General features: G+C 26.5%; 1 protein-coding gene across 1 annotated transcript; it reads right to left on the bottom strand.

Moving 5' to 3' along the window:
• Nucleotides 1–38,517: 38,517 nt before the first annotated feature.
• LOC129615061 (protein decapentaplegic) lies at nt 38,518–44,370 on the bottom strand. The gene is made up of 3 exons (XM_055530115.1): nt 44,138–44,370; nt 41,651–42,676; nt 38,518–40,631 (listed from the first exon to the last, which is right to left on the bottom strand). The coding sequence occupies exons 2-3, from the start codon at nt 42,660–42,662 to the stop codon at nt 39,715–39,717; spliced, it is 1,929 nt and encodes a 642-aa protein (XP_055386090.1). The 5' UTR covers nt 42,663–42,676; nt 44,138–44,370; the 3' UTR covers nt 38,518–39,714.
• Nucleotides 44,371–72,089: the final 27,719 nt, after the last annotated feature.

Raw genomic sequence — 72,089 nt, 5'->3', positions numbered from 1 at the left:
ATTAGTTCTCCCGCCGATCTTTTACGTGTCCAGTTACGGATGTTTCTCAACCATGATAGCTGTTACCTACCTTCGCCTCTTCTTCCTTCGAGTGGATCTTATTTTGGCGATCTGTTAGAAAGAATAAATTCGATTTTCTGAAAGATCTTGACAATTCCTTCACTTTCTTATGAAGATTGAAGTCATCACGTTGATGTTGAAGACGTTTCAATGCATTACATTGTTCGTTCGTCCAGTTTTCCTTTGCTCTTCTACATTGCGATCTGATTTCCTTATTTAGTCGGTTTTGTTCCAATCGGTTTCCATTCCGAAACTCCCTTCTTTTTTCTATCAGACAGGATTTCTGGTGTTATCAATTTTTGCTTGGGAGATAGTTTCTTCTTCCCAAGTACATTAAGTGAAATTTCATTTAAAATCGTTTTTGTACTACGCCAAATTTCATCGCATCTGTTATCAAAGAAATTAATGGATTCTATTTTTGAAACGAATTTGATAGTATGGATATTATTTTTGGTAAAAGTCTGTGAGGTAATAAAGCAGTAAAAAAAAGGAAAAGGGTATATGTTGCAGTGTAGCAATTACCCTACAGCATTTTTAAAATTATTCATTAGTAGGGGTATCAGAGTTGACACGGTATCACAACTTCGTACTTCCATTTATATTTGGCAAAATTGATATTTTTTTTTTATTCCTGTTTTGCTTCTGAGAAGAGCATACGGTTGGTGCACGATATTGTAGATAATCATGAACACCAGTTTCTTACGTCATTGAGTATTACTAGGTGACGAGTCTGTCGCAGTTTTTTTATATTGAATATTTAAGGTTATTGATATTTACTTTTTTATTTTTCTGGTATTTTTAATATTGGATATTATTGAAATGTGGCAATTAGTTAATATGTATAGTATCATGTAATTTGTATAAAGCTATATAATATTGAATATAATTTTTATAGTAACCTGACTGGGCTTTGAATCTGAGACCCTTCTGTTAAAAGACCAGTGCAATAACCACTGCACCATTGGCCAGGTCAAATTGATATTAGTATGATATATTTAGAAGAAATATAGAGCTAACATTTTTTTCGTAATTTTAATGATAAAATAACTATTTAGAAGTAAACAAAATTATATTGGTACTGCCACCGCATTGTAAGATACAAAGTATTGAAAGCTCTTTTAAACTTTATTATATTGTTAAATAAAAACAAAGTGTTTTCTTAAATGTCGAGATTTAAATTTAGCTTTTGGGCTTGATGTTTCTAGTTTTTATAATATTCCCACCCTTCTTAAAATTTCCAGCCAACTATTGGTTCTCTATGCCGAAATTTAACTTAACAAGTCAAAAAATTAACTTTATGTCAATTTAACTTACACTGGCAATTCTCACCGCCAAAATTTAACACAATGGATTCAGATTTTTTTTAATGAAATACGATTTGCTCTATGTTTTCTTCTCTCTGCTTTATTCTTCTCTGCTTTTTGAAAACGAATTTTGTTCAATTCGGAAAGCTTGACTTTGTAAAATGGTTTTAAGATACAATTTTAATATTACATTCTAGTTCAAGATTTTTTTTCGTCGTCATAAAGTTAAACATCTAGTGATAATAAGAAATATTAATTTCTAGTTTTTAAAATCTAAAGCTAAACTCCTATTTTAAAAGGTTTATAATAAAGAAAAAATTTAATATTAAACAGTTGGAAGAAAAGTTGTTTCAAGTTTCCGATATTATATAATAGCATCCACCTACAATTTGTAAGATAATTATTTTTACAGGACAAAGAGTCATTATGAAGAGAATAAGAAAGTTTTGTATTGGTCCTCGAGCAATAAACGTTATATTTGAAACATAATGTATATACATATGTGTACACATTATACATTTATGCATATAAATATATAATTTAGTAATATTAATATATTTCCAATTTATTAATTATTATATTAATTATTAAACGAATTTTTAGATGCTAAAAAACTGCTTTCAGACACCAAAATAGGTCGCTTTAAACTGGAAAAAAGGTCCTTAAAAAACGTTCTAACAAACTTCAAAAATTATACCAATAAAAGTCAAAGTGTCATTTTTATTTCAATAAATTTATAAAACTGAACATAAAACAACAAAATTTAACTTGATCGTGCTGAAAAAAAATAAATAAATTAACTGAAGATACAATATAACAAAATTTAACACAAAAATTACAAACAAAACCTAAAATTCAGACTTCTAAAAACCCAAAAGCATCACGAATCAAAAATATCAATTAAAATTAAAAAAATTGTGCAACCAAAATAAAGCTTCAGTTTTCATTGATTCAGTTTGTTAAATATGAATTTAAATTTTGTGCAATTATTTAGAATTGCAGTTTATAATGAAATAACTACGCATTCAACAGCATCTTCAATAATTTCTATCTGAGCATGAAGGGATAACCTAAAAGTTTCCAAGCGAGTGATTGAAACTGAGAAAACTGAAATTTGCCCTTAGAAAAACAAAATCATTTTTCAATTGATTTTTAAAATCTAAATTTGAAAACATGTTTTTTGCTGTTGCAACGACAGCAGAATCTTCTTCTGATAAGTGGCGTATTATAATAGGTTGAGGTGGAAGTGGTAAATTGGGTTCAGTTTCTTTCAGAATTTGTACTCTTGCTGATGCCTTTGAAAAAATTCTTTTAAACAATACAATAACACGATTAATGTCTGGATCGAGGCTGTTAATTTGTTAGCTACTCTATGTAGTCCATGGGGTAAGCACGGTATATGTAACTTTTTTGAGTAAAATACGTTGATGATGGCACCTGCTTTTACAATATATTGCAGAATATTCGATACAGAAAGCAAAATTAAATCGCGATTAAATTTGTTCTGCCGTCATTCTGGTAGGCATTTATTTCTTACAGGAACTGTGACATTCAGTGAAATAAAAAAAAAATCAAAGAGAAATTAAAGAATTGGACATTATTTTGGCTTAAATTTGAATTGTATTTAGCAAAGTAGCTGGAAAATGCTAAAATAGGTCAAAAAAGGCAAAAAATATTAAAAACGGTTAAAAAAAGGTGTTAAACTTCGAAAAAGGTTAAAAAAGGTTTTTTCAAATCGGTGCCAAATAGAATTAAATTTTATGAAACGTATTTGTACATTGGTAAATATGTCCTAATAAGCACTTAAAATCGGTAAAAACCTAAAAATCCGTTCCTTAATTATTATAATTATATTATATGAATTAATATATATTATATTATTAATTATGGTATATCAAGTTCAAAATTGCACCGTACTTTTAAAAATGATATGGGTTTGACGCAGAAAGTTATGTAAAATATTAAAAGAGTTTATTTTACAAATAATTATCAACAAACAGGAAAACAAATCAACATTTTAATATTTTCATAATTAATTTCATATGTTGACTTAATTTGACGTATCATTTTACTTGATGTGTGATACAAAAGGCCAGTGACGAGATCTCAAAATGGAGTAGAAAGTGGGATATAAAACTTAACGAGGTGAAATCAGTACACGTGAATTTCACTAAGAAGAAAATTGACAATTCATTTTCGGTTCGGATAAAAGGCGTCTTAATTCCGTCCGCAAACACGGCGAAGTATTTGGGAATGACGTTGGACGCAAAGCTGTGACGGAAGGAGCACATAAAGAAAAAGAGATCTCAATTCGAGGAGGAATACAGAAAGTTTGAATGGCTTTTGGGAAGGCGTTCTAAGTTGACAATATACAACAAAGTTTTGATATATAATCAAATATTTAAGCCTGTCTGGGCTTACGGTATTCAGTTATGAGGCTGCGCTGCGCAGACTCATATCCAATCTATACAAAGATTTCAAAATAGAATATTACGGGACATTGTAAACGCCCCTTGGTATATCCGTAATGCCGATATACACAGGGATCTCACGATCCTAAGTGTCACAGACGAAATTAAAAAGCAAGCAGCCAATCATAAAATCCAATCATGTCAATATCGAGGCGGCTCGATTGGTTGACAATCAAAACTTTGTTAGGAGACTTAAACGTACGAGAACTCTTGAGTTAATTTAACGTTTTTTATCTGGAACAATGAGTACTTAGGATTAAAGTTCCACACTACTACTTTTCGTCTGGCAGTGTCTTTCGAGATTTTTAACCCTTCCTCTCGGTAAAAAAAAAAATTTACTTGTATCTATATCAATAAATTCCAAGTACTGTACTTAAAATAAATTTTGAATTAATAATTTGTAAAAGAGATTTAATATAAGTGTTCTTAATGAATTAAATACCACACTTCGTTATTTCACTTTGAAATAATGAAATGGAATTTCTTTATTTCAAAGTTAACTATTAGATTTATTGTGCTGTTAAATTCTAAAATGTACTTAATTCGAATGGTTTTCTCGTGTATGACAGATTCCAGATTGTCTAAAAAATGTTTTGTCTTTTTTAATTTTTTTTGAAAAATAAACATATAGTATGTACCTACGTAATTTAATTTCATCTTATATCATTAATAATTGAAGAAAAAGAAAACACTAATGACTATAAGTAAACAGTTTTGTACATTCATTTGACTTTATTCTTTCTGTTATTAGTTTTTGCAGTTTCAATTTGAATTTTAAAAATACTTTTAAATACTTGAAAGTTAAGATGAAAAAAATTAAAAAAAAAAATTATAAAAACATGAGCAGAAATCAACAAAGTTGTAAATTTTTCTTTGTTTTCTTATTAACTATGTTTTTAGTTTTTATGTACATAAGAAAAACGTTGTCTACTTATATACCTCCATATAGAACTAAGATTTTACTTGAATTTAAATTATATTTCTATACATATATTATACACATAATAAAATATAAAAAACGTTGTGTACATATGTACTTATGTGATATGTTTATATAAATTGTAATGTCTCATTAGTATAGTTGCCAAACCACAGAACTCTATTGTGAAGAAAATTTAATGCCGATAGTTGTATACATTTTTTACACTAATACGTAATTCTGTAAGTAATTGTGCGATCATATGTCGAATTAAAATAGAATTGGCCATATGTCAGCCTGTTTATGCACTTCTACATATTAATTTTTATTATACGTTTTTGGTCATATTTAAGTTCGGGGTGTTAAAACAACCCTGTTTTGAGTTCTGGTTATTACCGAAACTAAATGGCGAACTGTTCAGGAAATTCGGATTGCACAAAGCGAACTTACATTTAACTTAAGTTAACAAACATCCATTTCTAGGTATGTTAACTAAAAGCTTGCTAGCTTTCTTAAAATTGAAAGGCAGTGTTCAAAATGCATTTCCATAATCTTCTGTAGCACTTTCAGTAAACTTAGCAAGTTAAAAAGCAAAAACTTCTGCAGCAAATTAAAAAAGGAAGGAAGAGAAATATACAGAGTAATCAGAACATACGAAACAATATTGTATATGCTATTGGTTAGAGAATCAAAAATAGGTAAAACTTTTGTTCTGCAGTGGTGTTAATGGTCTCCAAGATACACGGAGACATTTTAACGTCTTTAACTAAGTTTTTAACCACACACATGACATAAGCAACACACAAAATGTATAAGCAAAATTACTAAAATTTGATAAGAACTGATGTTTTATATTGATTATGTAATTTATTTAAAATTTGAATTTTGAAAAAAATAAAGTTGGGCCAAATCAATGGTTTGTAATATAGAACTTTTCCCTTTAACAAGTGAAAATAATGCTTTTAAAAATAATCTATACACCCACTACACTAGTAATATTTTATTTCAAGAATTGCATGCATTTGGAATGAACTATTTATGCAGTTTTTTAACTAAAGCAAAAATAAATTTGAAGAGGGTTTGACATAATGCTCGATTTTAAGGGTTAATTGCATGAATTAAGAAAAACTATTATATTTTGTAATGTCATGTTAGCTTCCTGCGTTTACAGAAATTTAAAAAGGCTCATGGTTTCGGAAATATAAAGAGAAAAAATTTCTTCTAACGAAATTAACTATTTATTAGTGTCCAAAATCTGTTAAAATTTCACACTTTCACAAACTAGTGTCTAGAAAAAACTTTTGGAAAGGTGCTAAAAATATCTCTATACTAATCATACAATTTTTCCAAAAACCAATAAAAAAGTGCAAGTAAGAAAGTGGTTTGTTTCGTATACTTTTGTAAGTTAAAAAAGTGTGACCTTAATATAATAAAATTGGATCAAACTAATAGTTTTTAAAATAGTATTTTCTTTAAAAAAGTGAAAAACTTTAAATCTCAAATAAATAAAACGCGCACACATCTAACAGTTTGTAATTTTTATTTAACGCATTCGATTTGAATTCACGCAATAGTTTGTTCGCTTAAATGTGCGCGCAAAGACTTTGCAATCAAGCACCAATTGCAGAACTACAGCTTGCTTGTCTGCTTGAGCGCTTATAAACAACCTACTATATTATTAAAACGATTTTCATATAAAAAAATATTGCATATATTTAGGATTAGAGAAAAAAAACTTTTTTTTAAAGAGGCGTTAGGATCGTTCCCGATTTAAGGCATAATTGCGTGAGTTAAGAAAAATAATTATATTTGTTGATTACATGTCATTTGCGTTACCTTTCTTATTTATGGAGAAATCTTGAAGTTTCCAAAATAAAAGGTTCTAAAAATTCAAATATTATTAATTTGAGAGGGGGTGGATTTGAAAATAAATTTTCTTCAAAAAAAATAAATTATTTATTAATATCTTAAATTTGCTAAAATTTCAGACTTATACAAAGTATTGTCTAGAAAAAAAACAATATCAAGAATTAAAAAAAAAATAGGTTTCACATAACGGTTAATTTTAGTAGCAAAAAAATAGGTTTCAGATAACGGTTACTTTTTTGTGTTAACGAATTTTGAAAAATGCTTATGATTCTTTTAAGTTAAAGAGTCAAATAATAGTATTTTAAGATCTTTTTGGCTATAACATTTGTAAAGGAAATAGGTAAACATTTTCTTCTACGGAAATAAGTGTTTAGTAAAGATTTGTGTGTGGGCGGAGTAAAATTAATAAGCACTTTTTACAACTTTTTCTTGGAATAGTGCTTAAAAATAAAGTTGGGTCAAACCAATGGTTTGTATTGTAGCACTTTTCCCTTCAACAAGTGAAAATTCGGCTTTTAAATACAGTCTATGTATACCTACCTCACTATCAAAATTATTTTCATTCATATACAAAACTACTTCTAGGATTGCATATATTTAGGATGACGCATATATGCAGTTTTTGAAATAAAGCAAAAATTAATATAAAAAGGGGTTAACATAATGCTCGATTTTAAGGGTTAATTGTGTGAGTTAAGAAAATAATTATATTTTTTAATTTCATGGAATTTACTGTTAGCTTTCTGCGTTTATAAAAATTTGAAAAAGCTTGCGGTGTCGGAAATATAAGGTGTCAAAAATTCAAATTTCACGAATTTCAAGAGGCGATAACTTGAGAGGGGGTGGAGATGGAAAAAAATTTTCTTCTAATGAAATGAACTATTAGTTATTGTCTAAAAGTCCTTAAAATTTCAAAGTTCTACAGTATGGGGTCTAAAAGAAAAACGAGATCAAAAATTTGGAAAAAAAGGACTTTAGATAACGTTAAATTTGAACGGCCATTTTGTTTTTCTAAAGTTTAACTATAGTATACCGCACTAGGGGAAGCCAGCCACTGCCTTTCTGCGTTTGAAATATTTCAAAAATGCTTATGGTTTCATTGCAACAAATATTTAAAAAAGGCCATTTTTAGGCCATTTTGCGGGGGTATAACTTCTAGAGGGGGGCAGATAGGTAAAAATTTTGTTCTACGGAAATAAGTTTCTAGTGAAGATCTATGTATGTATGAAATTTCAGCTTTCTATCTTCAAGGGTGTAGAAGTTTTGTAAACAAAAAAAGTGTCCACGGACGGACGGACGGACGGATGGACAGAGTGAAACTAATAAGCACTTTTTTCAAAAATTTTTTTGGAAAAGTGCTAAAAAGGAAAATATTCATGGTGCATTGCACTCAATAAATTTTTTTTTTTATTTTTAAAATAAATGTAATGCAAATAAGTATAAGTGATTTTCAGATTAAGGTATAAGATTCGTTTTGTAAACGTGCATAATCATTGTTGTGTTGAAGAATATAGCGAATATAATAAAAATTCAAAAATTTCGTTTCATAAATATGTTTTCTGAAAATACTGCTAGGTTTTTTTAAAGGCTTCTTAATTTATAAGTTACTTTATTTCATCTTTTTCATAATAATTCATTTAATTTTCAGCATATCTTTCATGTTTATGAATGTAAATAAATAATGTAATTAAAATTAAATATTTTAAGTTTTATAATTTTTCTTAATTTCCCATAAATTTATTTTTTCCCCATTTTAATATTATTCAGAGATGGAAATACGAAAAACAACATTTTTACTGGTTGAAGATACTTTGTGACGCACTTTATTTTAGCTTCACTTTTTTTCTATGAAAACATATAAGACTAGCTACACATATCAATTGCACATCCATATACTATAGAGATGTCTATGGGTTTGTTGTTTGTTTGCCTGTCAGTTTGTTTCCTCTCTGTCATTTCTCAACTCATTTCTCAAGTTCAGATTTCCAAAAAAAGTTAACTTTGAGTTCAACTTTTGAAATACGTTAGGTCTCGGGAACGAGATCTTTACCACGGGCCGATTTTAAATATTTTATCACTTTTAAAAAAATATTCAATAAATCATCTTTAAATTTTGTATATAAGCTTCGTATGACAGTATGAGAAACCATCTAACTTTACAGGATAATCAAGTGTTAGCAAATGAACTTTTACTATATATAAAAGGCCTATTTTACTGTAATTTTCTTTTTTGTTAACATAAAAAGAAATAACCAACCTATTTCTATTAAATTTAATATTTGAATTTCGGACATAAAAAAAGGAACTTGCAAATTTTATCAAGGCTCGGAAACAGAGCTTTCACTAAGGACCGATTTTACGATTCCTATATCTCAGGAATTCATTGAAGGCATTTCTAGAAGTTTAATACTTGAGTTGTGGTTGTTAACGCAATTGGTTGGGAAACCTTTTGAATTTCAAAATTGGACCACTTAAGGTGAACATCTATTAAGAGCCAATCTTATATATTTTTAGATACATTAAATGCAGACTACTTTCTATTTTCCACAGAATTTGAACAAAATATTTTATTTATCTTATATGTAATACTTTAGAAATGCTGTCGGTTACATGCTGATCGCATTTTAAAATTCGCGTATCTCGAAAACCGTTGATATTTGGCATCCAGTGTAGAATAAAAATTTTATCCATTGTGGATCTTCTACAGTCAATGGTATATAATATTATTATAGCCTATCTGAATCACCTTGTATTTTAAAATCAGAAAAAGTTAAACTTTTTAACATCTACCAAAGAAGTCGCTACACTAACTCGAGACCCCCGTTCCATGACTAAATATATGTACAATCTTTTATGTAGGTATATGCGAAATAAACTTTTTATGCTGTTATTATTGTTTTTGTTTTTGGTGTTGTGTGGTGAAAAGTTTTGCTTGAATGTTTTCATTTTTTTTTTCAATTCTTTTATTTTTAAATTTTATGCTGTTCACTTTTGAAAAAGTTCGAGAAACAAAAAAACTAAAAGTATGAGAACGAAAAAATCTAAACTTAAACAGATAGACAAACGGACGCCAGACACGATTTTTATGTTAATTTTTTTTTAAATTCAAGGTATTTTTAGCGCAAATAAAACAACTTATTTCAACTTTTTCCTTTTTTTTACTTTTCATGATTTTGTATTTTATTCGTTTTTATTTTTGTTTTTCTCCGTACAAAAAAAAATCATATTTTACGTATTATGTGACTTTTAATGCTCTATGTGTGCAAGTATTTTAGTTACATCTAGGTTTATGTAATATACACATTCATTCCATTTTTGAAACTATAAAACTTATGATGATAGAATAGGACAGAAACAGAAGGATAATGCAAAAATAGTGAACTGCAAACTGCAGTATTAATTAAAAAGCGTGATCATAGTCCTAGAGTTAATAGCTTATACGAGGTATTTTTATGTTTTATTATTCTTTTTTACTAAGTTCGGCTTAAAGATAAAAAGAACTGAAAGCAAAAAAGCAAAAAATTTTTTTTTCAATTTGATTTTTCCGTTTTTCTTAAACGGGTTAATTTTTAAAAATTTGTTAAAAAAATTATTTCGAACTTAATTTGAAATAGATGACCAATTGCGAGTAACTGCAACGCAAGACTGGTATCCTACGTATATGCCGTTTTACAAAATTTGTGGCAAATTACATTAACTTATGTAATAATCTAAGGACCTATGTATTGGATCTATTATATTTCTTCATAATTCTAATAGAGTGCAATATGCACGAGATTTTGTAACGATTTTTCTTCCTTATTTTCCTAAACGTAATGGCTCTCGGTGACTTTGCTTGGTTTGAAATCTTTGAAATGAATTATACTGTTTCTTATGGAAGTAGACTAAATGAACAAAGTTCACGAAGCTTTTAAAGCAAACAAATTCGCGAAACGCCAATTTTTGTTTCAATACTTTTGTATTATTAGATAGTAAAAGTGACAGAAAAACATAGAAAAAATAAATTAAATGAATTTTTTTTAAGAAATTTTTGAGACAAAAGGAATTATGAAAGGAGAATATTTTGAGACAAAAACTTAGTGATACTCGTACATGTTAAAACGCTCAAGTAAAGTTCTCATTGAGCATGGTTACTTTGCTTTACCTACTTTGCTTCTAAAAGCATTCAAAACGAGGTTGTCATTGTAATGCAAAAAAAAATATTTCGAAAAAAAAATTGACTGTGATACATTTCTTTCTTTTTTTAAAGAAGCTAATTTTTGAATTCGAACTTTATAAAAAAAAATAAAATATTCAAACTTGAGAAAGAATTTAGTTAAACTAATTTATAATTGATTTATTTCGTACTTTCAAGGTGCAAACGCATTTAACTACAGAAAATTTTCAATAACGATTTCTGAAAAGAAAAAACTCTAGTTTAAGTTATAACTTGTTTTGATTATAATTCATAAGCAACGGATTTGTTTTAATCTTCGGCATGTTATATGTAGTAGTTATTGCAGGGTCCCGTCCCAACGTATATTCGATTTGCGTTCCAAAATTGTGAATAAAAATACTCAATATGCCTTTATATTTTTGTCTGCGTCTTTCAAATTCAATATTCAACTTTGTTAATTCTTTTTCACAATGCATAAATTAATTTGGGTTTGAAAGCGAATCACTTACTCTTAATACAAACTAATCAACAGTCTAATTTGTTAGTGAACAGTCAATTAATAGTACGTTAATCACAAGAAGTTGATGCGAACTTTGCTTTTAAGTGGTTGATTATAGGAATCTTTTTTGAAGTTATGTATGGCTATTGTAAATATTCATTCATCATCAATAATTCAATTCATTCAATTATTGTGTGTATATAATGTAGTTTTCACTATTTTTATGGTAAATATCACTATTACTTGCTGATCCGCTTCCAACATGATAATTTTAATGTTACGTTAATATGCTATCTCGGTAAAAAGTGCTCTAAATTAATTTTAAATTTATAAATACATATATAATTGACGCTATTATTGAAATTTAAAAATTAAGCAATTCATAAATTGTCTCGACTATACATAAGTGCAATATTTTAGTGTAATAAATATAAGACTTAACTACCAACTAAATAACATTTTTACAACAACAACACATGAAAAAATTCTAATATCTTACAAATTTTGATGATTTCAATAACCTAAATAAATTATATATACAAATCAGTCATATTTTTAAGTAAGATATACTATTAGCAAGACATTATAATATGGCAGATTCTGTAGGAGTATATTGAGCAATAAGTATTCTAGATTTACGAGCAGCCAAGTACTTCGAATCCTCAAACAACAAGTATTCCACATCACAAAAAATGACATATATCTGACCAATGGTGCAGTTATTATTACACAGTTTCTTTAACTGAACTGTCTCTTGTTTAAAGCCTAGTCCGATCATTATAAAAATTATATTCCAGCTTTTATATTAAAGCTTTTATACACATCACAAAAAAATAAAAAATTAATGTTAACTAATTGCAATGTTTCAATAAATTCAATATTAAATACTAGCAAAAGAAATGACTAAATATCAATAACCCTAAATATTTAATATAAAGAAAAGACTATGGTAGACACGTCACCTAACTAGTAAACTCAATGACGTAAGAAACTGGTTCATGGTTATCTACAATATCATGCACCAGCCCTATGCTCCCCCCACGAGCGAAGTAGGACAAAAAACACATTTCTTATCTGAGAAAATATCGTCTGCAAGTAACAAGCAGACAAATTGTATTTCGTTGAACAAATTATTAAGATTTGTGCTTGAGAATGTTCTTTTAAAATAGGTGGCTTTCCGTATACGCTAAGTTTCTTATAAGTTTTTGCAAAATTTATAACCCGTCACGGATAACAATCAAACAAATGACTAACATAATATGCAATTACTCAAAAACTTGTTCGTACACCTATGAATTTTACAAATACCTAGTAAAAAATAACTGTAAACAGGAAAAAAAGTTACAATTACAATTTTTTTTAATTCTCTATATTATTATCTAACTAGTAAGACAATTTTATTTATTTATATTAAACATAACTTTTTTAATTGTATATTAAAACAAGTCGACTTTGAGATGCCAAAAAATTGTCCGTACATAAAATATAAATTTGAATTTAAGAAGGGAAGTACCCTTTTGAATGGATTTGTGAAATTATTTTATTTTTTAACAGAGAGCAAAGAGTGTTTGTAAGTAACTTCGAAGAAATCAGATGTCAACAGCTGGACATTTACTTCGATCCAAATTTAAATTTTTGAGTATATAAAGAAATAATCAAGCAATTTTCTTTAATTCAGCTAATGAACTTATAAATAAATTTCAAAATTTATTGGAAATATCAGGGCTCGAAAACCGAACTTTGACTAGGGGTCGACCTTAATTTTTTATCATAAGGAGCCGCTTGACGGAATCTCTTGAAATTTAATATTTGCTACAAGAACTTAAAGACGAGCTTTTCAGGGAATTCTGATGGCACAAACGCAACCTACTAATAGCCTAAACTTAATTTTTATTAGTATATTAACATTTTAGGTAATACACTTTGCGGTCGGTTATGCGCTGACCACGCCAGATTTTTATTTTAATATTCTTTTTGTTAATTTCTCTTTAGTTTCACTTAATTTCTAAATTTTATTCAAAATTTTGCATTACAGTAGTATCTATTCATGTATAGGTAAAAATTAATGCAAAAGCTAAAACATACAAACATTAAATACATACTCGTATGTACGCGTTTACATAAAAATGTAAACATATGCTGTTCGTTCAATTATTTCAATAATGAACGATAAAAAAGACATAAAAATTAATGATTTTTGATAAATATTAGTGCAAATGCACGCATTGTTCAATAACACTAATGGACATAAATTTAAATTTCATATCTTGTTGACATTATTGTTTTTAATTATTTTAAAGAAAAAGTCAAAAAAAAAAGAAAAAAGAATAAAATTTAAAGAAACACATTAAAATACATATAGAAGGAATTCCATTTGTGATATGATTTTAAACGAAAAGTATGTGAAGTGTTGAAACAAAAAAATTTATTTAGTTTTGAATTGCGATTTTAAAAAAAATACTCTCAAGCTTTTTAAGAATAACTTAAGATTCATCGATTTTGAAAAGTCTGTAACACTGCTGCATTTTGCAATTTACATATATAAAAGTAGGTTATTCTCATACCTGTAGGCAATCTACTACTAATATTTACGAAATTGGCAACAGTATAAAAACGTAAATAGCATTTGCGGTCTTATACAAAAAGGCTCTTAAGAGACAATAATTAAAATATAATTTCGTTCCAACATAAAAATAAAAACAGTTGCAAAAAGTTCCAGCAGGAAATGCAACCTTGGGTAATGCAATATTTTGATTTTAATATATAGTCAAGGTAAAATTAAATAATTCAAAATATTTTTGTAAGAATAACAATTGTTGAGACTCGATTCTTTCAATCCACCAATTCGAGAAGGAGAATATTTTGCGGAAAAACTCGTACTAAAAGATTTTAAAGCGCCAAAACATTTGTAAGCATTTTGCTGGTATTTAACTATAAAAATAGAATAGAACAAGTAAAAACGTTTTAGTCGGTATAAACCGATTGAATTATACCCTGCACCTTTCGTTATTGTGTAGCAATTACTCGAACCTCTGAAACCATTCTATAGAAACTTCACGAACATGTCTGACCTATAATTGGACATCCGACTGCCAAGTTTCATGAATCTGACTTTATTATTTTTCCAAATATTAAGAATAAGATTTTAGACTTGTATGGGATCTACTTGAACCTGTTAAGCAATTCCACCAAAACTTCAGAAATATATGTGACCTATAACTCGACATACAACTGACAAGTTTCATGAATCTGACTTTATTATATTTCCAAATATTTAAAATTAGCTTTTGGAGTTGTATGGTAAGTACCTGAACCTGCCAAGCAATTCCACCAAAACTTCACAAATATATCTGATCTATAATCGGACACACAACTGCCAAGTTTCATGAATCTGACTTTATTATTTTTCCAAATATTTAAAATAAGCTTTTAAACTTGTATAGAAGCTACTCGAACCTGTCGAGCAATTCCACCAAAATTTCAGAAATATATTTGAGCCATAATTGGACAGATGACTGCCAAGTTTCATGAATCTGACTTTATTATTTTTCCAAATATTTAAGATTAGCTTCTGGAGTTGTATGGCAGGTACCCGAACCTGTCAAGCGATTCCTCTAAAACTTCAGAAATATATTTGACCTATAATTGGACACATGACTGCCAAGTTTCATGAATCTGACTTTATTATTTTGCCGAATATAAAAAATTTACTGTTGGAGTTGTATGGCAGCCACCCGAACCGGTGCAGCTATCCCATTATAATTTTTAGAGCATGTTTAGAATATAATTGGACACATGTATACAAAATTTTATATTTATAGCTTTATTAGTTTTTGAAATATTTAAAATAAACTCTTGGAGTTGTATGGCAGCTACCCGAACCCGTTGTCCGAATTAGTCCAATAACAATAGGGCTCGTCCTTGGCACAAAAGAAAAAACTTGTGAAAGTTTGGTGTCGATTGCATTATTCGTTTTTGAGTTATTGTGCGAACGGACGGACGGACGGACGGACGGACGGACGGACGGACGGACAGACGGACATGTCTAAATCGACGCAGAATTTTACGCTGAGCAAGAATATATATATATGTCCATACCGCAGATGACTCCTTCAAGTAGTTACAAACTCCATACCAAAGTTAATATACCCTTCACGAAGTGCAGGGTATAAAAAGATGTTTAATTTCTTTTTGATTTTGCTGTGACGCTTTTCTCATATTTGAGAAACTTTTGTTCAATATACATATATACCCATAACGCTTTATTTATTTTAGTATGTTAGTACCTGCCAAAAAATGCCAACCTATATTAAACGAAGATATTACGATTGCAAAATGAAACTTAGTTTTAATTTTTTTTACTTAAAAACTTAAATTAAATGTGAACTTCGATTTGAAATGTGAACTTTAATTTACACAAATAACTTCTAAGTATTTTATACTTTAATCATAAAAAAATTCTTTCATTTTTTCGACTTAACATGTAAATACATGTAGGCAATTTTTTTTAAATAGGTTCTAGCTATGCAAAAAATATTCAATTAACTTACGCATTGTAAACTAAAGGAAAAATTATTCAAGATATAAATGTAATTTTGGGTTTACGAAACCTCTGCTTTGCTCTGCTGCCATAAATCTATTAATGCAGATATTTGTAATTTTCACAGAAGAGCTCATGTAGGATAGTCCAACTAACCCCGTATCACGCGGGATAGTCATGGGCTTAGTGGGAATGAACTACTTTTTTTCACTGACCGATTATAAAATCGCGTTCAATCGTTCATTTCGTTCACTTCCCTTCTATATATATACGAGTAATTGCATGTTTTTGGTTATAATTATATTGCTATTCGTATTTATGGAAAATTTTAAAAGAAAAATTGGGTTTGTAAATTAGTAATAAGTTTTGAACCACAAAATGTTTTTACTAATATAAACTATTATATTAATAATAAATTTAAATAATATAAAAATAAAAGTGTAAAACGTAAAGTAAAATTTAAACTTAAAACTTAAACTTTAAACTTAAAACTTAACTTTAAACATAAACTTACTTAAAAAACTGTTATAAGAAATTTCTTAAACCATTTGAGTTTAAATTTATTATTCTTCACAAGAAATTTATAGAATAAAAATATTTGTAATTATTTTTAATGAAAGAAACTGAAATCCTATCCTAATTTTTTTAAACTTTTGTTTAATTTACTTTAATATTTTATTTTAATCCGAAATGCGTTAGAATGTTAACTTATAATAATTAATTTTTTTTTAGTTTTCTGTTATTTAAAATACATACATAGGTAAAGAAGCGATCATAATTATTACCCTTTTTTAAATATTTTATGCTTAAATATAAGACATATGGTAGTCCAGTTAAATGCTAAAATTTGTATTGTGTAATATTAATACAGAAAGAAATAAGGAAAAATATAAAATGTACATCAATTACCAATCAGCCCGAGCACCTCAAAAATCAGTTCAAATTCCTAACGCTTACATTCGCTGAGTTAGTAGCGTGCCGAGGTAAGAACCAAGGAATCTCTGCCGGGTGTTCGCCAGCGCATGATCGTTTCTAGGGCGGTCCATTTTCCTTGCATGTTCGCGAAGCAGACAATAGCCCGTCAAAACCCCTCTCCAGAATACAGATTTATGTACTAATAAAATATTTAGTGAATGTTGTTTGTATGAAATGTATGAAATATGCGTTTTTGAAACAACTTTTGTACTTACTGGCAAAACTAGATAGAGGAAAATGTTATATAGGTTAACTTGTCGACCTCATTGTGGCACAATGAAGTAAGCAAAAAAGAAAAAAATAGCAATACAAATTTTCGAGAAATTTCGAGAAACTTAAATACTGACTTCGGCGAGCTTTATCTTGAAAACTGTGGCTCAGATCAAATTGATTGTAAGACTAAAACTAAAGAGCAATAAATCACTTGTAAAGCAAGCTACCGATAATTATAATCATTTCTTTATATGCAGGAAAACTCCGGTACCTGTTTTCTCAACACGCTGTAGCTCGAACACAAGTATATCAAAGAATCATCCCTGAAATTATTTCGCCATCTCATGCGAAAGAACCTATATAATAAAATAACTCATTTTCTAATCAATTAGAATATAATATAAACCATTTCGAAATGCGACTGTTGTAATTCAGTGCATTGATTAATTATGCAAATAGTTGCCCTAATAAACTAACTTTTTTTACATTCTATGTATTCTGCTGCATTTAAGCTCATGAATAATAGAAAAATTTAGCTCTTCGGTTATCTAAATTTTTGGATTATCAGTACATATTTTATTATACAAAGTAAAATTTCAAAGTATATTCCAAAATAACATGTGATTAAAACATGCATATACTTTTTATTTGTGTATTAATAAAAGAAACCAAATCCAGGCATTCATTAATTGCTTTTTTTTAGTTGTAAACTCACTTGAATTTTGATTTTTTTCATATTTTTTTGTGATGCCAAGAGGAATTTTTTTGAAAATCTTTGCTTTAAACTGGTAACAAATGAAAATTGTTAAAATTCCACGGCATGAACAAAAAACAAAAAGAATTTTGTGTTTTTGTTTGTCGAAGACGACTTTCTTTTTCGCGAACTCACAAAAATATACATTTTAAATAAAGAAATGAAAAAAAGAAAAAACACCAGAAGGAATAAAAAGGATATAATCCAAAAAAAAAATTTAAAATTGAAAACAAAAAAAGCTGAGCGATTAACATTTTAAAATGTTTTGTGTCCAATTTATTTTATTTAGTATTGAGTTAAATTTTATTTCTTTTGTATATTTAGGGTTGAAAATTTTTATTGAAACAAAAGACCTACCATGATGTTCGAACAAAATAACATGAAAGACAATTTTTTCTTTAGTTTTGGATTTGTTTTTTTTTAGCTCTAATAAACAAAATCAACAAAAGTTTTATGCTCATGATTTAAAATTCAAAGAATAAAATAAGCAGAATAAAATAGGAAAAAAAATCAAAACCAATTTTTACAAGTTTTTAAATTTTTTTCATTTCTTGCTCATTTAATTTTTCTTTAAGTTTTCTTTAGTTTTTGGAAAAGAATTCCCATCACCAGTTAAGTAACCTGAGGGCATCGTGAGATTGTGCGCAAAAACTTTTTACCGACTTATTCTTATTATCATTATAATTTTAGTTTTTTCCACAGTGCATGTGTGGGATATAGTGATTCCACATTTTGTGTAGTGCTATTTATATTCTGTTTTATTTTTATTATTTTAACCATTATCCTTTTGTTTTACATAATATTTATCTAAATTTATTCTTACAGTTTAAGTATATTTTATACTTGCGCGATCTTTATGTCTTACTAAATTCTGCTTACCAGTAGGTCTTTTATTGTTTTCAATAGAATGAAATTACAATTAAAATAAGTAAAATAAGAACGAAAAGTTCAAAAGCAAATTTATTCATTTCGGTTCAATAAAAGTGTTACAGAAACAATGAAGGTAATTTGTGCCGTAAATCTGATTTTTTTTTTCTTATTTTTGATATTTAAATAATCTTACTCTATACTTTCATATTCATACATAACATAATAAATTTAGACACATATATATATTCATTACTTATTAAAGTGATTATATTTTAATAATACTATCCTTTAATAAATATTATTTTACATATTGTCGAAAAATTTTTAAGTTGCAAATTGTTAAGTCTGCAACAGAATCCGCATAAAAATGTCATTCTATCAAACTTACTATTATAAGAATATATGATATTGTGAAGATGTTGTTGCAACAGTTTCATACATATGTCCAGATAAAATGTAAAAACTGCAATTGTACTTTAAAATCTTAATGTTGGAAATTTAAAAAACGACTATTATATTATTTTCTTATGACTGTCAATGTGCACTTTAAGGATGGATATTAGAGAACAAATAAACCAGACAGTTAAAATATTTCCTATTATCATATTGTTTTATTACAATTTCCATAATGACAATAGTTTTGAAGAAATAAATACTCGAAATCGACCAAAATGAAGAACTGATTTTACCAAAAGAAAGGGGTGATTTCGCAAAAAGGAAAAGAGATATCAATTAATTTAAGAAAATTAAGTTTAACATATTATAATATTTTATTAGATAAATATTTTTCTAGACAATAGTAAACCAAATTATATAAACACCTCTTAAAATTAATACAAATGATGAAATGATTGATGAAATAAATCTTTACTTTGGCAAAATTTTTTTCAAAATTTTTAAAATCATTTTTGGTTTTTTGAAACGCAAGTTTAAAAAGTTGAAATTTTGGAATCTTGCTGTAGACAAGAATAAACAACTTGTTTTGAACTGACAACCAATTATAAGTTACAATATTTGACAAATCGGAAAACTTAGAATCGATATTTAATCTACAAAACCATTAATTTTTGCTAAATTTCAAAAAGTGCAAGTGGCTGCTATCTCTAGATATGAGTCATGTACTAATGAGTCTTGTAGCTTGAATGATTCCCATAAAAATTGAAACAAGGATCAAATTTCTTCCTTCATGACCAAGATCCTATAAAAGCAAATCAGCTAAAACAACTGCATGAAAAATTTGAAACAATGTTGTTTTTCTGTTAGCGATATTTCTTCTACGAAAAGCAAAAATCATTAATTTATAAATTAATTAAACATCTGTAAGATTTTTTTTAATCAGTGATCAACTTTTATGTTCTTACACATTTATAAAGCAAGGAATACTTTGTAAGTATACAATACTTTCTACATACATACATATATAAAGTATTGCTTACTATTCATGAATGAATATAACATCAAATTTTAAAACTACTCTAATTGTGCATGATTCACCTCTTGTTTTCTTTCAATGCACATTTTCCTTATCAAAATGTTAATTGTTGTCAACTCTATAAAAGAACGAGAAAAAAATAGAGTTGACCTTGTCAACTCTGTGATACCCGTACGAATTTGTTATCCTATGTGCGAATAACTAATGTGCCATAACTAACTATGGGGCAGACTATGACTTTAAGTTGCCGTATTACCATATTAATTTATGCAAAATTTCAGTACTATGTGTTATTCAAAATACTGGTTGTGCCAAACTACTATTGATGTTGTATGGCAGCTACCAGAAAGAGCCAAGAAATTTTAGCGAATTTTATCAAGCACATCGGCCCTACTAATATACTCACTTGTGTGAAATCTCAATATCACAGCTTTTATAGTTTCTGAGATATAGTCAAATAACTTTTGAAGTTGTATGGCAGGTACCAGAAGGAGCCAAGTAATTTCAACGACTTTTATGAGACACATTGGCCCTACTAATATATTCGTTTGTGTGAAATTTCAATACCATAGCTTTAATAGTTTCTGCAATATAGTCAAATAACTTTTGAAGTTGTATGGCAGGTACCAGAAGAAGCCAAGTAATTTCAACGACTTTTATGGGGCATAATGGCCCTACTAATATATTCGTTCGTGTGAAATTTCAATACCATAGCTTTTATAGTTTCTGAGATATAGCCAAATAAATTTTGAAGTTGTATATCAGCTACCCGAACCGGTACTCCGATCATGTCCAATTTAAATAGGGTTCTGGCACTTACTACAATAAATCATTTGTGAAAATTTGGTGAACATAGCTCAATTAGTTTTTGAGTTATCGTTGGGACGGACGGACGGACGGACGGACAGACAAAGCTAAATCAACTCAGAATTTGACGCTGATCAAAAACATACACTTGAGTCTATATCTAACACCGTTATTTCTTAGCGTTACAAACGGTAAGGCAAATTTAGTATACCCTTCGAACATACGTTCGTACGGGTATAATTAAATAAAATTGGGTCAAACCAATGGTTTGTTATGTAGCACTTTTCTCTTCAACAAATGAAAATATTACTTTTAAAAAGAATCTACGTATACCCATTATACATATTATTAAAATTACTGTCATTCATTTACGAAACTGTTTCAAGAATTGCATACATTTAGGATAAATAATTTGTGCAGTTATTGAAATATATCAAAAAATAATTTAAAGAGGCGTTAATTGTTATAAAGCGCGAAAAATTCAAATTTGACAAATTTCGAGAGGCGATAATTTGAGAGGGGGTGGAGATAGAGAAAAATTTTCTTCTAACGAAATGAACTATTTATTAATGTTTAAAGGCTATTAAAATTTCAGACTTTTACAGCCTGCGGTATAGAAGACAAACGAGATAAAAAATTTTGCGAAAATGGATTTCAGATAACGGTACATTTTGACGGCGATTTTGTTTTTTTTTAAAGTTCAAAACGGTACATTTTGACGGCGATTTTGTTTTTTTTTAAAGTTCAAGTATGGTACATCGCGGTAGAAGAAACAAGCCACTGTTTTGCTATGTTTGAATATGAAAATTTGAAAAGTGCTTATGGCGTCATTGCAATAAATAGTTAAAAAATGGCATTTTTAGGGTTTTCGGGGGGTATAACTTTTAGAGGGGGAGATAGGTAAAAATTTTATTCTACAGAAATAACTTTCTAGTAAAGATCTATGTACATATAAAATTTCAGCTTTCAACATTCAAAGGTGGGGAAATTTTGTAAACATACCCACGGATGGACAGACGCATAAAGTGAAACTAATAAGCACCTTTTTTTTGGAAAAATGCCAAATTTTTTGGAAAAGTACTCAAAATTATAAATTCATAAAAGAAAACTTCGATGTCTAAAAACATAACAACAAAAATTAAAAAACACAAAAGAGAATAAATGGAAAAGAAACACAATAATACGATCAAGCATTCTATGAAATAAATTCTTTTTTTTACCATATACTCATGGTATGGAACCTTATTTTATATGCTGACATAAGCGCCACTCATAAATGACGGCTTGGTATTTTTTTATTTTAGTGAAATTTGTAAAAAGGAAGAGCGCAACAATAATGTTGTTTTCGACATTTTGCTGTTTCATTGCTAATGAAAATGAATTATTCTATCTGTCCTTTAGATAAGTTCAAGTGATATCCTTAATATCCTTTTTTTGCATTTTTTGAATTTTGGTAAATTTAATGTTTCTGAATAGCATTAAATTTGAAAAGAATTAAAAAAAAAAATATTAACTTAATTCCTTGGGTGACCTTTTGTTTCTCTTTCCTTAGCAAAAAACTGAAAAAAAGTAAAATATTTTTAAACAAATTTTTACCGCTGCTGTTGTATGTCATGACACAAATTTTTTTTTGTTTTGTTTAATAACACTATTTAGCTCACCTAAAATTAAATTCTTCAGGTATATAAAAGTAAAATATGCATTAGGGCCAAAAAAAAAATCAAAATAAAAAAACCAAGAATGAATTTTTATTTTGGAAATAATTTTTATTACTTGTTTAATAGGTATAAGTAACAGTCAACAACTGAAGTCTAGACAAATTTTCTTTCAAATCATCAGAAGTTCAACCACTCAGATAAAATTTATTTAACGTTCTGAACATTTTGCGATTGCAATACTCGCCTGATTGTCATTAAAGAGAAAATTTAAATAAAAAAAAAAACAAATTTACTTGTTCCAGATTGATGCATTTTCGAGTCATTGGAAGATGGACTGATGTAGCTTAAAGGAACTCAAAATTCGAATTCGATGAACAATAATGAGTTCGACAACAATTCGATGAATAATAATATAGCAATACCTCAGATGTCTCTTTCTTAGGGTTACAAACGGAGTGGTAAATGAGCTAAAAACATGCGTGTTGCCTGATGAGAACATTTTTATGTATTAACAACATGGTGCACAAGTGCCTTGTCATATGATCGATTAGGCGCCTTTCTTTTCAATTTTGCAACGATTTTTTAAAAATAATAGTAAAAATTTAATAAAAACTTGTTCCCTTTTGTCTATTAACGTTTCGGATTCTGGCCATAACATATTTTTTTAATGAAGTTGTTTAAGTTTCTTCGTTTTTTTTTTGTTTTAATAATTTTTCCTTACATTTAATTTTTATATCATGTTTACCAAGCTTAGATCAATTTTTAAACATCAAGGGTACATCATTTTTACTAATATTTATTCGATCGTTTGTGTTTTTCTTTATATTATACTTTCTCATTCTTTCTGGTATTGTTTTGATATTAAATGCTCTACAGCGGCGATTTTTGTCAAGATTCCAGAATGATGATTATACGTGTATAATTATATGTTTGGACCTGCTGTAGGAATGTTATTTTATTATGTTGAAATTGTTGTCCCCTTAATATTTTTTCATTCATTTACGGTTGTATCAATTTATTTTTTTTACTATCAACATATCTTATAGAGCTAATTATCTGACCTGTCAGATTTACCTTTACCGGTGGAATTTTTAAGGATAAGAAAAGAAAACTTATTATTTTTTATTGTTAAGTTCTTCAGGAACAAAACAAATAAAACGGAAAAAAACGTAAATGAAAGGAGATAACTATAAAAACTAACAAAATATTTTGTGTAATAAATAAATTAATGGCACTCCAGAAAAATTTTAATTTTGCTTTGTCTTAAAAAAAATTCAAATTATTCGCTTTTGGTTGATTTGAAAAAAGCAAAAACTGTAATGGATTTTAATGTTTTGATTTATAACAGGTACAAAGACTTAAAATTACTTTGAACCCTTTTGAAATTATACTTTTGGTGAGTATAGCATTGAAGTGCTATACTCACCTGGAGTTATGTGCAATACATTTTTTTGATTATTAATTGCATTCTGATCAATTCTTCGGAGCAGTTGTTGGAAATTTTAATTAAGCATATTACTTGGAAAAGGTGATTGCCCAATTTTGTATATAGAAGCAAAGAAAAAAAAAGAATGCCTAATCCTTGAGCGCCAGTGATAAGTTAATTCAATTTTACAGTTTTTTTTGTTATGTTTTGCATTTTGCGGCTGACCTTCAAGGTGGCTTTTTATGACTTTTTAAAATATATTTTGAAAATTTTGATTTCAAAATATAATAAAAATATTTAAACATTTCAGTAAATTCTATTTAAAAGTAGAACGCTGTACGTAAAGGAAGCCTTCTCTTTAGTTATCAAAAGACATATATATAATTAGTAAAAGAAAAAAAACCCAAAACCGTGTAAAGAAAAGCCGATTTTCTTGTTTTCTTGCTATGAGTCATCAAATTCTTATTACACGAGGGTGTTCCAAAATAGTTTTGTATATGAATCAATTGAATTATGATTACGGATTTCGAAAAAAGGAAAAGTAATCACTAAATGTTTCGAAATTGTAAAATATATAGATAAATAAGGTTGAAAATTGAATCTATAAAAAAATTAAATTTTCTTACTATTCTTTAAATTGTAAATTTTAGCTGTGTTACATAAAAAAAAATCTCTTTTTTTGTTTTATCTACATATGTATGTTGATAATTCAACATTGAAGTGCTATACTCACCTGGAGTTATAAAAAATTTTTACAATTTATTCAGTAAGAAATAAACTTTTATGTAATTTCTGTATTTTTATTTCTAAGAAAAGTATGAGTCAGTAAAAAATATTTTATACAACATATACATAATTCAAATAATGAAATTCAGAGCTATGTAATTTGTCTACTTCGCACAGCTTGCAAAGAATTAAATTTTTATAAATAAAAATTTTATCAAATTTCAGCAAATTTTTAATTTTTTTCAAGGTGTACAGATTAAGTTATGATTTACGAAAATTTTCAATTTCTCCGTTTTTGTAATTATTTCTAGCGTAAAAATCTGATTGATCTTCATATTTGCAATGGGTTTTACGGTACTACTTAAGAGAGCTCGTTATATATAAAATGAAAGTTCTTGATTCTATAAAGTTTTATGACAATTTTGCTTAACTTTTATTAGATTAGTAAAACTAGAATGCGGTAAATAGACAACTATATTTGTCGTCAGATATTTTAATAGAAAATAGAATGTAAAACAGAATAATGAAAGCTATACTGATATTGAAATTTGTGTTAATACGTATATACTAGCAAATTAGATATATTAGCAAATTTAAATACGACATCAGTCCGTCGTGAAATTTATTTTTTTAGACTATATTGTTTTCCTAATTACAAAAACTATTGAAATGTGAAATTAAAAAAGTTATAATTTGTATACTATTATTTTGTTTTTTGTAAGGTTTTTCTATTAATTATTTTCTTTTAACTAATGAATATACAAAGTTAATAAATTTATATTAGACCAATCTAGTAATAAAGATTATTTAGTATACAACGATTAATTGAATTATAATTAAAAATTAAAACGTATTTTTCCTTGCTTTTCAAAATGAACTTAAAAAAAAATATATTTATATACATATACATATAGCGTATTTATATACATATAGCGTATACATATACGTATATAAAAGACATATTTGCATATTAAATTAATTTTATTGATTAATAAATTTTTATATTTTCTATATATGTAAATGCATATGCATGTAAATTTTATGTAAATTAGCTGCGCCAATCAACAACGAATTATCTATTATGATATTTGCCATTTATATTTATGTAGTTATTGTATGAATATTTACTTATAATTGTAGTCGTTTATGTATTTAGATTATGACAATTGATACAAATTAAAATTTGTGGCGTCCATTTGAATTCCATTTAAATATTAAATTAAAATTTTAAATAATGTATTTTTATATACAAATTTATATTTATATACATAAATGTATGATCTTAGAGGTATTAGTTGATAATGAATAATATTATATATGTTCAAACAATAATGCCAATAATTTAAACTTAATTTAAAACTTAACAAAGCTAATTTTGGTTTAGGCCTAAATTTATATGTCACTTGTTAATAAACTCTGTTTTTTTTTGTGGGATTAATGTTTAAACATGCCGCTTAACAAAATTTTTAGAACTTTAGAATCCCTTTAGAACTTTTTAGAATACATTAATTGTTCAAGTTTTATAAGAACAAAACTAATGTCATTTCAAATGACATTAGTTTTATTCTTATATAAAATCAGAATAAACATATGTAAAGTGTAATTGGATGCATGTTTAAAAAATTTCATATTAATATCTTTATTAGTTTTTGAGATGTTTGAAATAATCTCTTTGAGTTTTGTGGCAGCTACCCGAACCCGAATCAGTTTAATCACAATAGAGTGCTTGGCAGAAAAGAAATAATTTTTTATAGTTTGCTTTATTCGTTTTTGATTAATCGTATATTCGGACGAACGGTTGGACATGTCTATAAATCAGCTCAGAATTTTATTTAATTTTCTTAGAAGCAAAAATTTAATTTGCACAAAGCTATCGAAAATATGCGAAACTTTTGCTTGTTTTGCTTTTTGTGTGTGATGCTAATACAACTTTTTTTGAATTTTTTTCAAAACGAATCATGATAATTATTTAAATTCTCATCAACTCACTACAACGCTGTTGTCGAAGTTTCAACAGCTTCTTTTACGGTCACTTGAAGGAAATTTGAATATTTTTAGTACATGCTTAAACCTTTATTTATGAAATTCGTCACAAGTTGTATTAAATTTATATGGCGCATGGAATTTAATAAATTAGAAAGTAAAATATGGCATTCTTATAAGTGAAAGTACATATGGCACAATTTTTTTCGTTCGTTCAACAAGAGCGTCATTTAAGTATTGTGGTAGTGATATAATATAACATATGAGTCTACTGTAATACTATTTCATTCTCATATTTTCATAAATTTTGTTTAAATTTAGTAGAAAATTTAGTAGTTTCTGGGATTATATCGATATATGTCTATGATAAAAAGAACAACAAACATCTTGTACTGTTCTTGCTTTCGTAGAAGTTTGATGAAACTTTAGTATTGAAAAAAGACTAAAAATTTTTCAACAATTTACAGCTTTTTTTTGAGAATATGTTGAATAATTTTTTAAAGCGATTCTTTATGTGCAGTTGGTGCTTTGTATTTTCTTTTCTGTATTCTGAGATACAAGTGCATTATCTTTGAAATCTATAAATAGATAATCTCTAAAACGAACTCCAACTGCACAATATTTTGTGAAATTAACTGCGAAGCCCAATTGGCGTAAGGAAGTCGTTCTCCGATTTTCGAAATTAAAGTATATATACAAAACTAAGTATTAGTGAGTAAAATATATCTGAGTGAAGATTGTTCGGGAATTGTTTATTTTACCGAAGCAATGTACCATAAGCAAGCTAAATAAACAAAAATGATGAGGTACCAAATGATTGCACTACGTGCGCACAAAAAATTCTTGTCTTTCCGTCTGTATATTTAATGTAATTTTGAATAATTTTATTTAACATTCTTTATGAAATTTGTAATAATTAATAATAATTAGCGGAATATACCATTACAAAATAGACAAAAATAAATCTATTACAAAAATAAAAAAATTAAAAATATATATATATTTTTTGCAAGTAATAAAAATTCCTGAATTTAATAATATCTACTTTAAACGTGGTTTTAAGTGGTTCTTTTTCTATCTTTTTCTTCATAAAACTAATGTATTAAAAAGTATAAATAAATTTAAATTTATTTCAAGATTATAGAAATATTGTGGCTATAAAATAAAATGTATTACTTTTTTTTTCTATAGTATATTTTTATTTATTGCCTTTTTTCATTATTTCTAAAGGGTAATAAATTTTCTTCGAAAATTCCAATCAGATCAAATCATTATTAATATATCACACCTCAAAAATTCTTTTTATTTGGGTTTTGATACTCGTTTTTATATTTTTGCTTTTCTCCAAAAATGTCAAAATAAAATAATGAAAATTATATTGCTAAGAAATAAAACAAGCATTACATATACATATATACATATATATATATATACATTATTGTATTGAACGTATAAATGTAATCATGTATAAGCTATTAAAACTAAATAACTTCATTATTGTAATTTTGTCTTAAATTATTTATCAATTTTGGATGTTTCTTGATCAGATCAACATTTTATAATAAAAAATAAATATCAACGAATTAATCAATTTTACCTTATTTTAGAGCTTTATTATTTGATTTAACACTGTACTGACTTTTTTTAAACTTCTGTGACGCTGATTATAAATTTAATTAAAATCTGTAAGTACCTATATAAAAATATTACTCCCTGCATTCGAAGCTAGTTGTATACTACGTTGGCTAATTCTTTGATTTAAATAAAAAAAAAAAAAACAAAAATTAACCTGTTGACTTAAAGATTTCTTTAGTGTTGAGAATTTGATGATGTTGTCAGCCAACTTTGTTTAATTATGTAGAAAAGCTAATGAGTGTTGTTTTTTCATGACATAAAACAAATGAATTCCTTGCTCAGCAAAAAAGACAACGATAATTTGGTTTTATTTATTTATTTAAATTTATGAATAATAATTTTTAATTTATTTTTTTATATGTTTTGCCGAAATGCGATATTGATACATAATTTTACTTATGAGAGTAAGTCCTATAACACGTTTGTTGAAAATATTTTTGCAATTTAGGTATATTCTTGTAATTTATGAAATATTATTATTTTGGAGATGTGAGGTTTTAATAGTAAATGTATATATTTGTTCATGTTAAAAAAGTTTATATTTTGAACGCATACACTCTGAGAAAAATTATTATAGCTAAATTAGAAATTTTTTTTAAACAGAACAGAAACATATTGTATCCGAAATCACGACAACCAGCTATAAATGCAGTTCCTACCCTTTTATTTTTTTTGCATATAATTGAAAACAGTTTTAGAAATATATTTTCAAATTAGTTATACTTTTGACCCGTTTATGAAAATAAGTTATTTTACATAGTTAGAATAAAAAAAATTTTGAATAGGCTACATAATTTTGAATATATTATGTAGCCAGCTTCAAAACATTTTTCGAAAAATTGACAAATACTTATATCACATTACAAATAATAATTGTTCCTTATTTGGAAATGCTTTCATCAAAACATTTTTTATTACAACATTGATATGATATATCAAAATTTGATTATCTACGAAATTGCTATACATTATATCCCTTTTGGTTTTGTTTAATTCATGTAATTGAATTAATTTTTTTTTTTTTTTTTTTCCTTTGTTCACTCCTAGAAGGAGCATAGGGCTAGTGCATGATTTCTCATGCAATAGTTTCATAGCGTCATAGAGTTTAACTAGGTAGGTGACTAGCCTGCCGTAGTTTTTTATTTATATTAATTATTTGAGGTTATTAATATTTACTGTTTATTTTTCTTAGTCTTTAGTATCGAATATTATGAATATTTGAAAATTACTTGTATAATATTTATTAGTATTGCATATTAAGTTATAATAATATTGAATATAATTTTTATAGTGACCTGACCGGGGTTTGAACCCGAGACCCTTCGGTTAAAGGACCGGTGCCACAACCACTGCACCAATGGTCAGATAATTGAATTAATTAAGCCCTTTTAACTATAAAAATCATTGAAATAGGTTCATGTTATATAAAGATAAAAATTATTTCTACTTTGAGTAAAAATATTATGAGTTATGAAATATGTTATTTACAAAGCAGAAATATAATCTTCGAATTAATTTATGACCATTAAAGGTATGCGTTTTTTTTCAGTGTATAAAATTATGTAGCTATGTACATACTTACCCATAATATATGTATGTGCATACGTACTTCAATAGTTATAGTTAATGCCAACTAAGCAAAAATTTTTTTTATTGAAACTCGTATTAAGATTTTCTATTGAAATTTATTTAAATAGGCAGATAAATTAGATAGAGGGGGCTTTTAAAGAATTTCAATATAAAAAATGAAAGAATTAACGTTTTGTTTAACTTTTAAAATACGATACCTATTATAAAAGAAAATAAGAGGAAAAAAACTTAATTGGTACCACCATACAGTCTAGAAAATTTATTTTTTTTTATATTTTTTTCTTTTTTGTGTTAAATAAATAAAATACTTGATTTTAAAATAAGCACGCAGTTTTAATAATAATTTTTAGTAAAAAAATTAAATAAAAAAAATTAAAAACAAAAAATGAATTGTGCCAGACAGGTTGGCACCGTATTTTCTTTATAGTGAGTTGCTATTAAAACAAAAAATATATTTCTTTGTACACTTTGCATATGTTTAACGTTTTTTTGTTTTTTATTCGTTTGATTTTGGTTGAAACTCGTAATAACTAAAAAAAATTAGTTATAATATGAATGAGATACAATTTTAGCTCAGCATTTTTTATTTAACAGACGGTAAAAATGTGTGTATGTGAATTTGTAAAAGAAAAAGTAGATAGCGTACCCTACCCGTTAAATAAGTTAGTTAAATATAATGGAGTAACAAATACTGCAATTTCTTACTCCGTTTTCTTTGGTATTGGTTCAAGTAACTGCGATATAACTCCAAAAGCTAATTTTAAATATTTGGAAAAATAATTAAGTCGAATTATAGCCCACATATATATAAGAAGTTTTCCTTGAATGGCTTGACAGATTCGTATAGCGGTCATATAACCCCAAAGGAAGTTTTAATTATATGGATAGATGGGCATTTTTCTGTCCAATAATAGGTTAGACATATCCGTGAAGTTTTAACAATAAAATCTAATTGTAGATATTTCACAAACAAATTTCAAACTCAAATTACCAAGGTGTAGGGTATAATTCGGTCGATTAATGCTGACCGAAAAAAATAAACTTTCGATTTATCCAAAAACGCATTTAAAAAAATTTAAAATGTAAAACGTATTTTTGATTTTATTTCTTATTTGCTTACACGTATGTTTATGTCAATAGAAAACTTGTATAATTACGGGAGCTATTATTTTCGAAATTAGACGGTCTACGGCAAAGCGAAAAATTTTTAATTTAACATTTTTGGCAATGAGGAATTTTCAACTCTTTTTGTTTTTTATTTCTTAAGGAAAGAAAGAAAATGATTGATACTTAAATGATGAATACTTAAACTAATACAATTTAAACTTAATATAAACTTAGAAATAAAGAATATATTACTTAAACAAATTAATTTTGAAAACAGTAATACGTACATTATTAAATCGAAGTAATCAAAAAGGCATAATTTCACATTTTGATAAAAATGTTGAAAATGTTGTGATTATTAATTCTTCTTTTTGCCTTGGGCAATCTGTTGAATAAGCGCACAAAACCTATATTATAAAAATTCCGATAACCAGCGGTACAAAATTCAGGAATACTTACAAGAAATCTGTAATTCGTACATAGACTATAATTCGTGAATATCTTCCTGCTATTTAAATACCGTTCCCTTTTAAAAAATAACCTTAACACCTTATAGTAATACGGATGTCTAATCGAGATAATTTTTAAATTTCTATACAGATCTGTCGTGTGACACAGTCGATTCCTATTATATAATTTTCCAATAACAAATTTTTGCGACACTGGTAGGAACTTTAGAGAATCAGACAGAGGTATGATCAGACCAGATTATATTCATATCAATGATAACACCAAGATATTTAAATTTAGTAACTACTTCAACGTGAAAACAAGACACACCACAAGTTGACTAACATTACTTAAAGCAAACATCAAAACTTGACTAACATTACTTAAAGGGTACTTGGGACAATCCGTAGTATGGCGGCCGACACATAAAATTTGTGTCGGACGCCACTATGTGACGATTCAAACTAAACAACATTTATTAGTTTTGTTGCTTACTATTAATTTGTGATACGTAAAACACTTCCTGAAAGTTTTTAAATCATAATCGATATGAAACAAAAGAGCTAATGTGCTAACTAACACCGCAACATAATCGGCAAAGGCAGTTCCTTTCAAAAGTTACCCCCACATTTTTGATAAAGTTATGAATTTATAGATATTAAAAAAGGAATAAACCCCAACACAGAGCTCTGTAGCACCCCAAATTAACATTTTTAATCTACTACTAAGACTATTACTAATCTGAATTTTTTCAAACAGTCGAAAAAAAGCGCTAAAACCAATATTATACAGTTTATTCAAAAGAATCTGATGACTTACCATATCAAATTCAATTTTCCAATTGAAACCCACTTCTTAAAACCGAATTAAGTAAGACTAAAATAATTTATAATAGCATTGAGATAAGTTCGATTCTACATTCAATTGCTTTCCCGAAAATCTTAGTAATAACCTGAAAAAGGAAATTGGTCTAAATTAACAAGTCTTTGAATTCATAAAACTTGCCAGTTATTAGTCCAATTATAGGTCAGATATATCCGTGGAGTTTGTACAGAGTTGTTTAACAGATATTTCAAAAACAAATTTTAAACTCAGATTGCCAAGGTGCAAGGTATAATTCGGTCGGTTTATACCGACTGAAACGTTTTTAGTTGTTTTAATTTTCTAAATGGGTAACTAAAGATTCAAAGTTTTGCCCAATACTCTTAATATTTTGATGAACAATCCAGATGATCAACAGAAGAATCAAAAACACAATCATAATTATTATAAGATTCAATGGTAAAGTTACCATCAATTAAATCAAAATTTAAATTATTGTCATTTAACATTATAGACAAATAATATAATAAGCAAGTAAAAACGTTATTATTAGTAATGGGCACTGTCGAATGATTTGGACTATTGAATGCTTGAATATTGAATAGTTCTCACTTTCGAATAAAGGAATATTGAATATATTTCAGTATTGAATTTAAAATATCTTTATATTAGATAATGTATACCAGGCATAATGGGTATGTAGTACAAATTGTATTAAGATAAACTAAAGTTAAATTTTGCGTATACTTATTGGATTTAAAATTATCACATTTGTTTTATCAAAAAAAATTTCAACAATTAATGTTGAATTTAAAAGGATTTACACTATACTTTTTCGCTTTTTGGTTCGATGCTCAACATCATTGTTTCACATTTGAACACTAAAAAAACAGGTCACTATTTTGGTAGCCAAAAAAACAACTAAAACCTCATATCTTAAAAATTAAAAACTTAGCAATATTTCTACTTCCGTTTTGCATCTAATGTTAAGAATGCATTGCAATAAAATGTGGCAGAAAATATTACTTTCTCGCACTATCCCGATTTCTACCAGTTTTATTTCTAGAAGCATACAAAAATTTGGCAGATCTCATAAATTTTTTTCTGGCTGCAGTGCACGCGTATCAAATTGAGTATACGCCGGAATATCAACCTATTAGCGTGTAAACAATAGATATACGTGGTACGCGTTTTTTATGTTTACATGTTGATTATATTATTGTGTGGTTTTGAACAAGTGGAAAACCAAAAATATTTAAGAAAAAATTTTTTTTTTAAAAGAAAAATGAAAATTTTTGATAGAAAAAGTACTATCGCATATATCGAATAAATTCAATATTTACCCATTCGAATATCTAATACATTGTTCGTAACAATTCAAATTATTCGATAGTTCCTATCACTTTGTTATTTTCCAAATATATAAAATTAGCTATAATATAACTTTTGAAAGTTTCCGAATTTTACGCTGATCACGAATATATTATATACATGTCCCTACGACAGATGACTCTTGCAAGGGGTTACAAATTTCATACTAAAGTTAATGCACCTTCACGAAGGTACAGGGTATGAAAACACTATGTCAAGTAAAAGCTTAACAAATCGAATAAATTTAGACAAAAGACTGTTTGAGTACTTACTGATTAGCTTTGGAGAACGAACAAATGTACTTCTTGATTTACTCAATTCTTTTGTTGCTATAATAAGCTAATCATTTTTAAATAGGATTAGCTTATTAGCCTTTTTGCTTTATAAAAATAGGAAAACTTGTAGCCGCATTATCGAAATTTGTCTAAGTTTTGAAGACGATAATTTAGAAAGAGCATAGCGTTTAACTTAATGAAAGGGAAATGAAATGGAGGCATTTACGTCTTTCATTTTAGAAAAAAGTCTACATTATTACCGGGTAATTACAGGGTAATAATGCATAACTCAGAGTAATGAAGCTTAAAAAATTTTGTTTTTTTTTTCGAAAATACTTTGTTTTAGTTGTTTTTACCGACCGCATTGTATAGAATGAGGTAGGTTATTTTATGGCATCAAATTTTCGATATCGAGTTTTCGGCGGGAACGCATTTCTCCGTAGTAGGGAAGCGTAAATAAAACTTTCAGAGAGATGTCGGTCTGTCGGTCTGCGTGTGCAATCGTGTATCTCAAGTTCGACTTAACCGATCTTGATGCAATTTAATACGTGGGTTTATTTTAGCTATGGCACGGATTACATATTTGCGGATATAAAGCAAAATAATCAACCAATTTAAAAAAAAATGCCATTTTTCAACTACTTATTGCAGTGACACCATAAACAATTTTTAAATTTTGCAAGCGCAAAAAATAGTGGCTGACTTCTTCAATCGTGGCATTTTGTACTTGAACTTTAAAAAACAAAATGGCACTTAAAATTTACCGTTATCCAAAATTTGTTTTTAATTTTTTATACCATTTTTCTTTTACCATGGATTGTAGAAGTCTAAAATATTAGCAGCTTTTATATATTAAGAAATAGTTAATTTCGTTAGAAGAAATTTTTGTCCTATCTCCAGCTCCCTTCGAGTTATTGCCGCTTGCTATTTGTAAAATTTGAATTTTTGGCACCTTATATTTCCGAAACTGCAAGCTTTTCCGCAAGAAATACTAAAGGAAGGAGCACTTTAAGAACACAATAAAGCCAAATTATTACTAGTTGCCTCTTTTTTTGCTCCGACGATTGTCAAAGTCGTACCAGGAGCGTATTTATTTTATTTGTAAGGAGGATAAGTTGAGAATTTTTTTTAAAGTAAAAACGAAACTCATATTTTTTTTCTCTTTGAATAAATTTATTATAATAACTAAAAGTATTTTAATAAAATCAATAATATCACAATATTTTATTACACTCGAAAATTAAAATATTTTGTTAAAAAATTAACATATTTTGTTAAAAAATTTCTTATATTATCAGTTTGGTTTTACAATTTTACCAAAAAACTTTAAGCAATATTAAGAAGAATTAATATAAATACATATATATTTTAATGACTCTAAAACAGTATAATTTTTAACAAATTTTAATTAGCATGATGGTTATTATTTACTGAAGTAGATGGCATGTTGTCATATTCTTCCTTATTCATTAGTCGAGCTTTGCATACTAATTAAATTTAAACAATTTATTTTTTAAATAATTCTCGCTAATATTTTATTTTACTTACTGAATTCAACGGCATCCGGACGTTTTCACAAATTTTTTTAATGACCAAATCTTCCCTCTATAAAGAGAAATATATTTCTGTTCATCATTTCTAGGAAAACTGTGACTATACATGTGAAACTGTGACTAACAATTTAAAATATTTATGCTATATTTTATTAAACACAAACTCATTTTGCTTAAAAACAAAATCCGACCCTGGTGGCCCTTTACGTAGTGCTACTTTCTCTCATATTAAATTTCACGAACAGAGAAGTACTACAGAGTGGTATTACAGAATGCTACTTTCGCATACTTTTCATTCACTTACCATTTTGTTATTGAATCTTATTGCGAAAGTCTAAGATTTTTAAAAAATAATAAAATACTAAACAATGTACTATGTGTTACATTTATTTTGCTTTATTAAATTTAAAAAAACTTGCATTTAAAATTTACTGCGATTAACTAAATTTTTGTAATTAATATAGTTATAATTTATTATTATATGTAGGTAAAATTAAAATACAAAACCATTCGGTTTTTTATTTAACAATTTGCTTCGCTTCTCGGTTTTCGACTTTGTTCCTTTCCAGTTTTATTTTTATGGGACTGAACTTTTCATCTAAAGGTTTACAAACTTCGGTTATAATAAGTGAAATGGTTTGCTGAGCAAGGACAATATTTGAATCTTAATCTGCTTTTGCTATCCATGCTTGTTTAAAAGATTAACAATAATCTCCTCTTTGATATTATACCATACATTGAAATGTGTGACTATTTTTGAATAGTTCAAATGTTTAGTTTGGAAAAACTGTCAGAAATGTCAAGAACAAAAAATTTTAGAAAATGTTTAGATTTTGTTACATAGTTACAAACGATAGTAGGCTACCTGGCAAAATAATGTCATCCGAAGAAATTTTAATTTGAAACTAAAACAAATGTTTTGTTTGCAAAATTAAAAACTTAATAAAGTTACAAATTATGAATTAATCAAAGCACTGTTGAATAAATATTTCTTGTGATTATTGAAATGGATAGTATTCACATGTATATGGTGTAATAAAACTATTTGTTTTTCCAAATGGGAATAACAATTTAGATCTATTCACCTTTTTGATTTTTAACAAATTTTTTTCTTTTTTTTCACTTGTTATATTTTTTTATAAGTTTTTATGAAATAATATTTTTTTTTTCACTTATCATTAACTACTCGTATTTTATGATTTTTTATTTACAAACTGCACTGATTTTATAAATAAAATGACAAATGGTAAATTCTTAAACGTCAAATTTTACAAAATCTGAGTTGTCTCAGTTTACGAATACTCTACTGTGTTTTTACTTTCAGTCAAAGTTTAAATTCTTAAACATTTAAAAAAAGTCAATTAAGCCTCAAAATTGTAGATTTTTTTTTTACATGCAGACAGTCTGACGTAGTAATTCAGTAAATAAATTTGATGTATCGAGTGACTATCATTACGTTAAAAATAATATGAAAAATATTTTTTTGTTAATTTTTAATATGTAAGTATAAAATTATTTTAAATCTAAAAAAATTTTTTTTTTTGTTTTGACGTTTACGGGTGATCAAAATTCAAAGTCATTTACGGTTTTATACGTCAGACAGTTTGCAGACTGAAAACAAAATTTTGACGTTAAAGAATTTGCGGAAAATCTTCTTTGATTACTTTTTATACAAGCGCGATCTACAACATTTGGCATTCAATGTTAATTATAGTTTGAGAATGCTTGGAGCAAAGAGAGAGACTTACCTGAAGTTTTTGGCTTCACTATGTATTTTTCTTCAAGATATGATTTTTTAGGGAGTGTAAGCGAGATACAAACAAAGATGCTCCTTCCTTTATTATTTCTAATACGATAACTTCAGTGCCTTTAAAAAATATAATTATTTTTCATATAATATTTAAATTCCAGCATTTAGTTAAGGTCTCTTAAATTTTTTTTGTTTTATTTCAAAGATTGCATGCATTACTTATCCTAAATGTATGCAATCTTTGAAAAATATTCATATATCAATGAAACTACTCCTTATAAAGTAGTAGATAGATAGATTGTTTTTAAAAGCAGTATTTTCACTTATTGAAGGGAAAAGTGCAATATTATAAACCGTTGGTGTGGCCGAACTTTATTAAGGTCAAGGATCCGTTCGACAGCTTATTTTTTTTTATATTTTCTTATAATATAAAAAAAGGAATCTTTTAATAACAACTCAGAATTTCTCATAACATAATAAAAATCGAATCTTTTTTTTAAAGTATTTAATAAACTCATACTTTCTTTTAAAACTTATTTTCTATGCATTTATATAAATATATACATACACATATATATATATATATATATATATATATATATATATATATATAATTTTTTTGCTTTTTTTAAATTATATTCAAATAACTTAATAAAATAAAAACAATACAAAAATAAAAAAAAATATTGAATATAAAAAAAATACATTATTTACACTGACATTATCCAACATATCTTGACATGGAACAAGAAATGTACATACATGTATACATATATATTGCATGTATAATATATATATATATATATATATATATATATATAAAGTTTAAATATATATATAGTATCGATATTTATATTCATGTAAATTAAATAAAATGTTGAGGTCGTAATATCTCTATAATATTGTTCTAATTGTAGTTTGTTAATTAGTTATAATAATTATATTTAAAATAATGTATAAGAATAATATAACAGTGAATTTATTATTTATAATAATTAATTACTTAAAAAATAATGATTTACATATTAATTACATAGATATACAATAAAAAATTTTGATAAATGTATATATAAATGTATAAAATTCTAAGTGACAGGGTAATATACAAAAAAGGAAATATGTATATAAAATAATTGATCAATATTTTTCTTTTACGTAACACATGCTAAGTTTTTAATATATTAAAATAAATGTTTTTTTCTTTATTTTAATATTTTGTATAACAATTCATTTCGTTTTGTATTTTAATTTAAAATAGAAAGAAATTAACTTTTCAGATTATAAAAGAGTTTGTGTGCAAAACTAAAAGACAATCAATCAATTTAATTACAAAAATTCGTGATACATTATTATAAAAGTTTTCATATGATATGAAAATTTAATAACTTTAAAATTTACAATTTTTTCTAGAAATATGTAAAAGCAATGTATATGTATATAAATATTTATGTATATACAAATACAAAATGTATAATGAAACTTATATAATTTACTTTTTTCTTATAACATTACTATACATACATATAAATATGTTTATATGTGGTTCTATATTTCAAATTTCCTAGTTGTTTTTTCTAAATACATAACTTCTCTTTCACTTAATTTATATTAAATTAATTTATTCATTTTTATACACGGGTTTAAGTTTAAATACTTTATATATTTTATATACATAATGTACGCAAAAATGTTAATAATATACTTTACATAAAATGATGTAACTTGTAATAATAAATTGTAACTTTATATATATGTAAACATCTCTATAAAAATAATTGTATACATATATGTATACGTGTATTTTACATTGTTTTATAGTACATAGGGAATTTATTTTTATATATGTATACCAAATATAAAAAAAACATATATTTTATTTTATGTTTGGCTCGGCCTCAACTTTGATAATAACTGTTTCAGTTATTTTGTTCGACTTAAATTACTTTTACGTTTTCCATATAATATGTATATAGTTTATATCCATGCATACATATATGCACATTATATTATTATTAAACACACAGCAGTACGTTATTCAAATATCACCGAAACTGATTACCGCTTTGATGATAAACTATATGGTATTTTATTCGGTATGAATATACGAAATCCAATGATAAAATTTAATTTGATTACAATTTATCGTTCGCACTGAATTATTATGGAAACTGTGCATTTTTATAAGTATGTTTGTTTATTTGCCGTACTCGGAATAAATTCTTCATTTATATTTTTTGCGCTTAAAAGATCGATTGTTTGAATTTTTAGCAAAGTTCTATCTAATAGTTTTTCACTTTTTCTTTTTGATTAAAATAATTTTGCTTTACCTATGAATTTTTTTTTTAATTTAAAAAATTTATTTAATTTTTAAACAAAAACAAATTTTAAAATTCCTAATAAACAAATTCAACATTGCAATCTATTACGCAAAATAAAATAAATGAATTTTAACAAAAATATCAAGTACTTTTTTACAGAAATTTACATTTTCATTGCATTTTACCGACATCCACAACCAACAACTGTCATATCCTGATAATTTTTTAGTACAACTTGGTTTTGATCATTCAAATATAACATTGATATTGCTGATAGTTGTGTTGGAATGCAACATGCTTTTGGTACTTTTGCTGGGGTTATGTTATTCACCAAAGTTTGAACGACTGCATGATTTGTTGAATTTAAATGATCTGTTAGCGGAAATGGACAATCACCTTGACAATAATACGCATCATAACCTGGCGGTGCTACAATCCAGTCACTCCATCCAACATCATTGAAATCTACATAGAGTGGACGGCGTTGACATATTGTATTTTTTCTTCTATGATGTCCATTTCGAGGATGATGTGCACGTTTTGATCTTTGACTAACATCACGTACTAATCTTGTTTTATGACGTCCATCATCAGTATATGTAAATAATAATGGTTGTTTTGGTAACCATTCTTTATCAGTTTCATCTAAACTTCTGCGTAATCGAACATGATTATGTTTCGCAGGTTTTAGTTTACGTGCTGTTTTAACTTCAATTAACAAACCATTATTTTCATTGGGTGACGTTAACCATCTATTAACTGCTGATTGAACATCTAATGTTAAGGTTTCGGAACTGTTTAAATAAATTGTTTTTGTGTCGAGTAATAAATAACTTGTGTTATCTTGGTCATTGATATTTTTATAACTGTTATTTTCATTAACATTTTTAATATTGTTGCCGCAAATTTTTAATATATCATATACTGATACTCGAAATCGTTGTCGTTGTTGTAGTGCATTCGGATTATCGAAATTGATTTTATCACGAGTTATTTGCAATTCAGCTGCTCTCAATTTTTCTTCAGTAGGTATACTTTTTACGTTAAAAAATAGCCTGAACTTATGATGGTGCGGAAATTTATCGTCGAAATCAGTACCTACATAAAGAAAAATAAAAACCAATAAGTAAAAATTGTCTATATTTATTAAAGTTTTCTTATGTTTAATTTTTTGGAAAATTAGAAATAAATTTTCACTTCTTTACAGAAGCCGTTCTATCTCAAAGTCGTTTGAATTTTATGGCTTAAGAAGATATTAATATTCAAATAATGGGTTGAGATTAACTTTCCTGATACAAAACACACAAAGTTTAAGAAATGCCTCAGAAACTAAAAAAATCGTTCCTAAAAAAATTTGTTTGTATATATGAAATTAATAATTTTGCTTAAAAAGGAAAAGAAATTTACGTTTTTTTTAAACAAAAGAAGTTATAATAGCAAGTAGCAACAGTAAAAAGAATAATAGTGAAGAAGTGAATATACACCAAGTAGATTTTTATGATTCCGTGACATTTTCGGGCACACTTTTTTAGAAGTATATTTTACACATTTCAGTCGATTTTCTGCGTTCATATTAATCATTTTGTAACATTGAAAACAAATTTAAGATTCAATTGCAAAGTGTGTATATTTTTCTTTTTCTTTATCTGTAAATATATAATATTTGTTGTTTTTTTTAAAATGATCATTGTCACAAAATACTGCAATAAAAAATTCTTTTCAATTATGCAAGGAACATAAATGGACACGATATGTGAGTGTAAAAAATTGTATTAGTAAATTTGTATGTACACTATCGAAACTATCACCAATTGGCTGCAATCGCACCAGATTCCACAAGTGTGTGGTGTTGGTGCGCTTTTCGATCTTAAAATCTTAAACCATATTTTTCATAATGATAATCATAATGATAACCGCATACCGAATGTCACGTCCAGTAAGGTTTAGCAAACTTAAAAGAAAATCCTATATTTTTCATAATTGCATTAAATAGTTATCGTGTAAATATTTAACACCGAAAAAATAAATAGGTACGTGCCAACTCTTATCTGTTTTCAGAATCAGCTCTGAATCAAAATAATATTATAATTTTATATAAAAAATAACCGAATACTCACTTTCATGTGTAAAACTTCTAACTGTGTTTGCTGCATGTGTATGTAATCCAGGCTTTGGAATCTTTGCTGAATCAAATTCATTGCCCATAAGTTGTGCGTAAAGTCTTTTCATAGCTTCTGGTATAATAATCTTGGATCTATCAATTTTAGGTGGTTTTTTAAGACCGAATAATGACAGTAAACTTGTTTCGATTTGGACTAGAGTTTCTGGATCTGGTTTTAACTTGACATTTTCATTTTTATCTAAATTATTTATATTATGATTTTTATTATTATCAATTATTTCACTTTTAACAACGTTATTTATTTTCATTTCATGGTTCTCATAACTACTGTCATCATCTTTGATAATGTTCTTTTTTGAGTCTTCGATACTTCCATTCTCATATTTTATATTTATAGCATTATCATTCATATAATTATTATTATTTTCATTTTCTTTATTATTGTAATTTATATTATTAGAAATTTTTTTGTTATTGCTATTCTCACTATTATACTTATTGCTATCGCTTTTTTTATTACTAATTATTTTATTATATTTTTTATTAATAAAATTATTATTAACATTTGCATAACTACTATTGCTATTATTTGTAATAGTTTCGTTAACGTTATAATTGTTTTGGAGTTTGTTATTATTTTTCTGAGTAACTACATTTTTGCTGTCTATTAATAGTTTTTCTAACTTATTATTTATTATAGAACTAAAATTCTTATTACTTTTTTTATTAAAATTATTCTTTACGTTTAAATTTAACTTATCTTCTTTATCTAAATGATTACTATCATTGTTAGATATAGTATTGTTGCAGTTGTAATTATTATAATTCTTATTAAAAATCACTGGAGGTGATGTGTTGCTTTCTTCACTGTTTTCTATTTTATAATTTTTTATATTTTTAATATTACTTTTATTGTACAGTTTTATATGGTTGCCTTCTGTGCTAACGACTTGTGTGATGGGTTTAAAAGTCGTCAGCACTACAAGAATTAATGTCCACGCACGCATTTTCGTTAACAATTCTGAAATAATAAGAAAATGAAAAAAAAATTTAAAATATAGATTTTATTTTACATTTAATTTGAAAAATAAATGATTTAATAAAGACAAAATATATAAACTTAGTTCCAAGATAAATTATGAAATTCAGCTTAATAATAAACATAATATGCACATACATATGTGCACAAAATCTGACAATCTGTAAAAATTTAAAATTTTTTTTATTGTTTTAACACTTTTACGAAAAGTACCTGAAAGTGATATAATAAATAAACAAGTGCATCGTTCATTGTCGCGTACCTATACCTATAAAATTTTTGCAAACTATATTTTATACACCTGGTATTAATTATAATAATGTATTGAGGTAAAAAAAATGCTAAACTTCCATATAATATTTATCATTTTGTGTTTTTATTTGGGAATGTAAAGGTGCGTAATTAGGGTGCATATGCAATGATATATTTATATATGTATTTAACATATACAATGACATGCATAAGCCATTAAAAGAATATACATAAAACGTCTTTATACTAATCTCTACTTCTGAGAAAAAATAACATTAATGCAAGGTGATTGCAAGAAAAAACGAAATTACGAGAAGTGTTTGAGAAATGTTAATAATTTTGCTAAAATTTGCATATAACGAACAACCATTCTTTGAGATTCTGAGATATTTAGAAAGATACTTATAATTTTATCATATATACTTTAGCAAAAAAATTATTAATTTTTGATTTTATTGAATTTTATTTTACTTGAATTTCTTCTATTTTTCTGAAATTTAAAATCGCTATTCAATTTAATAATCGCTATTAATTTGGAAAATTTCGATTACAAGTAAGTGATGGCACTTTACTCAATGTGCATACACCCAATACGATTAAATTTTGAACAAAATTTTTTTTATAATTCAAATTTCAAAGAGTTCAATTTAAAATTTCCTCAATCATCAATTAGTATCTGAAAATAGTTTTTGTGTTCCTCAATGAACAAGAAGTACTGTAGCGACAAATAATAATCCTTTTTCAAAAATAAAGAGCAGATATTGCAGAAATGTACATTTAGTGAGAGAACAGGTACATTTTAAAAGACCAATTGTAAACATGACATTTAATATATGTATCTTCATATAACGCTTTCTTTTAGTTTTAAATGTTTCAAGTTTAATATGCTATAATATAGATTTATAAGTTAAATAATTTGAATGTTATTATGGACTATTTTATACACGCTTATATACTTAATGCGTAAAATATAAATACCTTTTTTAGAATATTGATTAAAATGCAAATTAATCTTTTATTTTGTGACATATGAGTCGAAAATCTTTTTTAGTAAATTACTTATAGGTATTAAATAAGCACAGAAATATTAACTTTTTTTTATATTCAGCTCCAATCATTAAACATTTACATTGTACAAACAATCATCAAATTTAAACTACTTTAATTCGATAGTTCATTTAGCAAACTCACCTTTCAGTCTTTTAAAATTTGTAGGTCAAATCCAATAAAATAAAAGGAAAAATAATATTTTTTCCTTTCAAATCTAATAATAAAAAACGAAGCGCGACGAAGAATTTCAATAAATCACTTTATTAACAAATTTTATTTAATTTTATGTATTGATACTATAATTTTTTAGTTTAAATAAAAAAAAATTAAATTTTAGACACAATTTATATTGTGTAATATTGTGTAAGTTTTAATATATATTAAAGTCGATAACTACCAAACTCCTTAATCAATTAGATATTTTCACTTTTCTTTTCCGACGAAAGTGATATATGAAATATATAAAAAATTTAATAACTAACTTTCGTCTTAAGATTATCACTGAAATGCCAAACAGCATTTATGTAAGTAATTTGGTATTAATTTTAAAACTCACATTATTTTAATAAATATTGCTTTATATTTGCTTTTTATTTTTTACTATTTCATAAATATTTTTAATTTTGATAAATTAAATTAAATTCCTTGAAAATCGCATATTAAAGCGTTTTACCTTGCTTTAATACTTCAAAATTAATTTTTTGTTTTTATTCCCATAATTTAAAAATTTTTTTTCACTTTCGAAGTTAAAATACTATACAGATGTGAGATTACAAGAAATAATTTTTTTCCATTCCAATTTCATAAAACATTTTTTCACCAAAAAACAAAAAAAAAATAAAAAAGATTACAATATCAAAAGAAAATAAATCATAGAATAAACACTTATATTCTCGAGCAATGCTGTAGAACGACTAACGCCTTTCTGTCTACCTGATTCAAAAGTCCAGAAAAGATCATTTTTATTTTACTTTATTTTTCTTGTTCAATTTTAAATATATATGTATGTATATGCCTTTTTTTCTAAATACGCAAAATACATTGTCTCTTTTCTTAAATAACTCTTACTCTACTTTATTTTTCTACCATTATTATATGTACACACCACCACAGTTTAAATATTCACTCAAAAGAGTCTCATAATAGATAAAAACAAAAGAAAAAAAACAAGATAAAGTATACAATAATTACTCAAAATAAAAGTGGTTGGTTGGCTGACTCTACTGCGTTGATTGAAGAAAAAATAATCATTTAAATGGGATGACAAGATAAATTTTTCTTTTACGTGAAAAATTGGTATATAGATTTAGGTAGTAGAGTAAAAAAATGTAGTAAAGCAATATCAAATGAAAAAAAAAAATACTCATTTATAGGAATTAATTAATTTAGTGATCGCACTTGAGTGGAATTAAAATGTTTATGTGTACGATTTTTGCTTTATTGACTTCATATACTATGTGTAGTATAGTATGTATGTATAAGAGATATCAAATCCGTTGTACAATGCGGAATATAATACATAATACCAAAAATATGAATTGTAGAGTTTAGGTATTATTAACGTATGCATGTGTAAAGTTTACGTAATATGCATTGTAAAATGGTAACTTTATTTAAATGTTTATTATGTTCAATAAGTAATTTATGTATCCAATAAGTAATTTTAATATAAAATTAATATAGTAAAACATTGAAATTTGTAGAGTTAATGAATTTTAGAAATCTAATATTATACATTTATATATATATGTATGTATATATGTAGATATTTCAGCATTTTAATTTCTTATATCATTGTTTTTGTTTTTGAATGAAAAAAATTCTCATTTCGTGGTGAATAAAAATTTCACATACAATTAAACATATAATTGCTGTTCTGTGAATGTGATTTAAAAATTCACCACCAATATAGTAAATAAATTAGTATGAAAATTTATTGTATGTTCACACACACTTATGTATGTACATCCGTAATGATTTTATTGGACACTTTAATTTTATTAAATGTTTTTAGCTTAGTAAAATATTTTTGTAGGTTTATTGATTATAAAAACAATTGCTTTGAAATGACGTAAAATTTTGATTTTTATTCAATTTACGCACAGAAATGAAGGAATTTTTTGTAAAGATGAAATCTGAGTGGAGTATGTATGTAATTATTTGTATGTGTGTTTGTATTTAATTTACTCACTTATGGTAAATTGATGTTTAATATTTTATGAGAAAATATTATGTACAAGAAGCTACTTTTAGATGATATTTGATAAAGCTTTAAAGCAATGTGCACACTATTTGTGAATATTATATTTTCAAATTTAGTCACAGTATCCGTGACTTCAATAATGCGCTTACGACATAAACTTTACAAAGTATCACATTCCAAAAAGTTTAGCAAAAGCTCTTGACATTGTACACTTTTCCAAAATGCTTTCTATACGTAGTGGATACGTAAAATAAACGTAAATCGGGTACCGAAAAAATCGAGCACGCTTTTCTTATACATATCACATAAACGTTGCCAGAAATAACCAATTAAATAAACCAGCATATATTTTCAGCAATAGAGTGTTAGTTATTAAGTTTCTTTTTCTAAAATGCAGCATAGAAGTGCCATATTTTTAATGATGTGGTAACGTTTGTTAAAAATTAACATTTACACAGAACTTTAAATTGAAATTTTCAAACAAACGGCAAAATATGTATTAATATTGTAAAAATTGTATTCAAAAATGTATCAAAAGCTTTAGCAGTTTGTTTTACAATGTAAAGGTATTGAAAGGTCTGAGACGGTACTACAACCGTATTAATACCGTACTTAAACTTTTTATAAGGCATTATTGAAGTCACGGTATTTCTTTTTAAATATAATTGTTTTTTGTAGATATAACACAAAATTAAATAAATAACAATATGTAATAAGTAGCTACAATTATTTACAAAATATGGGTTCTATTTTGAATTTTATGTACAATACAACTTTTCTTATCTATGGTTTCATGAAATCAAATACATACTCATATTTTCTAAATGCAAAATGCATTTTATATACATATAAATAATGGATATCAAGATTTCTTAAAAAAATATTTAAAAATAAAGGTTTTAATCAGAATCTACGACATTATTTAAATTACTTTTTTTATGTACCAAATTACTATTAATTTTTGCATACATTTTAAATGAGAAAAGAAAAAAAAATTTAAAGGAGGCATTAACATAATGTTCGATTTTAGGTTAATTGCGTGAGTTCAGAAAAATAATTGTATTTTTTGATAACGTGTTTTTTTTGTATTTTTTGATCCCGGGAGCTTTCTGTATTTGCAGAAATTTGGAAAAGCTTGCGGTTTCGGAAATATAAGGCGCCGAAAATTCAAATATTACAAATTTCATGTGGCGATAATTTAGGAGGGAGTAGTAGAGATAGAAAAAAATTTTCTATTGATATTTAATATATGAATATTAATTATTCACTAGTGTCTAAAAGCTGCCAAAATTTTAAACTCCTACAAGTTATCGTAAAAAGAAGAAAAAAATCTAAAAATTTAATCCAACTTTATTAATACTTAATTTTGTTGTGTTGCGATAAGTGAAGCATATGCTACCTTTCTGCATTTGCGACATTTTAAAAGTGTTTGTGATTTCGTAACAATAAATAGTCAAAAAATGAAATTTTTTGATTATAGAGATGTTAAACTTTTAGAAAGGGGGGAGATAGGTAAAAATTTAAAATAGTGTAGAAGTTTTGTGAACAGACGCACTGAGAGACGGATGTAGTGAAACTAATAAGCATTTTTTTCAATCCTTTTTTGGAAAAGTGCAAAAGATGATTAAATTTGCTAGATTTGAACTTAGACTTTTGTTTAATTTTCAGTTAACTTCTCAAATAATAAATTTTTGTTTATTTAAGTTTTAAAGTTTTATAATAGAATAAAATTTGATTGGTTTAGATTGCCAAAAAAGTTGAAAGATTAATGGTGATTATTTAGTTTTGCGTGAAATACCTGCTTTACTGCTTTTTTTGGTAATAATGGAAATCGGAAGTAAGAGAATTAAATGCCAAATTGCATTACCATAAGTGAAATGATTTATAAATTTCATTTTTGTTCAAACATTGCAGTTTTAAGTTCAATAATATCAATGCGAAAAAAATATAAATAGAGCGACACAATTGGAAATTTCGCGTGTAAATTAATCAACAGTTAATTTAGTTTCTTTCTTCTGGTAATATTTTTTAAAAATATTAAATTTGCGTGTTCATATTGTTAGATTTACTCAAATAAAATGCAATCTACATAATAATTTTATATCACGATTGATTAAATGAAGAATTAAATACTGAAATACTTATCCTTGACATTGAGCCATAAAGTAAAAAACTTACAAAGAAATAAAATTTTTTTATAAACGACTGTCTAACAAATACATTAAGTAACTTTTAATTAAAAGAAAATGAATGCAACATGTCGTAAATCGTACTTTTTATAAAAATTAATTTACTGTTTACATTTTCCAAATGAATTCAAATATAATTTTGATGGAAATTAAAATAGCCTTATGATAATAAGTGCACGATAGCAACTTTGGGCCGCAATGAAGGGATGGAATTTATGCAACCCAACTCAACCATATAACATATATAAGTATGACTTTTCTTATTATATATATTTATAAATTTGATATAACCAAAAATATTTACATAAATGCTTTAAAGACGTCGTTAAGAGAATATTTTACGATAAAATCTGTAAAACTGTACACTGCCTCATGATCTTTTGCAATGTAACGTATCAAGGTATTTTTTGACTTATTTTGCATAATCAAATTTTTTGCGAGATTTTAGGAGCGGTGTAAATATTTATAAAATCATAAATTCAACTTGGCTTGATGACATAAGGAATTGCAGCACTAAAATTGTTTGGTTTGCTTTAAAAATTTTCTTTGACAATTTATGTATCAATACATAGAACATATAAGATTTACTTTCTGTTTCTAGTCATATAAAATGCATGCTCATCTACTAATAAGTTCCATTGGTTTTTGTAAGGTTGCATAAAAATTGTACATCAATTGGTATAAAGTAAAAATTCGTATTTTTACTCAAAATTTAACTCCTTTTCTTCAGTTTTAAGTCAAATATATGCAGATTTTCTTTGTTTTTGATATCAATTATTGAGAAAAATGTGTTATTGAAAATAATTAGGGCCACGTTGTCTTAATCATTTTTACAATATTAGATAACTCCAGCAAGGAGTGACTTCTTTTTACATTTGATATTTATTATTATTTAGTTTGTTAAATTATAATTAATGTTAATATTTTATCATTTAAAATGAAGGAAAATTTTATGGTTTCCATTAAGAAATAACATTTATATTTAAAACATTTAATGTTGTTGCAACACTTCTCAGCAAATAAGAATTTTACCATGTCCACACAAAAAATTCAACAAATGTATATAAATATATTAAGTATGTGATAAGGAGGTTTTGTTGTTTTAGTAAACTGATCGGTGTATTGTTATTATAAAGCGATCAGTATTTTTCAAAAAAAAAATGCAGCATAAAATATAAATGAAATGCAAATATTTCAGTGTACCATGTAAAGTGTGTTTGTAAAGATTTTAACGGTAAAATGATTCACTTTCGTTGTTTTAATCTATTATGTTATATTCTAATAATTTATGTTAGCGTTTGTTAATATGTTATTCTTAATGGTGTCTTAACATTTTTAAACAGTTATATTAAGTTTATATACATATAAATAGGTAATAAAGATAATTTTATTCCGTAAATTATTAAGGTAAATTTTGAATTTAGAAATATTTTTTTTTAAACTTTTTTCATTTTATAAAATATATACATATGTATATGTATTGGCTACTAATAATAATGGAATGCAAATTTAACGGGTGTGTAGGCAACCCAATATGAACACCCAATCTTACGTGTTTATCAAGTTCTATCATATTTCTTAAGGAATTTTATATACCAACTTAGATCAAATTTTCAGATTTCACTTATAGCCAGTTAAAACCATTTTCAAATTCGAAGATTCTTTTTCTGTTTCTGATTCTTTTATTTTTTTTTTGTGGTTTTAGATTTTAATAAAGATTTATTCAAGGATTTTGTGTTGTTGTTAAATTTTTTTTACGTCTTTTACAATTTTGTTTTTGGGGCTCCTCCTGCTTTCGGTTCTCTTAAACAAACCAATCAAATTCTTTTTAGGGTTTTTTCTTTTCGTTTTAATTCTTTAGTTTCACATACCATTTTCATTTTCATTTCAACAACAAAAAAAATTTTTTTTATTTGTTGCACCCAAAACTAAATTGAAAGCAATAATACAATTATGTATATGTGAACTGTTAAATGTATGTGAATATATAACATGTATTTATGTGCTTATATACATATGTTTAAACACAAAATCGTATATATTATACAAAGTTCTTTATACAACATAGACAAAAAATTTAAAAGAAAAGGGAATTATGAAGCGAAAAGATAAAACGAAGAATGAAATTTTCATATACAATTGTAATTTTACATACAAATATGATACTTGAAATATGTTGCATATGCATACAAAATTTATGCATATACGATTTTATGTACAAGTATAACAATTATATAAAAATTTACATGTAATCATTGGGTATATGCATGCACGCTTATATATTCATCACCCTATAATATCAAAGTGCACCTTTTTTTTGTATTTTGAGAATAATTTTGTAATCAACACGATCACTGCATATAGACAACTTTGTATAGAAAATACCTACTATACTTATGCTTATATTTTATACGAATTTTATACGCTACATAACGAGTATCACTTCTGTTACGATAAAAGCTATGTACATACATAATATGTATATGTACAGTTGTACGTAATGTGTATATTCCATGTATATATATAAATATGTACATTATTTTAATGGTTTTTATTTTTTTGCAAAGTTTTTGTGATATGTGCGTTTTTCTATTTCTATTTAGATAGAAAAACGCACATATTCATTTAACTAGGTTGCTATAATATGTAAATAACATGCAGGTAATCTTTGCTATATTAGTAATCATTGCTATAAAAGTATATTATATAAATTTATATTGCATATTTAAAGGAAATTTGTTGTACATATAGATACAGCTTTCTTTTACCTCTTCCATTTTATTTTTTGTTGAATTCTTAGATATAGGATGCGTTTGAAAAGAATTTATTAGATTGAAACAGCAAAACAAAAAGAAGAAAATGTCAGCAAAGTATAATATGCATATATGCATGTATACAATACGCACAATACACATGTGTAGTATACATATTTTGATTACAAATAATACACTTCAGGTTTTTAACAGATTAAGATCGCAACAAAAAAATTTTGAAAGAATTTTAGTTTTTATCCAAAATTTCGTCAATGATTACGTATATTTCATTATAAGTTAAAAATATTTTAGTTTTAATTATGCTTGTGTTATTTGTACATGTGCCAACTAGAATAAATGAATATATTATAGAATTTAGCGTACCTATACGCAAATAAATCTCGTAAATAAAACTCATTCTAAAAACTTTAAAAGTATTTTCTTGAAGAGCTTAAATGAAATCTTGAAGAGCGAATTTTTTTTAACAAACTAATAGTAATATATGTATGTAATAGTATGTACATACATCTTTTATAAAAATATATTCTTGGCATTCTAAATTGGCTCGATTTTCAGTTTAAAAATCATCTTTTATAGTGAAACTTATGAGCTAAACTAATGCTTTTCTTTATTTTATTTATGTCATTTAGGTTTTTATCCAGTGGGAATATTCAATGACAAAAATTGTTTTAAATTTGTTAAACACTTAAATATTTAGCTTGAATTATTTAGATGACTATTATGATTAAAACAATTTATGAAAACTTCAGTTTTTTCTGTCAAAGTTTTGAACTAATGTCATATATATCTACAGGCTATCAAGCTCAGAGAGCAAATCAAAAACAAATTCCAAATTTATATGAATCGGCTGAACCGATTGTCGACTAAGTAACGAATTGATCAACTTTTGGAATTTGTCAGGTCATTGAACTGGGTCTTTTAACGGACTTGTTTCACATTTCTGACCACTTTAAAGAAAATTTTCAACAGATTCACTTGAAATTTCATATATAAGCTTCATTTGACCGTGCGCGAAACCTCCTAACTTTTGGAAGAAATAAGGTGTTAGCAACTACTACGTACTTTTACTACGGGCCAAATACACATTTTTGAAAAATAAAGAAAAATAATCAACCGCCTTCATTGGAATTTAATATTTAAATTCGAGGTGGTAAAACAAGGAACAATGCTTGGAAACTGATCTGAAGGCCGATTTTACATTTTTTACCATATCTGCGGAATCGATGGAACCAGAATTTCTGACAAACTTTCGTATAATTCGGACGCCACAAAATGAAACTCTCCCAAGAGCCAAATTCACTTTTTTCTAGGTTTATTAACTAAAAGCTTATTAGTGCCCTTAAAATTATAAAGAAGCGTTTAAAACGCATTTTCATACTCTTCCGTAATACTTTTACTAATCTAGACAATATACATTGCGGTTTATCGCAATTCAGTATAACTTTTATAAAATTAACACTTTCTCCTAAGTCTATGCAAAATAATATGGCAACATGAATAAAAAGTTAATTGTTATTGAATTTGATCGGTTATTGAGATTGAAAAACCATTTTGATTTTACATTTTATTTTTTAACTAAAATTGACTTTTCAAAATAAAAACATTAAAGTGAAAAAATTATTCACTTTCACCAATACAATGTAATGCAGTAGTATAATGTAGTGTCCTAATGTACTAATACAGTAGTATAATGCAGTGTCCTAGTGTTGTAAAAATATATTATTTTCATACTTTCTTCGCTAGAAGATAATACTTAATTGAATATATAAATTTCTTAAGTTTAGATAACGATTAAAATGTTACGTATTAATCTTTGATGGAAATTTTTAGTTTCAATTTTAAAGCTTAAACTTTTTATTGTTATATTTAAATGTCGCCCGGTTTTTGATTATCGAGAGAACCATTGTTATAGGACAAAATTGTTAATTAATAGTATATTGCGAATATAGAAATGCAATACAACTATATAATATAGGTAAGGAAACTTTAATATAAGAACTGAAATATATCTTTAATTAATGTACAGGTTTTCTACTAATCTTATAATACAAAATTATTTTCTAATTCTAGGGACCATGATGCATGAAGAAAATTAGAACACGGTCTAAATTCGTTAAACATAGGGTTGCGTGGGAATAAGCTAAAGTTAAGCACAGAAAAAGTTAAATTTATGGTGGTGAATAGAAACAACTTTGTAGGCGATAAAAATATTGCTGGTGAGGCATAAATTAAATTGAATGCATGAAATATTTAGGAGTTTTTGTAGACGATAAGTTAAACTTATAACAACCTGGATACTTACAGGAGAGTTTACGACTTGCAAGCGAATTTCAACCATATAATTTGCATAATATTGTATTGCGATATGCAATACAATAGCAGAGCTATAACAATGAATACTCTTATTTACAGAAGGATCGCCAAATTTGATAGTTTGCTTCAACATGTTAAAAGTTAACCAAAATCAAGTTATTCAAAAACCATTGCATTGATTTTATTAATTTCATTTACTAATTTCAATAATTCACATTACCTATTTAAGTATTGTATTTTTTTTTTTTTTGATTTATTAAGTACTTTTTATGATCATTATTATTATTACTATATTATTATTATTAAAAGTTACTGTTCAATTCGCTAATTGTGGCTTAAAGTAACTTTTTGCTTTTACTGTTAGACTCACGGTTGAATCGCTTTTAACATGTGTCTAGCAAATATGTATCATCTTCGTGAAATAACTTCATGAACTAACTAAATATTACTGATAGAATGTTTGTATTAAACAGAGATTATATGACACAGACAATGATTTAGAATTAATAAAAGTACAAAAACATATTAAATAATTTAGATATACGTGAAAACTGCACCAAATTAGTGTTCTGATAAGATAGTTCTTGTTAAAGCAATATAAATTCGAAAAATTAGACTTTCTCACAAGAAATGCTAATTTTTCCTACTGTTTATAGATTTAATATTTAGAATGTCTAATTTTTTAAATAAAGTGATTTGAAACGGGCTGTTTTTGATTTTAATTTTCTTTTGGATAGTGTTTGTTGTAGTTAAGCATGTTCTTTATGTAGTAAACTATATAATAAATGTACTTTTGCTGTTAATATAGACATACCTTGAATTTTTTGTGATGTCATTTACTCTTTTCTTACTTCTACAATAATTTATTGAAAAAAACGAAACATGGTTTTATTGGTTTCTGTATCGCATAGATTCGATTTTTTTTTTTTATGTTCAAAGAAATATAAAACCAAGTGCTATTAATTTTATTAAAAATTAATTAACTTTTTGTTATTAAATTTTTGTTTTACATTGTTTTAAATTGTTCTAAAATAAGTGTTTTACATTGTAAAAAATACTCTTAGTATTTTTTTGTAACACTGAAGTGGTAAATTATTTAAAATTTAAGAAGTAATGTTGTTAATATAATTTTTCTTCAAAAAATAAATTTAATTTTTTTACCGACCGTATTGTGTATACCTATTGTACAAGTTATGTGATGGCAACAAATTTTGCATATCAAGTTTTGGGTGGGAATGTACTTCTCCATAGTAGGGAAGTGTAAATAAACTATTTTTAGCAGCATGTCGGTCTGTCGGTCTGCCGGTCTGTGTGTGCACGCGTGTATCTCAGGTTCTGCTGAACCGATTTTGATGAAGTTTTATATGTAAGTTTATTTTCACCATGGCACGGATTGATCAACTTTTGGGATATATCAGGTCCCGGGAACTGCACTTTTTGGCGGGCCTGTTGTACATTTTTGAAGATTTTGAAGAAAATATTCAGCCGATTTACTTGAAATTTCATATATAAGCCTTGCTCGACCGTCCGCAAAAATTCCTAACTTTTGGAAGAAATCAGAAACTTTGCGTTTACTACGGGCCAAATATACATTTTTGCGTATATAAAGAGAAATAATCGACCGATTTAATTGAAATTTAATATTTAAATTCTTCGTATTGAAACAATTAACATATAAATTTTTTGAAAAGATCAGGGCTCGAAAACTGATCTGCGGGCCGATTTTACTTTTTTCACCATATCTACGGAACGAATTGATGGAATTTCTTGCAATTTGATATTTGAGTTCTGGTTATTACCGAAACTAACTGGAGCGAGCATTTCAGGGAATTCGGGTAGCACAAACCGAAACTCTACTAAGAGCCAAATTTACATTTTTCTAGGTATGTTATTTATAAGCTTACGAATGTCCTAAAAATTGAAAAGAAGTATTTAACAGACATTTTTATAATATTCCGTAACACTTTCACTTAACTAGACAATACACAATGCGGTCGGTTATGTGCTGACCACATCAGATTTGTTTTTAATGCATTGTTTAAATGCATTGGATAGTATTACAAATAATAAGAAGCATTACACAGTAAAAAACTCAAATTTTTAAAATATTTCATAAAAAATTCAAAATTCTTATATCTTTCATTGTCCGGAGGTTTAATATTTAATTATAATTTTAAAAGTTCGTTTGTTAGTTTGTTTTATGGAAACTTGTAAGTAATTTCACAGATTTCTTTATTTGGAAAATAAACATTAATAATAATTTTTTCTTTTTTTTTTACTTAACTTGATACAGTGCACAAATTTTACAACTCGTCATTTCTACCTATATATTTAAACAGGCTTTACAGTTTCTTTCAAAATCTTCTTATATTTTCCATCCAGAATAAATAGTTGAGAAAATTTAGGGAGAAATAATAGAAAGCGGAAAAAAGCACAACATGAATTCTTAATAAGAATTAGCGTAAATATAAAAAAACCTTAAACTTCGAAGAATTTAAAACTGGTTTTTTTAAGTGATTTAAAATTTCATTAGAATTTGTTTGCATTTCTATTGCAATATCTAAAATTTTCAAAATATATTAAATATAATATGTATAAAAGTATGTATGTTTCTGTGTATTCGGTGATAATTAAAATTCAATTAGGTTTAGGAAATTTTGAAAAGATAAATTTTAAATATAAACGCTAAGTATAACCTACGAGCTTACCTTAACGAAATTTTATTTGTTTCTTCTGCTTCTTTCTTTTAATACCGGAAATAAATTTTTATCTCTTCTGAAATTTAATACATACTTGCTCATTATATTATTGAGCTGGCCAATATATTTAAAATTATTTTCTGTATAAATTTCAAAATATTTCATTTTTATTTTTTTAATTTTTTTATATTTTTATAGTTTTGAATTTTGCTAAAAAGGACCTCACATTAATAATTGATTGACGGTCATCGACAAAAAAGGGTACCTTTACATATACATATGTATATACACAGTTACGTTTATTTTGAGGAACATTTAAACTCATACGATACTTTTGACTATATAGATATTTAAAAACAAAAAAAAATAATGATTAAATGATATTCGATGAATAATCTCCAACCTACAAAACCAATTTAATATTGTATTTTGTTGTTGGGTACGGGAATGTAGAATTTAAGAGTAGAAATCAACCAAAAAAACACAAAAAACAAAAAGGAATTCCAGAATAATTACACCGAAAAAAGAGAATAACAATTTTTAAATTTAAAACAAAAGTAAAGAATCCTGCTGCGATTTTAAAACGGGTATCCTTTTGTTTTAGAAGTGAGTATATTACTGAAAATATGAGAGCTCATAATATTTTTAGCTTTGTAAGAAATTTTTATGCTTTTATATAAGAAAATTTTTTTTTTTATTTTTTTACCTTTATATCTTTTATTTTATTCTTTGACATTTCTTCTGGTGTTTGAGACAAATAGTCAAAACCATTTATTAAAAGATTCATCGCAAAACAACATTTAAGGATGGCTTTAATTTTCACTACAGTACAGAAAATTTTTTGCCAAAAGTTTTTCGAGGTTGATACTCGTAATTAAGTCATTACTTTTTGTGTCGAAAAGTATTTAAACGTATTTGAATGAATTTTCTTAAATTGATTAAAAAGAGCACTGCTTAAAAATTATTTACTCTACCAAAGTTCCTTATAATTCGATTTGACTGTTAATATATGTATGTTATACTATATCAATATACGCATAGATAATATATTTATGTGCATTTATGTTTATTGTTTTCAAAAGAATATATGGCGCCACAATTAATACATAAATATTCACAACCACTTATGTATATATTCTTATTTTTGGTGTATTCTTATATTTTGTGTTTTTATGAAAAGAAAATTACAAAATGTTTGTTTAAGAGAACTAACTTCTTTAATATGTATATATACATAAGCATATTTATATGGATGTGTGTGCCCAAATATTCTTTTTAGTTGTAGGTGTGTATTATGTAGTGCGTTTGAAAAAATCCTGAAACAATTTATTTTTATTATAGTATTTCATTGGTGTGGATTTTATCATATTGAGAAACAGTTTTCGAAATCTATATTCATACTAAAGATTATTTTTTATAGCAGATATTTTATTTAATAAAGGGTCACACTTGAAAGTGTAATGAATTAAACTTGGAAAAATCAACAAAAAATGTTTTAATTTTGATACTACTTTTATTTCAGCAAGTATGTATATATGTATATATTATTATATGAAGCAATTTTATATGAAAAAGCTGTCGCTTATGATAAACTATATGTTTTTGTAAAGAAAATGAAGATTTACTTACAAAAACATACAGTTTTTGAAGTTAAAGTAATTCATAAAAAAACCAAAATGCGCATTAAAAGGTTTACGACAGTGAAAAATAAATTTTTTCAATTTTATTTTTACATGCTTGCTTTTGAACCAAAAACTTCCCAATGATTAGTAGTAAGTGTATATAATAATTTTTATATAATAATAAGAATAATATTTCTTGGCCAATCATTCTTCGCAGCCCGTAATAATTTTCATTGATATAATCAGGTTATACAATGAAATTTAATTCGAACCTTTTCGAACCTTGGTTTCAAATGAAATTGCATAATACAATATAGGTTTTGAATCTGAAAAAAGTTTAATTTGAAATTAAAATTAAACTTGAATTTAGGTTATTTTCAGTCAGTTTGAGAATCAGTTTGAGAATTAATTCGGATTGAAGTATTATAAAAAACAAAGTAAAATAAATAACATTCTACACGATATGTATAAAAGAGTGTACGAGTATTGTCTGAAGTTTTTGTTTTATACATTGCTTTTGTATGCATTCAACGGCTCATATTCTTAAAAATTAGAGAAAAAATCCATTTGGAACAATATAAAATTATATACATATATATTATTATAAAATTATATACATTTTCAAAATTTATTAAACATCCTATGTTTTAATATGTTAAGGCATGTCTCAGTTTTTGAAATTTAAATTTTAAAATCATAATATTCATAAGGAAAATATAAATTTTTCGTGCACAGGAATGTACTAATTCTTACATACCATAAAGCGTACAAAGAATACAATTTTATAACAAAACATAGTCTACTTTAAAATGGATACATGCTAAAGTTAAAAATAGGCGATAACTCTTGATAGTTATTTATCATATAGTTAAGGTGTTAAATATTATTTATTATATCGTTAAAGTTCGATCTAATGTTTTAACATGTATAGAGTGTAAGAAACTTATGCTTGTGCATGTGTAGAAAAAGAATCAAATTTGAAAAACCTTAACTATATGCTTGCATAAAATTTGTTTTTTAACTATAAACATGTTACATTCAATTAAAGTATTCAAATATAAGATATCTTTTGAATTTTACCTGCTTACCTTGTGTACATAAAAGTTCAATTAGAGATCCCTGAACAAATTGCATGATAAATCATTTTTTTATAATCGAATAATATGATACCATAAAATTCCTAGTAAAAAATACGATGTCTAATAAAATGCCTGTATGCAAAATTTAGGAAATAAGTGTTTTGCGGCGCCAACCATTATTTTGATGTTTTTGAATGATTATAATTTTAAATATTATCACTTATAAATGCTTGTGAGTGTAACGAAATGTGTTTTTTTTTGTTCTAAAGAACTTATTAACTCAATATATTCATGTAATAAAAAACTATACCAGTAATAAATTTTTGAATAAATTGCAGAGAACGATGCAATTTTTAACACTTTTCCAAAAAGTTTTTGAAGAAAAGTGCTTATTATTTTCACTCTGTCCGTCCGCCCGTGGACATGTTTACAAAACTTCTAGACCCTTGCAATTAGAACACTGAAATTGTATACGTACATTGATCTCTACTAGAAACTTATTTCCGGAGAATAAAATTTTTAACTATCTCCCTCCCTTTAAAAGTTATACCACCCAAAACCTATCCAAATTCGCCATTTTTTAACTTTTAATAGCAACGAAATCATAAGCACTTTTCAAATTTTACAAATGCAGAAATATAGTGGTTGGCTTGTTCTACCACGATATACTATATTGAATTAAAAAAAAAAACAAAATGGCCGCTAAAATTTACCGTTATCTAAAACCCGTTTTTTCAAAAGTCTGAAATTTTAACGCTTCTAGACACTAATAAATAGTTTATTTCATTAGAAAATTTTTTCCCATCTCCACCACCTCTCAAAGTATCACTTCCTGAAATTTGTAAAATTTAAATATTTGGCGCCTTATACTTCCTAAACTTAAAGCTTTTTCAAATTTCTATAAACACACGAAACTAAAGGTAAATTTCGTGCCATTAAAAAATACACTTATGTTTCCTAACTCATTCAATTAACGCTTAAAATCGAGCTTTATGATAACTTTATATAATTATTATTAAAGCAATATTTTCATTTGTTGAAGGGAAAAGTGCTATAATACAAACCATTGGATATTAAATATGTGATTACAAATAGTCCATAGAAAACAGACAAGTAATAACCAATAAACTTAAAATTTTAATTCATTACTTTGAACCTGCTAGGATTCTCGGTTTCACATTCATTAAATTAATAACTATTCAGGAAAAAAGTGTCAAGAAAAAAATTTATTTTTTTTCTTGACATTGCGGGACAAAACGGATTGTTAAAATGTTGCATAAATTTATGAAAATTTTTTCTATCAAACTATCAAGAGTTATCGCCTATTTTTAACTTTAGTATGTATTCATTTTAAAGTAGACTATGTTTTGTTATAAAATAGTATTCTTTGTACGCTTTATGGTATGTAAGAATTAGTACATTCCTGTGCATGAAAAATTTATATTTTCCTTATGAATATTATGATTTTAAAATTTGAAGTAATTAATTTCTTTAACAAGCAAAACTTAAAAATTCCGTCAAATAATTCCTGAGATATAGTTAATAATGCAAATCCTCCTGAACAACTTACCGGTTCATTTTTTATCAACCAGCCTTTAAATATGAATTTTAAAATAAATTGGTTTATTATTTCTCTGCATATAAGTAAAAATGCAAATTCGGTTCGTAATAAAATCCCCCTTTTTGAAGCCTGATTTCCTCAAAATGTAAGTGTCTTGTCATACTGTCTCACATCAAACTTTAGAAAAATCTACCGATAATTTTATTAAAAATAGCCAAAAATGTAAAATTGCCCCATAATAAAGATCTAATTCTAGGGATTTGATATTTTGCGAAAGGTGATCTAAACGTCTCATTCTCAAATAAAATTCATATACAAATTTTCAGGCATACAGATATATTGGAGAAACGCATTTCCGTCGAAAACTCGATATATCAATTTTGGTGCCATCACCCTTACATTATATGTAGTGCGGTCAGTAAAATAAAATGCAAAGGAAATGAATATTAAATTTATTGATTCGGTTAATAAAGAACAAAAGGAACCTTTATTGAAAACTTGGGGAATGAGAAAAAAATAGATATGAAATCTAAATAAAAGAAAATAACAGCCAAAAACCTACATAAAAACACTACGTAATATTCATTATGTTTCAACGGGTGGTATTTATATGAAGACCAAATTGTTACCATTAAATTTACTCAATAAATTTCATATAACAAAAGAGTCACAAAATGTTTACAATGTAAACATATAATTTTTATTATCATCTAGTATTTTTTATCATAATTTATGTAATATTCTAACATTTATAGTAAAAATTATGTTAACATTCTATTTAAATTGTTTTGAATTTTTTATCAAAAACAAAAAATCCGAAACCTCTTGTAGATTTCGTTAATTGTTTCAAATTTACACATTACGTTTTTTTTCTTCGTAAATGAAAATTTTAATTTTGTTTATCTGAGTTTATACAGTTTCAAATTACAATAACAATAAAACGAAAATTATATTTATATATTTTTGTTTTATGGAAACACCGGTATAAATCAAAATTTTTAAAGGTTATTTTAGTTTAATTTAAAGGATCAATCGATTATTTTTGTTTTACTTAACCGAACAAAACTTTTTTACTTATTTGTATTTATTGGTTCCAAAATGGTACTAATAAAATATACATACATCTATGTATACAAGTACTAAACTATGTAGATGTACGAGTATACATATGTAATTGTATTCATACTATTTATAAAACATATTAATTAACGTACTCTACTGCTTAGCAACTCGTCATACAAATTCACTGAACCTTATTTGTCTTTTAGCTTTAGTTTGCAAATATTTTTATGTTCAACAAAATTAACTTAAAGCAAGCCGGAGTCTGACTGCGAAACCATATTTAAAATGTTATAATATAACAAGTAAAAACGTTTCGGTTGGTATAAACCGACCTTTCATATATTCGGAAAATAATAAAGCTACAGGTTCATGACACTTAGTAGTCATTAGTTCAATTATAGGTCATAAGTTTTTGTGGAATAGCTTGATCGGTTTTAGTAGCAGCCATACAAACCATGAAAGCTAATTACTGTAAATATTTCAAAAACAAGTTTTAATACATAGATTGGCAAGGTGAATACACCTCAGTCAGTTTAGACCGACTGAAACGTTTTTATTTGTTTTTATTTTAATTATGATACAAATAAAGCATGTACTACATACATAAGTGAAGAAGGAAGTTGTTTTAACAAAGTATATTTATTAATAAGTAGTTAAACTTGTTCCATTCCATTAGTTTTCGTTTGTATTTTGCTTCCAAATTCTTAAAATATTCCATTTTTATTTAGATGGTAATAAGAGTTGTGTAGACAAGAAAAAAACAAAATATTGTAAATAAACGAGTGTATCAAAAACATTGAACTGGAATAAAATTATATTAAGTTAGGTAAAAATTTTAATTTTAATTATTTTAATTATTTTAATTTTAATAGTTGTTATTTTGACAACAAAATTTTTTTTCATATAATATTTTTCATTTCATAAAAATTAGGTAATATTTCATTCATTCGAATGTATGAAAGTAACAGTTAAAAATGTAAAATTCCATACTTTGTTATACGATACGTACATACACACCTATTCAAGGTAGGTACACATTATGATGTAGTAATATGTATGTATCCCGTTTATAAGGCTGCTTCAAGCTTAGTATTGTCTATATAAATGTTACTTGACCTGAAGCCGGCTTCCCTCAAATCGCTTACTTGACTTGAAATGTTAATAATGATTTGAAATCATTCTTAACATTATTACTTGGGGTTTTAAGCTAACATAGTAAAAACGCAGCTTAAGTTTCGAGTGGATTTCACGTCAAGCCGCAATGTAGACGAGGCATAGAAATTAAGGAATTTTTAAAAAAATGCCTATTAGCGATACGCAATTTTTAAATACGAGTTTTTAAATTTTTAAAGCAAAATTGAAATAAAAATAAAAAATCTAATGTGGTCAGTACATAACCGACCGCATTGTGTTGTCTAGTTAAATGAAAATTGAATATTATAAAAATGTCTGTTAAATACTTCTTTCCAATTTTTAGGACATTAGTAAGCTTATAGTTAACATACCTAGAAAAATGTAAATTTGGCTCTTAGTAAAGTTTCGCTTTGTGCTACCCTAATTCCCTGAAATGCTCGCCAGTTAGTTTTGGTAACAACCAGATCTCAAATATCAATTTTCAAGAAATTTCATCAATTCGTTCCGTAGATATGGTGAAAAATGTAAGATCGGCCCGCAGATCAGTTTTCGAGCCCTGATTTTTCCAAAAAATTTACATTTCATTGTTTAAATACGAGGAATTCAAATATTAAATTTCAATGAAATCGGTTGATTATTTCTCTTTATATACACAAAAATGTATATTTGGCCCGTAGTAAACGTCCAGTTGCTGATGCCTGATTTGTTCCAAAAGCTAGAAATTTTGACGGACGGTCGAGCAAAGCTCATATATGAAATTTCAAGTAAATCGGTTGAATATTTTCTTCAAAACGGTGAAAAATGTAAAATCGACCCGCAAATCAATTTTCGAGCCCTGATCTTTCCAAAAAATTTATATGTTCGTTGCTTTAATACGAGGAATTCATATATTAAATTTCAATGAAATCGGTTTATTATTTCTCTTTATATACACAAAAATGTATATTTGGCCCGTAGTAAACATCTAGTTGCCGATGCCTGATTTCTTCCAAAACATAGGAATTTTTGCGGACGGTCGAGCTGAGCTTATATACAAAATTTCAAATAAATCGGTTGAATATGTTCTTCAAAATGTTCAAAAATGTAAAACAGGCCCGCTAAAAAGTGCAGTTCCCGAGGCCTGATATATACCAAAAGTTGATCAATCCGTGCCATGGTGGAAATAAACTTACATATAAAATTTCATCAAAATTGATTCAGCCGAACTTGAGATACACGCGTGTACACACAGACCGACAGACCGACAGGTTGCTAAAAATAGTTTATTTACACTTCCCTACTATGGAGAAGTACGTTCCCACCGAAAACTCGATATGCAAGATTTGTTGCCATCACATAACCTACCTATTGTTCACACAATACGGTCGGTAAAAATTCATAGTTTATATTACAATAAATGTAATGACAATTACTAAATACAAATTTTAAGTTTTTTGTTATTATTATTTGACTTTTTCAAATTATATACATATAATACGTAAATTATAATTTTTTTTATTTTAATAGTCAAATTTTGTTTTTAAATCACTTCGGTTTTATAATATGGATACACCATTTCTGCCACCTTGTACTGGAATAAGTTACAGAAATAAAATTCTTAATATTTTTTCCTATACTTTATATACGAAAAAATAAACAACTCCCGCTTTTAAAAATACATTATAAAAAAGCAGATAGATATCTATTGTTAAAATTAATTGTACTAAAATGAGATTCTGAATTGTACTTTTTGTACTTTGATAGTTGGATTCAGCGTTCCCACTTGGATACAATTGTATCCATTTTTATACATTTTTGCTTTAAATTTGAGCTTGGATACAAAGATACTCAAATCTGCTAAAATGCCGAAATTGGCTACATTTTAAAATTTTACTGAAATATGGATACATTTTTTTTCAAACACTAAATAAATATAACAAGACAGTTAAAATGCTGCTAATATTAAATCGCGAAGTTGCTTTATCATCAATAAATGTTATTTGCTGGCTATTCTAAGCAGGTTTCCGAATTTTTTACAAGAAAGTAAAAAAGATACTTTATTAACTGCCTCTTCCTGTATTCAAATTTAGAAAATTCATACAAGAACGTACGAAAAATATTTTAGTGTTAGCTAGATGTAATAGAAAATGCATTAGATGTACATATTTTTTAAAATTTGTCCGTTTTCATGGTCAATCGTCTTTACCGCATAGTTCAACAACTACAGAAGGCATATATACATATTTTTTTTCTGACCTTAACTTTCACATTTAAAATATAATAGAAGTTGTATGTGATTTCTTAAAGAATTTAGTATAAATAACAAAACTCATATTGTGGAATAAAGCAAATTAATATTAATTATGGGTTAATTTGTACAAAATAAGACGACTTATTATAATAATGCTATTTTACGAGGTTGGATACATTTTGGATACATTTTTTTCTCGAAATTGGATACATTTTGTTTTTTCCGAGTGGGAACACTGGTTGGATTGTATTAAGAATGTTAAAAGTCATTAATGCGAGACCTGGTGACGATTTTAGAACTAAAGTGATGTTGCTGACGTTTAAAAATTTGTTAGTCAATGTCAGTTTACCATGTTTGAGTAATACATACATGGAAAAAATGCATACAGAAATAAATAATATTCACAAATGTTACACTTACAGTTAATCGCAGCAGCATGTGTGTTCTATATATAACACATGTTCACGAATGTGTTGATATTTGACATTATCCAGATTCCATCCACATGCAAGTTATATATTCGCTTACGCCCGGAACACCAAAAAATAAAATTTAACTATAACTAAAATTAAATCGAACGTTGCGATCAAATTTCCATACTTTATTACTTAAACCTATTCTAAATCATTTAATCGCAACGTGATTTGACAAAAACAAAATATTTATTTTAAATTAAAATTAAAATTCAACGTTGCAATTAAACTCCTATATGAAATCATTTAATTGCAACGTGATTGAACTTTTACAGACAAAACTAAAGCAAAGTTCCAAATATTCAAATTACAATATTAAAACTTTCCCATGAGAATTATTCTAAACAATTTTTTGCTTACTAAACAGTTATTTCTTATAAATAGAGTAAATTCAATAGCAGCTTTGCTTGGTTGGTAATTCAGTAGCTCGTTAGTTATTAAATCGTTTTGCCGTTTAGAAAATAAAGATTTAAAAATAAAGTTAATAAGTTTGGAATTAGAAATTAAAGTGTAATTAATTAATAAATGAAATAAAAAGAACTTTTATAAATCTTAAAATATTTTTTGTGTAAAGTAAAAACTTATAGTTTAATTTAATAAGTTTGGAATTGGAAATTAAAGTGTAATTAATTAATAAATGAAATAAAAAGAACTTTTATAAATCTTAAAATATTTTTTTTGTGTAAAGTAAAAACTTATAATTTAATTGGCGCAGTCGGTAGGATACCGACTCCGTCTATAAAAACAAAAAAAAAAATCTAAACAAAAAAAAAGAAAACACTAACATTTTTCTTAAGTCAATTTAAATGAACAAAAAACTAGAAAATAAAATAGTGTAATGCTCAAACCATTAAGCAAAATTAAATAATAATAATAAAAAAAAAATTTGTGGTGAACTGAGTGATAAAAGTTTAGTTGTGTAAAGGCGGAGAACTTTTTTCAAAAAAGTTAATTCGGTAAATAAACGAACAAAAAATTATAAGTAAAACACAAATAAAATATCTATTAAAAGATCTTTAATCAAATCAAATTTTACAACTAATTAAATTGATAAAACAAAAATTATAAAAAGAGAAAAAAAAAAAAAAAAAAAAAACCAAAATATTTTTTTTTTAACATTTATGAAGAAAAGTGAAAAAGAAAAATACTTTGATAATCTAAAAAATATACAAAAAAATTTTAACATGTCACTTGCTGCAATTACATTAAAAGACTTGATAGGCGAAGCTCGTTCAGTACCAATTTTTACTGGACAAGACGCCTACAGTCTAAAATCCTTCATCGAAGAAGTCGAAAGTTTAATTGCCTTAGCAGCGGATGCCGATGCAAAAAACTATCTATACAGAATTTTGTACAGCAAGATCCAGGGTCCTGCAGCGGCAGCAATCCGGAGAATTCAGGAAAAAACTTGGGACGAAGTAAAACAACAACTGAAAGCTACCTTCGGAGTACAGAAATCTTATTTGAAATTAAAAGAAGAAGCAGACTGTATAATTTTTAGAAATGTAAGTGATCTTTATGTTAAATTAAATTCCATATTAAATTTGTTAAATTTAAAATATGATTTGGATGACAATAAATCTTCAGAATTTAATCCAATTAATAATGAAAATTCAATATTAGAAAAATTTTTGAATAAATTAAATAGAGTAGACTCAATGTACCTTAGAACTAAAAATGTAACAACATTAGAAGACGCTTATAGAAGCTTATTAGAAACCAATATATCCGACAGCAAGGTTCCAAACACCAACTCTCAGTATAGGAACAATAATCATACAAATTACAGAAATAACCATAACATAAATTCTAGACATAGTAGTAATAATACAAATTCCAGAAATAACTATAGAAACGCAAATAGAACTTTCAACAATAACAATTACAATAACAACATAAGAAACACTTACACAAATAGACCAATGGACAGAAACTACACTACTAACGAAAAGTTTAGGAATTTTAGGCCCAACCAACAGTTTGGTGGTACAGGTAATAATCTACCAGGACCATCTTATAACGAAAATCGGTCAAGTCCAGTTCCAATGGATGTGGATTCGGGTTCCACAGAAAATTTTCACTGTGGTCCCCCTATCCGACATTACCCTTAGTAGACTTAACAATAGAAGGCAAAAGGCTGACCTGTCTGATCGACACAGGATCAGTTACTTCAATTATAAACGGCAATATTTTTGATCGATCTAAACAAAACAAATTAGAAAATCCAATTCAATTAAAAACACTCGCAGGAAACCAAGCCATTAAATACGAAATAACTACAAAAGTACCTGACGAGTTCAATGAAAATTCAACTATGTCCTGGAAAGTAATGGATCTTAGCAATAAAAACTTTGACGCTCTCTTAGGCCAAAATATTTTAAAACCAATAGGAGCAAATATTAATCTTTCAAAGGAGCGGTTAGAAATTAGCAACCGTAATATTAAATTTAATTCAGCTTGTCCTTTTGAAAACACTTGTCAAATAGAACCTTTACAAATCAACCATAATGAATTATTTGAAAAATTATTAAATAAAAATATGAATAGAGAAGAAACTAAATCATTAAAATATATTTTAAACTCTAATAAGGATCTTTTCTATAAAGAAGGAGATCGATTAACATGTGTCAGAAGTGTAAAACATCAAATAATTACAACTACTTCCCGACCGATTTATAGTAAAATATATCGGTTTCCAAAAATACATGAAGAGGAAGTAAATAAGCAAGTTCAGGAAATGTTAGAGCAAAATATTATTCAACCATCCAGTAGCCCTTATAATAGCCCTATATGGGTAGTACCCAAAAAATTGGACTACTCAGGGAAACAAAAATGGCGCATTGTCATCGACTACCGTAAATTAAATGAAATTACGGTTGATGACAAATTCCCGATACCGAATATAGATTCTATATTTGATAAATTGGGTCGGGCTCAATATTTCACCACTCTGGACCTCGCAAAGGGGTTTCACCAGATATTGGTGGATGAAAAAGATCGTCTAAAGACCGCGTTTTCTACACCGCAAGGTCACTTTGAGTTTGTACGGATGCCATTCGGACTAAAGAATGCTCCGGCAACTTTTCAAAGGATGATCAATTACGTTTTAAAGGACTTTATCGGGCGAATTTGCGTTGTCTATCTAGATGACATCCTTATTTTCTCTACATCACTACAAGAACACCTCTCAGCTATTAATAAAATATTTTCAAAATTAAGAGAGTTCAATCTAAAAATCCAAGTGGATAAGTGCAAATTTTTCTCTAAAGAGACAGAGTATTTAGGACACATATTAACACCAGAGGGAATAAAGCCAAACGAAGATAAAATTAATGTAATTAAACAAATCAAACTGCCTAAGACTCCCAAGCAGATAAAAAGTTTCCTAGGCATTACGGGGTACTATCGCAAGTTCATCAAGGACTATGCGAAAGTAGCTCAGCCTATGACTAAATATTTGAAAAAGGGAAATAAAATCAATGAAAATGATATACAATATAAAGACTCCTTTCAAAAATTAAAAGAATTGATTACAACTTATCCTATACTTCGTTACCCTGATTTTAAAAAGAAATTTGTATTAACAACGGACGCGTCCAACTTTGCAATTGGAGCGGTCCTATCACAAGAAAACCACCCGGTCTGCTTCGCTAGCAGAACCCTTAATAATCATGAATGCAATTACTCTACTATAGAGAAGGAACTTCTTGCCATAGTATGGGCCACTAAATATTTTCGGCCATACTTATATGGTACAAAATTTTTAATAAGAACAGACCACCAACCCTTAAAATGGTTGCATTCACTAAAAGAACCGAACGCCAAACTACAAAGATGGCGAATCAGATTAAACGAATACGACTTCGAAATAGACTATGTAAAAGGAAGGGAAAATCGTGTTGCTGATTTTTTAAGTAGAATGGATTCTACAAATAATGAAATTAATCATATAGATGACCCTAACGAAACACCTTCTAATAATTCAGTTATAACAACAAACCATAGTCGCCATGAAAATCAATTCCCAACATCCGATATAATAATTAATAAATATTTGACGCAGCTTTATTTGACAAAAGAAAAAGAAAGGGAAATAATTATAAAATATAAAAAATTTAGACAAATCTTTATTAGTGAAAATGAAATCAATAATAGCCATTATTTAAATGACATACTTAGACGATTCATTAGAAATGGAATAACTGCTATCTATTCCGAATTAAATGATGAAAAATTTGATATAGTAAAACAGAAACTCACGGAACTCTTTTCTAATAATAATAAAATGAAATTCATAAAATGTACTAAAAAAGCAATAGACATAGAAAATGAAGAAGAGGCTTTAAAATTAATAGAAAAAATTCATAAAGAATCAAACCATCGAGGTATCGTTGAAAATTATACAGAAGTGAAAGATGAGTTTTTCTTCCCTAAACTTAAGGAACTATTTCATAAGTATATAAACAGTTGCGACATATATAATCAATCAAAATATGATCGCAAACCAAATAAATATAGATTCGAAATTTCCGAAACCCCGAGCTCTCCTAATAAAATAATACACGTCGATTTATTTTTCTGTTATAAGGAAATATTTCTTACAATAATTGACAAATTCTCAAAGCATTTAATGGTCCAACGTCTTAATGACCGAAATGCAACTACTATTATACAAGCACTTCGCAACAGGTTTGCACTATTCGGTAGGCCAGATAAAATCGTTGTCGACAATGAGTTCGATAGTCTTAATATCAAAAACTTCTTTAGAACAGAAAATATAAACGCTCACTTTACGTCACCCAGAAGCCATACCGGAAATTCTACAATCGAACGAGCTCACGGAACTTTAAGCGAACACCTTCGTATCTTAGATACACAAAAATCACATTTAACACCGTATGAAAAAATATTATTCGCAGTCGAAAAATATAATAATTCCATTCACTCTGTAACTAAAGTTAAGCCTATAAACTTTGTAAATAACGAAATAACCGATATTGAAAAAATTAGAAAATTAATTGATGAAAATAAACTTAAAACGATTGAAAAACTAAACAAAGATAGGATAGACCCTGACTATAAAGAAGGAGACAAAGTTCTTGTAAAAAATCCCGAAGCTCTAAGATATAAACATAAAAAGAAATATACGTATATTAAATCTAAATTAATTAACGGTAAATTAAAAGATAACCGGAATAGAAATATTCACCCAAGTAGATTAAAAAGAAATTTTAAATTTTCCTCAGGTAACCCAGAAACAGACTCCACTCAACCACTACCACAACAAACTTAAATTAGCACTACTAATTTTACTCCTCACTTCAAATACTTGTTCTGCAAATATTGACGTTCAGGTATTGGAAAATCGGGGTGGATTCCAACTAATCAAACGGGAAGAAATTCCTATAATTCAAAACTATTCTAAAATTCTTCACTTTATAAATATTAGCGAACTAGAAAATACTTTAGCACAAATTGAAAATAATATTTACAACACTTTTAACCAAGACAATACCACATTAAAACAATTACAAATTCAAATCGAAAAAAACTCGACATAACATTAAAACATTACTACCACACAGACAAAAACGAGGACTCATTAATTTAGGTGGCAAAATTTTAAAATGGTTATTTGGAAACTTAGACGATGATGACAAAACTGAAATTGTAGAAAACATAAAACTTATTGAACAGGGAAATTACAACTCCATTCAGACCATAAATAAACAGATTAAAATAAACGACCAATTTCAGAAAAACCTAAATATTCTACAGAAACGAATTAACGAAAACCAAGAAATTTTAAATATTACACTGAGAGAACAAAACAACACCTTTAGCAAAAGCATAAAAAGTTTACAGTTTCTTTCTAGTTACACAAATATTAACTTACTAAATTCAGAAATAGACAAAGTCCAACAAAACATTCTTTTCGCTAAACATGGTATCATGACTCACTCCATTTTATCCAATGAAGAAATTGATGAATTTGAAATCGATGTTTTTAAATATAAAGAAATAAAAAGTTCACTTATTAGTCTAGATAATAATATTATTTTTGCCATTTTGATTCCTAACGTTGCAAAGGAACTTGCAGTTGGATATAAAATTATTCCAGTACCTAACAAAAATTTCGAGGAAATAAACATTGAATCTACTAATATATTGAAATTTAAAAATGAAATTTACTTTAATAATAAACAGAATTGTGAAAATAAACTAAAAGTAATAAATGGTTGTATAAAAAATTTAATGAATAATAATTTTAAGAATTGTACAAAAAGGAAAAATATTAATTTTGAGATTGTGGAAGTTTCATCTAATATTATCTTAGTAAAAAATGCAAATAATGTAATGTTAGAAAATACTTGTAATAACATACAATACAAACTAATTAAAACTAACTTAATTACATATTATAATTGCACTATAAAAATAGATGACGTAATATTCAAAAACATAGAGAGAAAAATTAACAACCACATAATAATACCAAACTATTTAGAACCTTATAATGTTAGTTATATACCAAATTTAGAAAATATTAATTTGAAGCAAATTGAAAATTACAATGAAATAGAATTTGTAAAATTTGAAATTAAAAACCATTATATTTTAATACTGTCAAATATCTCTATTGTATTGCTTTTAATAATTTTTATTACAAAATACTATATGAAAAAATTTTATAAATGTAAAAAACGGCCAAACGATACAAATGAAAATAATAGTAAAGGAAATATAATCTCTG

The sequence above is a fragment of the Condylostylus longicornis genome, unplaced genomic scaffold (assembly GCF_029603195.1).
Source record: "Condylostylus longicornis isolate FDR11 unplaced genomic scaffold, ASM2960319v2 ptg000135l, whole genome shotgun sequence".
In the NCBI taxonomy this organism is placed as follows: Eukaryota; Metazoa; Arthropoda; class Insecta; order Diptera; family Dolichopodidae; genus Condylostylus; species Condylostylus longicornis.
Note: the sequence above shows the minus strand (reverse complement) of the source record. Positions and strands in the feature narration are given on the sequence as shown.

Bases quoted from the DNA above. Each gene is read 5' to 3' on its own strand.
- LOC129615061 (XM_055530115.1), bottom strand. From the start codon at position 42,662: ATGCGTGCGTGGACATTAATTCTTGTAGTGCTGACGACTTTTAAACCC. The intron at 40,632-41,650 runs GTGAGTATTCGG...TTCTTTATGTAG, and splicing joins TAGAAGTTTTACACATGAAA to GTACTGATTTCGACGATAAA.